The sequence below is a fragment of the Cyprinus carpio genome, chromosome A1, assembly GCF_018340385.1.
Source record: "Cyprinus carpio isolate SPL01 chromosome A1, ASM1834038v1, whole genome shotgun sequence".
In the NCBI taxonomy this organism is placed as follows: Eukaryota; Metazoa; Chordata; class Actinopteri; order Cypriniformes; family Cyprinidae; genus Cyprinus; species Cyprinus carpio.
In genome coordinates this window covers 830,289-902,377 of record NC_056572.1, presented here as the reverse complement: position 1 = coordinate 902,377, position 72,089 = coordinate 830,289, and the positions used below count along the sequence as shown (strand labels likewise).

The following is a 72,089-nucleotide window of genomic DNA, read 5'->3' as shown; positions in this document are numbered from 1 at the left end:
CAGTAGTATTCAGGTACAGAAAAGTAATAATTAAATGTAAAATAATATTGCATAGTGTTCACTGAATAAATTAAATATAGATTCATCTACAAAAAAAGGCACATATTCATAGAGAAAAATGACACAGACAGCAGCAGTCACTTATAGGCCTCTATCCCTGTAAGACCTCATGCACGGATCCAATATAAGGATACACAAAAGATTTTTTTCTTTTTACGTTCACTTTAAGACATAACTGACTGCATACACCTAAATCTGAGTATTTTGAGATAATTTTTTATGTCTGCGCACGTTCAAGTGCAAGGAGATGCAAAAGAGATCTCAATTCTGTGTGAGCAGTGTGTGAACTGGCAAAACTTAGAAACACGTCAGTCTGAGGAGCCTGGTCCATACAGATCACGGATCAACTATGATCCATTACACCCCTAGTCTTTATGAACTTTTTGAAGCATGTTTTGGTTGCATGGATGTTTAATGGCAGGGCAGATAAAAATATCTTCATTTGTGTTTTGAAGATGAACAAATGTCTTATGGGTTTGGGTATACTGATGACAGAATTATCATTTTTGTTTGAACTAGCCCTTTAAATTATATTTTAACACATTAAGTACCTGGTTAAACTAGATTATGGGTGGTTAGTGAATAATGTGCAGGTTTTTGTATTAAAACAGTGTTTAGTTAACTGAAATACATGAATGAATAGCAAAGGTAAACTCCTTTACTACGAAACCACTTAACTCCAAAAATAATGCATCTCATGTGCAGGGCTCAACAAAAATACATGAAAGCCACATGTACAGCTGCAGACATACATTCGCTAAGTATGATCTGTCTGATTCGTGTGTGTGGAAATAAGAATAAAATTTCTGTTATAGCCTGAAATGGGGCAGTAGCTAATGCACTGTGATGAAAAGTAAATGAGAAGGAAGAATAGAGGACAGAGAGAAAGAAAGAATAACCGTCCTAATGCCATTAAGTGCTTTTATAGTCCTAAGAGGCTCACACACATGCACATGCACAGAGGAAGAAAGACGTTTAAAATCTCACAAACACTCATCCTTTACCTTCCCCTTGTCAAAGAACAAACACAGCCACACTTCGAATGCACTCTGACCTCAGATGGTAAGAGCCTTAGTCAAATCCTGCACAGGCTTTAGGGCTTATCCAATCCCAATCTCCTCAGCACCCTCTGAGTCCATTGTCCGTGTGTGTGCGTGTGTGTGTGTGTGTGTGTGTGTGTATGACAAAATTTGTGATAGATTTGTGCATCATCTTGTTGAGTGTGATCAGAATCTGTTTTAAATTGCTCTACTTGCCCTTTTTGACTCACTCAATGCTCTATCAATAGTAATTTGCATAAATATCAAACTCGTGATGAATATTCAACAGGGTTCTAATGACTTTCGAATATGCATAATCTCGTAAGATTTACTGCACACTGAGAGTCTGATGTGATAGAGAGTCTTAAAAGGCAGTTTTCACATTTTCTCAGAAGGATGTAGCGTGATGATATGGGTATTATGCCACAGCATGTGACTGTGAATTAGCACAACAGCTGAGTTCTCATATATGCCTGATTAACGTCCACTCAACACTGATAACCCACAAGACGCTATGGCTCAAAGGAGCAGAGATTCACATCTTTCCATTTCCAATGACCTCAAACAAATTAATAGCCTATTAACATATAAACATTTCAAGCTTTAAGGCAAATATTATGCTATTTGTTACTAATACTGCATGTCGTTACTTTTCCCATCTAAACCTTGGTAAAGTTGCTAATGTTGGCTTATTATGTTCATACTGCTTTTAAGCACAACTTATGACGTATACAGTCCCACAAGACATTGGTGAGGTCACATTTATTTTTGCTTTGCAACATTTTGTAGGTGAATACCATAAAATTTCAACTGCATGTCCGTGATGTAGTTATCGTATTGGTGAGGTCACATTTATTTTTGCTTTGCAACATTTTGTAGGTGAATTCCATTCATTTTAAAAGGAATTTGTACGATTGGGTGTTTTGCGCAAGGGCGAAAGTTCCCCATGCAGATTTCTCTCATATTCAAGTTGGTCAAGCAAACTCACCACCCTGACCAGTAGAGAACAGCTGGGTTTTAAAGTGACTTTAGTGTGAGCAGTGCTTCATACATTGCTGGAAAGCACTTATTAACAGCATTATGAACAGTATTTATTTGAAATAGAAATCTTTTGTTACTTTATAAATGTCTGTGTCATTCCTTAATTAATACAAGTATAAAAAATAAAAAAACTTAGTGGCCCCAAACTTTTGAACAATAGTGAATATGCACTTCAAAAATAAATAAATTAAATAAATTAACTAGAGAAACAATACTGCAATGAGATGCAAAATGAAAAGTATCTTTAATAAAAATGAAATTTGTCTTGCTGAAATGGCAGATTCACTTTTTCAAAACAACAAAGTTAAAAACCAGTGGAGATAAAAATCTGTTAGTGCAGTAAGACATGCATTGTATGAAAACAAAATGCATTGTGCTGTGTTGCTTCTCAAGTATAGTAAACGTATCCCGTGTTTATTTATCCTGTGATTTAATGTGTTTTTGCTGCAAAAAGAGTCAAAAAATATTTTTTTCACAGTATGGCTGAAAGCTGTGAACATATGCAGGTCATCACAAATGTCTCTCTCTCCACACACACACACACACACACACACGTTGATATTGATGGTTTATGGGGACTCTCCATAGGCATAATGGTCTTTATACTGTACAAACTGTATTTTCTATCGCCCTACACCAAACCTACACCTAAATCTGCCCCTCAAAGAAAACATTTAGAATGTTTTTTAAAGCCTTTTGAATTACGGGGATACAGGAAGAGTCCTCATAAACCACCTTCACATTGTAATACCTATGTCATACACATGTCATTAAACTAATTGGTGTCCTTATAAACCACCCAAACCGGTGCACGCACACACACACAGGGAGAACCTTGTTACTCCAATAACGGCTTATAAACAGCCAATGGTTTGGGTGAGGCTTTCGAATTAGCAGTGGCATCCTGGGCTGCGTAATCAGTGATGTTAGAAGTTGTGCAAGGAAGAGCATTTTAAAAACAACAACTTGAAAAAATGTCTTGAGGTAATCAAATGTACATATTCCGTGCATAAATGTACGGAATAACTGACTCGGTCACATTATTGAAAATAATTACTAATGAACACTCCACTAATCCTTAATTGGTAAAACAAAACAAATAGTACCGCTTAAAATGCCATTGGTTAAGCAGTTGTTGCTGAGCCTGGCTGGTCAGGAGAAAGAATTTTACTACAAAACGACAAAATGTTCTTCAGCTTGAAAGATTTCTTTGATTTTTCAACTCTGAACACATGCAAAACACAATGATGTTTTAACCTACGGATCATAGTCCTACCTTGATCAAAAGGTTTTCCTGGACTCCATGTTCCTGGTTCCTAAAAAAAAAATAAGTTAACAAACAGAACACTTAATCAACAGTCTGCATTTCATTTTTTTTCTGAGCTTCTGATTGTTACAGTACATAAGGTAATCCATTTTTGCTGTTTGAACTATGCATTTTAACACTTCTTTGCTCATAGTTACTCATTACTCAGTTACACTCAATGCACACTGCATTATTATTTTATCTGGCAACTACAGCAGCATTAAGGACACATAACGCAAACTTGGAAGAATTTCCCTTCAAACAAACAGGCAGATTAGCAATACTCTGTTCCAATAGAAAAACAAAAGCACAATCATACAAACCTCCACCTCCTGATTGTAGAGGAAGCATTGTGGGGGAAAAAAACAAATAAACATTAGACAGAACATTAAACTTACATCACTTCAACAATACAACACAAAATGGACCACAACAAAATATGCTATAAACAAAGAAATAATAATGAAATACATATGTATAGCTTGGCATTCTGCCTATTTATACTGAACTGTTTGTTGCCTGTCACATTCAGTAATTTCTCTGCACTCGTCTTCAAGCTTAATTAATTAAGACAGCTAATATGTCAGTTTCCATCAAAGGTCCATCGAAGACTAATACCACCATATGGTGACACACACACACACACACACACACACACACACACACACACACACACACACACACACACAGATATGGATATGATATGGCAGCAGCTGGGTCCTCTTGGAGTTACACATCTTGATGGCTGCCATTTCTCTCACTCCTTCGTCTGAGTGTGTGTTTGTGTGTATGGCATGCATGCAAATGCATCTTGGAATAAACAACAGCACATGAAATCCATTACAGCGTCTCCGTTGGTCATTCATAATATCCTTTCCCTTCTTTTCTGCTCACAAAGAACTTTATCTTTCTCAGCTTCACTGCACTGTCAATGTTCTTTTTCCTCTTGTTTGTGCCTCTATTTCAGCAGCTAAACACAGTTGCCACCCAATCTACACCTAGATCGCTCTTGATATTGTGCATTTGTTTTTCTGTCTTACTTTATGTCTTTATATAGGCTACAGATTAGTGTATTCATCTAAGACCTACACAGAGAATGTAAGGGAGCACAAAATAGAAACAGAATAGCCTCCATTATGTTGCAAGCACGCTTTTTATAGAAGCCATGTGATAGCATGAGTGAATAAATGGACGATGTCCCCTTGTCTTGCTTGTTGCTGATGTTTTAAGCACGTACTGTACTTTCACATACTTTCACCAGAAGGGAATGTGACACTTTGTCTGGTCAGCAAAAAAGTGAAAGTAACTCTTTATTTTGAGACTCACAATAATCTTGTTGTTAAGACATTGTAAATTATTCAGACTTTATACAAATAAGTAAATAAATTAATTAATGAATATTGTCAAACCTTGTAATTTAAATTAATAATTAAGTTAGTTCTAAATAAATTTTTTTTTTTTTTTAAGTTCATTAAAAGCCCCCAAAATATATGTATTAATATATTATTACAATATTAGGTAATATTTTGGATACTCTGTTGGAATCCTGCTCATTCCTTTTTATTTCCTTGTCTATCTAGAAAATGCATTAAACTAAACGAGACAATTAAATTCATTTAAGTCAACAATACTAGAACAAATAAAATTTTAAATTGTCCTCAAGCAATCCATTTACTTTATTTATTGTTTGTGTTTAAATAAAGGAACATTATGCTCAGTAGGAAACCATACGCTGACTTTCAACTAAATTTTTATTGAATGCAATAGTTCAACAGCATTTTATACTGCTTACTTGTCCTGCGTGTTTGTTTTTTTCCTGGCCTATAGTGTCTCATTCCCTTCTGGTGATCGTATATGCACAAGCATTTGCTGCATGCTCCATTAAGACATCGACCCTTTCTACAGCTCTTATATTGAGAGTAATCTGTGCTCCTCCATTTTCTGCTGCTTCACATCTCTCACAATCAAGAACAGGAACAGTCTCCTAACCATAGTAAACATCTGCTCTGAAATCACTGGAGTGGGTTTATGAAGTCTAGACACTACGAACAGCAGACCAGGAGAAGAGGCCCAGACCATTCTGAGTGCCATTAAAGATGATAGCTCTGAGCTATTACTAAAGATGCCCTCATAACACCAGACTATTTCTTAGCTGCGTTATAAATACAACACTATCTCCGTTGTATCCTGAAACGTTAAAGTAGCACATTTTTAATAAACAAACAGCAGTTGGTACTGGAAGACATTTTGAAAGTAACTCTCCCATCTCAAGTTTTTCTTTTGCAGTGCAAAAGGTTGTGGGTTCGATTCCCAGGGAACACATGTTAGGTAAAAAATGTTAGCCTGAATGCACTGTAAGTTGCTTTGGATAAAAGCGTCTGCTAAATGCATAAATGAAAAATTTAAATAAATGTAAACGTATTGAATTCAGGGATTTATAAAGTGACATTATATTGTTTTGTATCTGAATATGTGACCCTGGACCACAAAACCAGTCATAAGGGTCAATTTCGCAAAACTGAGATGTATACCTAATCCGAAAGCTGAATAAATAAGCTTTCCGTTGATGTATGGTTTGTTAGGATAGAACAATATTTGGCTGATATACGACTATTTGAAAATCTGGAATCTGAGGGTGCAAAAAAATCTAAATACTGAGGAAATCGCCTTTAAAGTTGTCCAAATGAAGTTCTTGGCAATGCATATTACTAATCAAAAATTAGGTTTTGATATATTTACGGTAAGAAATTTATAAAATATTTTCATGGAACATGATCTTTTCCTTAACATCCTAATGATTTTTGGCATAAAAGAAAAATCGATAATTTGTTTTGTGCTCCATAAAACAATACCCCAGCGACTTAAGACTTGTTTTGTGCTCCAGGTTCACATACATAGTAAATAATTATAGTGTGTAATACCAGTCATTTGTTTCATTCAATACCACAGTTCCTATGCTTCAAACACACATACACAAACAGATTAGCATAGTCTGAGCACTATAAATCATGATTATTTCCACTCTAATCACTTTAAGGGCATTTCTCAGCATACAGAGAGATTTCCTTGGGTATTATTAGAAGGCTTTCAAGCATATGTTGATTTAATAACCAATAAAGAAACAGAGCAGCATTAATCTGTTAATAGAGAAGTACAGCATTAAACCAGTCACACTGGACAGTGTGTACAGCAAAATCCCACTCTTATCACCACGCACATTTAACATATTGAGAAGCAGGTCAGTGTGTGTGTGTGTGTGTGTGTGTGAGAGAGAGAGAGAGAGGGCGGCCAGCATGACAGCAAGGCGGCTGTTCTTTCATGCAGAAAGTGCCGGAAGCGTCTCACCCCTCTGACATCATTCATTCTTTATGACCCCCCCACTTCCCCTCTCTCTGTCCAGTCTTTTACCACATACACGTTCACAAGGGCACCACAAACAGGAACATGCAACACTACAGAGAGAGCAGAAGCTACATAGAATCAGAACAGAATCAGTCCATGCCACACCAGATGCTACATGATACAAGCGAGAAAAACCAACTCTTCAGGGGCATTCAGGCTGACAGCAATTTGCAGTGACAAAGTCATTCATTTTTAAAGACAGCTGACGATTTCTGGCAAAATGAGCGACAGCGACTGTTGGCAATGAAAACCCATTTGATGAGGTCATTCCCACTGGGAATGCAGACTATCACTGCTCAGTCGACTCTAATTTGAAACTGTGGCTTTAAAGTTTAGTCATCGCCTATTTAGACTTCTATAGTCAAGCTGCTCTTTTAAAAAAGTAAACCGCTAAACTACAAGCTAACAAAAAGCATTTACTGCACTGAAGTCACTTGATCAGTTCTCAAGTAGGGAGTTATATTATTAGTAAATATACTTCATTTAAAATATGACACAACAAGCATTAAAATAAGTTAAAACCAAAGAAAGACGTAAACTGACATCATAATTATTATTTTAATTAGCTCCCCTAACAACAGTCTTATTTATTTTATTTGAGAATAAGGATTAAAACGGTCTTGGAAAACCTGGATATATATGGAAATTTTAAAAGCGTGTCATGAAAATGTAATAAAACTGTTACATTTCTATAAAAAGTATAGATTTTTCTACTTATTTCAATCTCTAAAATATTCTATCTTTTAGAAATCGCTGAGAAATTGCTGTATGAAAAAAAAAAAAAAATATAATAATAATATTATATATATATATATATATATATATATATATATATATATATATATATATATATATATATACTGTATATATATATATATATACTGTATATATATAAACACACATACTTTAGTCTGTATTTTAAAAAAAAACTAATCACAGAATCTCTGCAACCTATAGAAAGATTTAATCATCACCATTTGGATCAGATTTGTGTCCTGCTTCCCGTCTACCAAAAAATTGCAGTGGTCCAAAATAACTCCACATAACTACATTATCAAATATCTTCTGACTGACTGTGTTTGTGTCACGTCACACAGCAGCTTTGGTTTGTAAAGCAAATCTAAGTTCAATTAGCTTCATCATTAGTATCATCTGCGTTAGATTTTGTTGAGGGAAAATGAATGTATTTTAACATCACTCGTTCACAAGTCTGCCTGTGTTGGTGTGTCCATGTGGACTGTCCTAAGGACTATTTTCATAAACATGGCCAAATTTCTCCTCTCTCTCTCTCCATTAGCTCAAGGCCTGGAGCAGACTGCCAACCTCCATTCCATTAAGAGGACAAAGAAAAGAGGGTGAATGAGAGAACAGAGCAATAGACACAGAGACAAAGCTGTGAGGATGAAAGAGAGAAGGAAAAAGGAAGATACAGTTCAGAAGAGTATGAATTAGTTATCTTCAGTGAATATATATTCAACACACTCTTTCAATATACTAGTACAGGAGTTTCTGAAACAAACTGAATTCAGAGTAAGAAACACTACCGAATGGATGAACAAAGCACAAATGTCCAAAAACCAGTCATTTGACCTTAGTATAAAATCTGTAAATCACATTTTCATTCTCAGCAATACTGTATTGTCATTTCTCAATAATACTGGTAATGTCTTTGCTGGGAAGATCTAATAGTGATTTCCCAGGGGGACATTTTTATTGCACCATTCAAAATCGATCAACAGTCCTACAAATGAATAAACTTCTTTTCTTATAGTTATAATAATTTATTAATTAACTTTAAGTAAACTTAAGTATATCAGTAACTTTAAGATTAAAATAAAGAAATTTAAATTAAATAAAGAAGGGGGGGGGCTTACATCTTGAATTTACTGCATGCTACCAAATTTTCATGAGAGAGATTCACTAGAATTCCTTTTTTAGAATGGAAAGCCTTCAAATAAACAAATTATTCAATATTAATAATACTCAAGCCTTTTTCACATATTCTACCAAATCACTAGCCATGATTAAACATACTAACAACTAAATCAGCAATGAAAAAACAAAATAATGATTCGATTAAATCCAAAAAACACAAAAACAATAAAAAAAAAACAATTAAATGACTTAATCCAAAAATCCCAAAAACAGAAAAAATTGATTCAGAATAAAATCCAAGAGTCAGATTTGAAGAACAACACAAATCATGTTAATTCCCTAAACCTAAAATTTCCCAAACAAAACCAAAAACAATTTTCAAAAAACAAAAATTTCAATTCCCAATCTTATATATACTCAAAAATACTCAAAATATATCAATAAGTTAAATCAATATGTGCATATCCACAGGCACTGTAGAGTACAGTATGTTTAAATATGTTTTACATCTTAAAAACATGTTTAATGAGCTGGTCAGTGGAAGAAGACTGAATATTTACAAAATATTTGCTAGAAACATCATCAGATCTTCATTCATTCATTTATAACCATTTAATCATTTAGTTTTTCCATTTAATCAGAATTATTCACAATAACAATTTAAACCATTTAATATACTAATTTCATTGATTCATTTATTGATAAGTCATTTATATCACATTATAGCATTATTTTCCCATTGTTCTTTAGTCTTATGATTGTATGGTTTCAAGGGATATTTGTCTCCATGAGTAAGAGATAAGAAAATAACTCAATTTTAAGGTTTTTAACATCACATGACGCTGTTATGAAGCAGTAATTTTCCATTGCTATGGCTTGTGGTATAATAACACTTGTTGGATTTGTGCTGGTCAGACGAAGTCTGAGCACTGAAACACGTAACTAAGAGTATACAGTAAGCTCTGCTCCTTTTTTTCCACATCATCACTTCGTCTCCTGTTTCTGCTCTACACTGGCTTTACTCAGTCAACTTCTTGGCTGATATAAGACTGTTAATAAGTGCTTCCAGAATTTTCGATTTTGGCCCAGAATTCTCATATCTGTGCATCCCTAGAGAAAACACTGGTTTTGGGTACCAGACAAGACTTGCTGTTAATGGGTTTTAGGTATTAGGCAACTTTGATGACTAGCTGTTTTGTTACCAAACAAAACAAATATTTTCTGAGAGGATCTGGCATCCAGGGCTGGATGTTTCTGGCATGATCTAACATGTCATCAAGGCAAAAATTATAATTATTCTCATGGTAGCTTCTGTGACATTATCATGGTTTTTTTTTTCCAGTTCTGAATGTAGAATACGTGTAACGCACATGTAAATGCATATATGTATCATTTTAGGGTTTAAATAAACAGTACTTTGGTATCTGAAAATGAATTATTTCAGATTGATGTAATTTAGTGAATTTAAACATGCCTACATGTAATTTTAGCACTGCAAAAGCCTTGCAGCATTTCCTTTTTGTGAGATATAGTCCTTCCTTTTTCGAGAATGTTTTCCAGACATGTCCTTTACACCAAAGTCAAACACATGCTCATACTGTAGATTGGCTGTGCTTCTCATTCAAGCCTCTCACAAAGTCACAGAAAATTCTCCATTCTCTTTTCTTACCTCCTCTGGCGACATTAGCCTAAAGTTGATAGAGCGTTAAAAATGTCACTATAGCACAGCTGACAGTGAAGTCAAGAGTGTGTGTATGTGTGTGTGAGAGAGACTGAAGATGTTTGACACTGCAGGGGGATCACTGATGGCCATTTTCAGCCTGTCAATCTAACAAAGCCACACACACTTCACCAAACAAAAGCTTGACAGCCCGTGCTTCCCTTACATGTGCGGCGTCTCAAAGCTTAACTGTGATTGGGGAGCTGTGATTTTAGGGCTCAGAGTCTTTCAGTAATTGCTTTGCTGTAAGGGCCAGTTGATTACGGGGAAAAATCTTGTTGAGCCGCGTTTGCTGAACAACTAATCTGCATAAATCACTTTCTCTTTACTGATGGCCTGAAGTGTCACACAGAAAGCCTAAGTAATCTTTGATGTGCCTTTAGCTGTGAAGCTGAAATGAAAAGATGCAAGAGAAGACAACTGAGAGAGAGAGAGAGAGAGAGAGTTTTCAGTGAGTGCATGTGTGCATGCACTGTAAAATAAAAAGGGAATTATGTTTTATCCAGCATATGTGGTTTTTGAGTTGCAGATTAAAAAATGTGAATTACTTCTTCTACAGAAAAAAAAGGAAAATTCTGTCATTTGCTCACCCTCACATTGTGTCAAACCTGTATACATTTCCTTGTGAAACACAAAAGATATTTCTTTCGACATAATTTACATTTTTGTGGACTACCCTTTGTCTTAACTAGTTAGTTGTTTTATGTTAATATAGTTTATCTTTTTTCCTAATGTTTGTTTTTTGTGACAATTGTTGAGGCCGATGTTATCTATAGAAAACTACTGCACATACAGTAATATCTTTGCTTCGCAAAATGTTGTGTTCTCCAGGGACAAATATTCATATTAAATTTGTGTGAATAAAATTAAGGCAAATACAGATCTCAGTAGTTGCTAATTGACAATTTATTGAACAAGAAGCCTTTAGTTGTTTTGACAAGTTCACATTACCGGATTGAGACCTTTGCTTTTAGTGAGCAATAAAATACTTATTTGTCTAAATTAAAGTAGCATTACAGTTATTAAGAATCTCAGGTATTAAAATGTTGATGCATCATGTTTCCTTTTCCTAATAACTGTTTAGCTAAATGGCATCTGTGGCCTTGATGTTCTTGATACTGAGTCAATGTCATTGGTGTTCTTGACTCTACCAGTTTGAACATATTAGTTTTTACTGGCATTCCCATGAAGTGCACATCAATAATTCACTGAAATGAAAGAATACAATAAAAGAATAGGAGAGAGAGAGAGAGAGAGAGAGAGAGAGAGAGAATAATCAGGTAGTGAAACAGTTCTATTTGTCACGATCTGTGTTTGAAACCTACGCCACCCATGTGATTGTCTTAACTACATCCCTTACATAAACAACATTACCCCAAATAGGCGCACAGGAGGAAATGGAAGTCCTCTGGTCCAGATGATATCATTACACTGAGCGTTCACTGTCAATTAACATCATGTTCAGAAAGTACCTTGTTATACCTCGACACATCTTGATTGTTTTTTTAATGTTGATGTGTATTCAGTCACTTTTGGTGTGCAGTTATGTGTACAGGTTTAAAACATTCATTGTTCTATGTGTCTTTATTTTTGAGTATTTTGGTCTAACACATTTTTTCCAAGTATTTCTTTGTCTTATATCTTAAACACTAAACCAGAAATGAGTCCCATCTACACCGTATTATACTGAATATATTTAGCATTATCATTAATATGTTTACACAACAGTTCTTTGAATTTAATTTGGCCGAGTGGTGTACTTTTTTTTTCTTTTTCCCATAAAGCAGGGTTTACAAGTGTGCAGAGAGTGGGAAATGGAAGTGATTACAGAATGCTTTGAGTGGGGAGCACAAATCACATATACACTATTCCAGACTGACATTTGACACGCACAAGCTTGATGCTTTTGCATTCTTTTAGAATTCTTAATTTTGTTGACAACGAGGAAACAAACTACCTAACCTGCCTATTGTTGCCTAAAGTTACTCAGCATCTACTTCTTGTTCATTAATTGCTGTATAAAATCTATATCACACTCACAATCATGTATTTGCTCTGAATAGCAAACGTGCTGCATATATATTTTAAAATGAGTTTTAATTTGAGTGTCCTATTTTTTTATATAATTTAATAAGTCATAATTACCGTTTTATAAGTTTAACAAAGCAAAATCCTCCCTATGACCAGGTAAAATATCTTTGGGTTAATTGTACCGCACGGTTGAAAATCACATGCACGCGCACGCACACGCATCAAGCATCGCAACATCCGCAGGTGAAAGAAATACTTGTTGTTTATAAGATGGTCTCATTTCTGGTCTTTGTATTTAACAAACCAAGTGCTCAGGCTGAAAGACACAAAGCCTAGTTCAGACCTCGTCTTAGTGTATTAGCCCGTGGATGGTTAAAATAGCCGTTCCAAAGCCCACTTTGGAAGTGACGCACTGAGTCTAATTGATCGGTGACTGTCTTCCATAATATACTGAATTAATACAAAACATGCGGATTTACACAGGCCCAATCTCATGCTGCTGCTTACTAAACATTTAGCATCATACCGTAAAATGACATGACACACGCTCTCAAACAACACACACGGACCCAAATTGTGTCTCAAAACCGAGTGAGCTGCCTATCTAGTCAGCATCCATTCCAACGCGCTTGCGATGCCCCAAAACGCCGTCTAGGTAGGCAGCTCACTAGATTTAGGGAATGAGTACCTATTATGGAGCACTCACATCTCTGAATTTGTCCCATCTCCCGGTCAACCATTTGTCGTCCAAAAAATTGCCGTTGTCGTTGCGGGCAGAAGCTCCGGCGATCAGCAGCGCGCACACACCGACCAGCACAAGCATCTGCATCGAGACGGAGAGAGAAATCAACACACCGATCAACACAGCGACAGAAAAATGACGAATAACCGCTACAATAATCCCTCGTGCGTCACCTTCAAGAGGAGAATGTGAGCGCTGTCATTGACTGAAGATCTCCGTGCTCAGACTCAACTGATCTTCACCAACCTCTCTCTCTCTCTCTCTCTCTCTCTCTCTCTCTCTCTCTCTCTCTCTCTCTCTCTCTCTCTCTCTCTCTCTCTCTCTACAGATAAAGAGAACGCTCGTGAAGGCGGACGTGGGCGCGCGCTATCTTTCCATTTAACATTGAGTTTCCCGTTACCTTCTTTCTATATTAGTTATATGTACATCCGAATGAGAAGCATGACTAATTTCAAACTTGATTGAGGACTCTGGGAAGGAAGTAAATTATATATAACCTGCGTTCTATATGCAATTATATTACTATTAATTCATTTGGATGTAAATGTGATTTTAAAGTTATTTCAGTAAGTTTGTAATACCTCTCAGTGGACAACGCTTGATCTCCTTTTTGTAAATATGATTTATGACATATAGGCCAAACAGAAAAATTAACCTACCCTGTTAGAAAAAAAATAAAAATCTGCAGAAAAATAGAAAGAGAATTAGTACAATGCTGTGCGAGTAAAACACCTGTGAAGAATATGAAAAAATCCTTCACATTCACGTGGTATATCATATTCACATGGCTGAAATCAGATTTTTTTGTGTGTGTATTTATATATTTTTTTCTGCAGCAGATATCCTGTCTGTGTAAAGCATGTGAGACTGTTGTTGCAGTTGCTGCCTTTTACGATGTTAACTTGTGTAAGGCATTAAAGAAATAGTTCACCAGAAGTGACAATTTTGGATTATTGTGATGTTTTTATCAGCTGTTTGGACTCTCGTTCTGCCAGCACCCATTCACTGCAGAGCATCCACTGGTGAGCAAGTGAATGGTGCTAAATTTCTCAAAATCTCAAAATTTGTTCGTCTTCGGAACACAATTTAAGACAATTAGGATGAAAACCGAGAGGCTTGTGACTGTCCCATTGACTGCCAAGTAAATTACACTGTCAAGGTCCAGAAAAGTATGAAAAGCATCATTAGAATAGTCCATCTGCCATCAGTGGTTCAATCTAAATTTTATGAAGCGACGAGAATACTTTTTGTACACAAAGTAAACAAAAATAACGACTTTATTCAACTATTTGTCTCCTCTGTGTTTCTCTGCATCACCGTAGCACCATTTTGGAGAATACCCACTGAATGCAATTAGCCTACGCTCTTCTGTGTCACACTGTAAAACAACAACAACAACAAAAAAATTGTTAAAAAATTGGTAAATGACTGGCAGCTATGGCTGTCAAACAAAAAACGTAAAATTAAAGTTATATATCTTAACTGAAATAAAGTGCAAAAACAATAATTTTACAGAAATTTTCATTAAAGGTTTTACAGAAAAAAAAAAATATTTTACAGATTTTTCCTTGTTTCAATTATGATATTTTACTTTAATTTTACGTTTTTCTGTTTGGCAGCCGTAGCTGCCAGTCATGTACCATATTTGTATGGGAATGTTTTATTTTTTTTATTATTATTATTTTTTTTTTTACAGTGCAGCGTATGCTGCTTGCGTTCAGCGGATGTTCTCCAAAATTCAGATTGAACCACTGATGGCAGATGGACTGTTCTGACTATGCTTTTTTATACTTTTCTGGACCTTGACAGTGTAATTTACTTGGCAGTCAATGGGACAGTCACAAGGCTCCTGGTTTTCATCCAAAATACCTTAAATTGTGTTCTGAATACGAACTAAGCTTTCACAGGTTTGGAACAACATGGGGGTAAGTGATTAATGACAACATTTTTATTTTGGGGTGGAGTATCCCTTTAACTTCCATTGTATGGATAAATAAACATCGAGACATTTCTCACAATATCTTCTTTTATGTTACACAGAAGAAAGGAAGGCAGTGAACATAGTATTTTCTCAGAATCTGTTGTCAGGATCTGAGGCGAATGTATTGGGCTTGTAAAAATGAATACGTAATGATAGACAAAAAAAGTACTGCAGCATGTAAGAAATTAAGGAGACCAATGAAATATTTAAACACAAAAATGCTCACCTGAATCCATGAGGGAGAATGATGCAGGAATAAGTTTTTCATGTGTAACAGAACAATTTTTCTTAGAGAAGGAAAAACAAAGGCCAGGTCGAGCGCCCTCTGCTGTTTGAAAGAAAGTCACAACCTGTAGATAATTACTAGCAGGTTATTTATTTTATTTTTTATTTTTTGACAGAAATACAGTGGGCCAATATGGAAAAAATTAGTATACTATTTGTGTGCCAACATACACAAAGTAACTGCATAAAAACAAAACAATTACATTAAAGTGCATTTCTGTTTTGCACACATACACGCTTTGGAAAAAGACAAGTGTTCTGGTCATGGCTTGTTCTGTATTATTTAAAGCATGATTAAAAATGCAGTACTGGGCTTGAGAAGTAGCGAAGAGTGATTTCTTTCTGCACACACATACTTTCGCTCTCTCTTACTATCTTGTGTGTATGCTGGCAGGTGGGAAAAGGGAGGTACATTTTCTAAGTTTTTTTTATTTTATTTTTGAGGGGAGTTTTCAGGGGAAGTGACTGATTTCATATAATTTATTTATTTATTTATTTATTTATTTATTTTGCAGAATTTTACCTGTTTCACTTGCCTTTCAAAATATGGGATTTACAAAAACATGTAAATGTATGCATACCGATATTTCCCATAAAAGGGATGTGAAAGTGTGAACAGATGGCTCAGCAGAGGAATCAAAAGAGGAAGTCTGCAAACCCTTTACAAACAGACCCACAAAACTTATCTTTGCAGTAGGCCTACTTGCAGTGGTTTGCAATTTGTACATCTGTTATTACAGGAATAGTGCACCTTAAAGAATTTAAATTTACAAAAAAAAAACAAAAAACAATTTGTAGATGAGTTTGTTTCTTACTCAGAACAGATTTGGAGAAATGTAGCATTCCATCAGTTTCTCAGCAATGGATCCTCTGCAGTGAATGGGTGCCGTCAGAATGAGAGTCCAAACAAGTAATAAAAACATTAAAATGTTAATTAGGCAATGAGCCCTACACACACTGTAAGTTAAATTGATTTATCCATGTTTTAATATGCATCTGGTCATAGAGATTTTTAGTTGGATCTTGAGGCTTTTAGGGCGTCGTTTGCTGGCCTCAGTGGCTGCAATATGCTTTTTTCCGTTCTCTGGCAACCCGGGGTGTCCAAATACTGTTGGTTAAACTGGCAGTTTGACACGTAATCAGAGGCCCGTTTCAGAAAGGAGGTTAAGTGAAAACTATGTTAACCCTGAAATGAGGGAAACTCTGGGTTTTCCGTTTCAGAATGGAAAGTTTGTCAAATTCGAGAAAGCAAGGCAAGTCAAGCCACTTACTGAAAGAGAGGTAACTTAGAGTCAGTTACCATTTCTTTGTTAAACTCATAGTTTCTTCGTTAAACCCAGAGTCTCCTCCTCCTCAGCGATGTTTAAATACCTCATTGATTCATTCATTCACACTGCAAAAAATGCATGTAGTGAGTCAAGTCACGTTTATTTGTATAACGCTTTATACAATACTGGTTGTGTGTCAAAGCAGCTTTACAGTGTTAAACGGGAAAATAGTTTGTCAACAATACAAGAAGACAATAACAGAGTGAGTATTTTGGAATCTATATTAAGTGAATTTTGCTTAAAACAAGAAAAATAATAGAAATGCAAATGGAAAGATTATATTATTCACCACACCATCATAAAAAAAACAAAAAAATAAAAAAAAATACAAAAAAAATAAATAAATACATTTTTTTATGTAAAAAAAAAAAAATGCTTCTTGATTTCAGAATCTTTCAATATTTTGACAGGAAACAACAAGACAAAAATACTAAGTAAGAAAAGAACAAAAGCATTTTTATTTTATTTATTTATTTATTTATTTATTTTGCAGTGCAGGCACATTCATTCATTAGACATACAGGTGCTGGTCATATAATTAGAATATCATTAAAAAGTTGATTTATTTCACTAATTCCATTCAAAAAGTGAAACTTGTATATTATATTCATTCATTACACACAGACTGATATATTTCAAATTATTATTCATAATAAATATTATAATTATCTGAGACAACTAAGGAAAATCCCAAATTCAGTATCTCAGAAAAATAGAATATTACTTAAGACCAATACAAAGGAAGGATTTTTAGAAATCTTGGCCAACTGAAAAGTATGAGAATGTACAGCACTCAATACTTAGTTGGGGCTCCTTTTGCCTGAATTACTGCAGCAATGTGGCGTGGCATGGAGTCGATCAGTCTGTGGCACTGCTCAGGTGTTGTGAGAGCCCAGGTTGCTCTGATAGTGGCCTTCAGCTCTTCTGCATTCTTGGGTCTGGCTTATCGCATCTTCCTCTTCACAATACACCATAGATTTTCTATGGGGTTAAGGTCAGTCGAGTTTGCTGGCCAATTAAGAACAGGGATACCATGGTCCTTAAACCAGGTACTGGTAGCTTTGTCACTGTGTGCAGGTGCCAAGTCCTGTTGGAAAATGAAACTTGCATCTCCATAAAGTTGGTCAGCAGCAGGAAGCATGAAGTGCTCTAAAACTTCCTGGTATACGGCTGCGTTGACCTTGGACCTCAGAAAACACAGTGGACCAACACCAGCAGATGACATGGCACCCCAAACCATCACTGACTGTGGAAAACTTTACACTGGACCTCAAGCAACGTGGATTTTGTGCCTCTCCTCTCTTCCTCCAGACTCTAGTACCCTGATTTCCAAAGGAAATGCAAAATTTACTTTCATCAGAGAACATAACTTTGGACCACTCAGCAGCAGTCCAGTCCTTTTTTGTCTTTAGCCCAGGCGAGACGCTTCTGACGCTGTCTGTTGTTCAAGAGTGGCTTGACACAAGGAATACGACAGCTGAAATCCATGTCTTGCATACATCTGTAATGGTTCTTGAAGCACTGACTCCAGCTGCAGTCCACTCTTTGTGAATCTCCCCATCATTTGAATGGGTTTTGTTTCACAATCCTCTCCAGGGTGCGGTTATCCCTATTGCTTGTACACTTTTTTCTACCACATCTTTTCCTTCCCTTCGCCTCTCTATTAATGTGCTTGGACACAGAGCTCTGTGAACAGCCAGCCTCTTTTGCAATGACCTTTTGTGCAAGGTGTCAATGGTCGTCTTTTGGACAACTGTCAAGTCAGCAGTCTTCCCCATGATTGTGTACCTACAGAACTATACTAAGAGACCATATAAAGGCCTTTGCAGGTGTTTTGAGTTAATTAGCTGATTAGAGTGTGGCACGAGGTGTCTTCAATATTGAACCTTTTCACAATATTCTAATTTTCTGAAATACTGAATTTGGGATTTTCCTTAGTTGTCAGTTATAATCATCAAAATTAAAATAAATAAACATTTGAAATATATCAGTCTGTGTGTAATGAATGAATATAATATACAAGTTTCACTTTTTGAATGGAATTAGTGAAATAAATAAACTTTTAGATGATATTCTAATTATATGACCAGCACCTGTATTTTCACAATGCAGACACTCTGAAAGTGACAAAACAACATGTCCTCTTCCCTAACGAAAATTAACCATGGTTTACCACAAAAAAAAAACAAAAAAAACATGGTTTCTATAGTTAAACTATGGTAACCACAAATTTACCATGGTTTTGCTACATTAACCATAGTTTAACCATGGTATTTATAGTAAAATTGTGGTTATACAAATGGTAATCAATACGGCAAAAATACATGGTTACTACACTAGAATAAAACCATGGTTAATTTTCGGAAGGGTTATATTGAATCTATCTTAAGACCAAGTTAAAGTGTATAAATTGGCTACTTCACATATACTTGGATACAAAAATAGTGAAAGTTCAAAGTACAAAAATTGTAGTATGGATAGGCTACATTTAATAGAATGCTAGGCTTTATAAAAACTAGAGTGGATAGCTCTATTAAATAGTAAATTTCTGTTAAATAATTGTAAATGTAATGATTAATTACTTATTTAGAATAAGTATAGCAGTAGCCGAGTTGAAGAATTCAGAAGTAGGCCTAGGCTAATGAATTTTTTTTCAAATCCAATAAGCTCTGAAATGGTTTCTGAATCTTCATTTAAGGCTAAATGCAGCTTCTGAACTGAAGGCATGCAGGCCACCTGCGCTTCCACGCTGCTGCAGACGGTCAGACCAGACCATTAACAAATCTTAAATAAATAAATAATGATAAAACACACTTTTCTGAATTTTATTAGCCTATTTGTCTCTCAGCAGCTTGTATAATCACAGTCCATGACAATGCACTTTAATCACAATGTTATGCATCATTGGGATACCAAATGTACATTAACAGAAATTCAGCATTATAGAAATAAGCATATCAAATGTAGGCCTGCATGTCATAGGCAAAAACTGGCTACTAAACACACAAATGTAATGTAAGTGAGGGTGTAAATGGCAGAATAGTTTTTGGCTCAAACATTCCTTTAAAATTTGAAAGAAATAAAAATAAAAGAGGATACACAGGTAAAACAGAATGAAAGACATGCAGACAGAAGGAGAAAGACAAGGGGAAAATGAAGTGTATAACCACCATGCTCTACAGAAAGAGTGATGCATGATTGGTTATCTCAACACAGAGGGCTTTTTACGCATGACAAGTTTTTACTTGTGCACCTGCCCACAGAGAGGAAGAGATAAGAGAAAGTAAATGAATAAATCTTTAATTAAATCGAGTTTTCAGTGGACATGTTGTGCCTTAGGCACGACTGAGTTTTAGGTGATGTGTAACGATTTCACACTTACAGGGTACAAGTGTGCACAACTGGTAGAATATCTCCATTAGAAACAATCAAAAGTGTTCATGGAAACAGGAAGGTGAGAGATCATTTTTATGAGAGTGAAAGCACAGGATGCCCATGTGTGCGCCTGTGTCCCTCATTATGTGAACAAGATGAAAGGAAAAGAGAATCTTTTAGCAACTCTGCACTTTAGTTAAGTTATTATCAACTCATTGTTCTTAAAATGGAGTGTGTGAGTGTGGGAGTGTGTGTCTGTGTGTGAGTTTACAGTAGTTCTCAAGCAAAAGAGATTATGTTCATTTCGTGCTGAAAGGCAGACATGATATTTTCAGCAGTTACTTGATGCAAGGCCTGAGAAATGCATGTTAATACAGTATTACAGGTTTGCAGATTTAGTGTATAATAAGTTACCACTCAGTAAGCGCTTACTAAGTTGCGATCAAAGTTTAGTTTGTAATTGCAGCACAATACACTACCATTCAAAGCATGGGCTTAGTAAGATTTAAGCAAGTATGCATTAAATTGATCAAAAGTGACAGACATTTTTAAATATGTGCAAATAAATGCTGTTCTTTTGAACTTTCTATTCCTCAAAGAATCCTAAAAAACAGTATCGCAGCTTCTCCCAAAAATATTAAGCAGCACAAGTGTTTTTAGTGTTGATAATAATAAATGATGGCAAATCACCATATTAGAATGATTTCTGAAGGATCATGTGACTTTGAACACTGGAGTAATGATACTGAAAATTCAGCTTTATAATGACAGGATAAAATGTCATAAATTTCATTTAAAAATTTTAAATGCAGCCAAATTGACCAACAACAACATAATAATAACATTAACAACAACAACAACAACAACAACAATAATAATAATAATAATAATAATAATAATAATAGGACAAGCACAATTATTCAGATGATACACTAAATACGAAACATTAAATCCAACAATGCATGAAATATTCAGCATGGAAAACTGAACTGCTTACTCATCTTTTTGGAAATATCTCCCTCTGTTGGTTTTTCTTGGACAATACAGTGCAATGCAGTTTTCAAATTCACCTCTGGGTGACAGTATTGTATAGTAACTAAATAATGGAACTGAGTCCGCTTCATAAGCTTGACATATATTTAGCAATACAATGCTGCATACATATACAGGTAAACTCTTCAAATAATTCACTTTTTCCACTTTATGTCTGAGCTCAGATCTTTTTATGTAGGAGCTGTAACTAGTGGGAGCACATTCCAAATGTAATTTTAAAACATTCAGATAGCCTACTCTCATTTGTCTCTGCTTGTGTGTGTGTGTGTGTGTGTGTGTGTGTGTGTGTGTGTGTGTGTGTGTTAAATCAAATGCCTCCGGACAATTCATCTATTAGATTCTAAGTCACTCTCTCAAATCTGATACTAAAATGGTTCATTATAAAGTAATTTTTTAAAGCTGAACTGTAACTGACAACTCCAGACAAGGATAATGTCATTTTTCTGGTGCCTTTTCTAGATTTTGTTTTCTTCTTTATCTTGGTATAGATGTTTTTAAAAATCAATTTTGAAGAATTTAATTTATTTAGAGATTTTAAAAGTTCCTTTTTCCCCCTTTCTCTAGGCTTCATACAATAGACAGGCATAACAGCTTAGGTCCAGTCTGTTAACGGATGTGTATTTGTAAGTGGTAACAGTTAGGTAAGTTGCCTGAGAGTCTCATTTCTACCCTGCCACAATCAATGTTCCTAAGAAGTCATAATTCTATAAAGATGCTACATCATTTCCATTCTGTTTTGTGTTGGATTACTTTTATGTAAATATCTGTAGAATTTCTCCAGTTTTTAGTGTGTAAGATATTGCATACTGAAGGGTAACAAGTTAGACATAGCAGCAATAATTGAAATATTTGGTAACACTTTAACAACAAACAATATATTTTTGCAGCATTTATTAATCTTTGTTATTGTTAGTTAATAAAAATTGTAATGTTAGTTCACAATCCATTAACTAAACTTTAAACCTTTAAAATATATTGGTAAATGTTGAGATTAACCTTAATAAAGATTAATAAATGCTGTAGAAGTAAAAGTTTAAAATATGCTAAACATTTTATACATTATGCTGTATATATGACTAAATATGACCAAATTTTTATGGCATGACTAAAATTGAATTGGTTTCATAATGAAGTAACCAATAAAAATTTAATAAAAAATAAACCCTGATCAGTCATAAAACATTTAGATGTACTAGAACACTTTTCATCATGGGACATTTTCTGGGCTCAAATGAGAGAAGGCTCTGTCATTCAGAACTGTAAAATGACTTGATTAGTGAGCCATGGAAGTCTTGAATTAAGTTTTCTGTACCTTTATTACATTTACATACCACTAATATAGTAATAAGCTGTTAACAGTTGTCAAGCAACATCAAAAATGTGTATCTTGGTAGAAAATCTGAAATCATCTGAAAAATCTAAAACCAACAACAGTGGAAGGCAAGCACTGATGATCCTGAGATTGTGTGCATGTGTTTTTCTGAATATATGTTTACCCTGAAAAAACACTGTTAAGAGAATATCAGTTGAGTCATTCATGAGTGTGTGAAAGTTCAATGTGTGAGGCGAAAATGGGAATACTAGGTTTATTTTGACATTTGTCTGTGTGTCATTGTCTCCTCCTTTATTTCTTAGGAGAACTCTACTTATGAGAGTGTCTGCTTGTGGGTAAACACTGACATTATTTACAAAAACTGACAGAGAAAAAAAAATCTAACGATAAAAAGGTAGAAAACTGATCATTAATATAACAGTTGGTGAAAATGGTTCACCTTTTACATTACTACACTTGTCTGTGTTTCATAAAGACTGTCAGTATTTGTGTTGCTTGATGACTGCGTAGCTCGATTCTTCTTTGGCTTCACTCTGAACTATTTTCATTACACAGTATACAAAATAAATTTGTTTGGGTAGGGCACATCGAGCAGGCATCGGGTGACTCTCAGCTGATCCATGTCAACCTATAGGAATACAACGCCTATTACGGCATCCCTATATACGGTCTAGTCAGTATTATTCAGACGCTTTTTTGCTTTGTTCAGGAACTAATTACCCTCCTCCATCCCCAGCTCCTCCTTTCGTTCTCAGTTAGGACTTGGCTTTCTGATATCCCTCATTGAATCAGATTCCTTTATCTTGAATTATGTTGTTACATTAAATTGCCATTAACATCATTAATGATATCTACTACATTAATGTTTATCCTAAGAGGGTTATCGCTGCTCTCCCTGCTCTTTTCTATGCTAGGCTGCATGGATGGACAGGGAGTTTTTTGCCCAGAACAGAACCATACCACCAGTCCAAACTGTGCGCCAGTTGTCAATCATCTTTGACGATAGTGGTCCTGCACTGGCCATATTATATCTAAAATCTTTCATAAGAAATAATTTACAGTCAGTAAATCATTATCAATAATAATAGCTAGCGGACTGTACCACTTATCACATGACTTAACTGCTGGATTGCTTGAATCATTTCAAAGCCTATATTTATATTATCCCCCAGCTCTTATCTGCTTATTGCAAATAAATGACACGAAGATATTAAGTTCACCCAAAAATAAATATTACCTCATGAATTACTCACCCTCAAACCATTCTACTGTACGAATACAATCAGAGTTATATTAAAAAATGTTCTGGCTGTTCCAAGCTTTATAACGGCAGTGAATGGAAGTGAAGCGATGTGTTTGTGAAAGAAAAACATAAATTTTTAAAACTTTATAAACTGTAATCTCTAGCTTCCGTCATGCACCCTGTCGTACACACGTTCACGAGAGTTCCAGCATTCACACCATTCACACCATTCATACAGTATATTAGTATTTGCTTCCTCAGCTCATTGAAGAATTGCTTGTGATAAGCTTTGATTCGTGACTTATTCATCACTGACTGATTTTGGTGGTTGCCAGTGTATTACAAAGGTACAAAAAGACTTTCGATAGGTGGGTATATTAACATTATATCAGTTAATGAAATATGTTTTTTACTGTAACTTTTAGTTAAGGCTGTAAAAACCTAAAGTTCTGGCAACCACAGCGGCCAGTATTTGACCATAAATTTCACTCATTTTTTAAAATTTTAATTAAAAAAAAAATAATTCAGTGAATGTCTTTAATTTATTTTCTTTCATGATTAAAAGATTTAATTTATTTTCTTTCATGATTTGCGCCACAAGGTGTATACACAGCATACACAGCATACGGTGATATGGAGAGACACAGAGGAGACCGTTGACAAAGGAATTATTGAATAAAGTCATTATTTTTGTTTTCTTCGCTTACAAAAAGTGTTCCCGTTGCTTCATATAACCCAGATTGCACGTCTGATGGCAGATGGAGTATTCTGACGATGACTTTCAAACCTTTTAAGTACCTTAAAACTGTTATTTACTTGCCAGTCTATGGGACAATCACAGGCCTCCCGGTTTTCATCCAAAATATCTTAAATTGTGTTCCGAAGACAAACAGAGCTTTTACGTGTTTGGAACGACATGGGAGTAGGTGATTAATGACAAAATTTCATTTTGGGGTGGAGTATCCCTTTAACTAGAAGCACGATAAATTTAAGTAATTTATCTCCCCCTTTCTTTTACATTCTCTGCACCTCAAACTAGACTTTGAACAAGGCTGCTTCTAAATGTGATAACAGGGAAACGTTATCCTCCGTGGCGTGGTGGCTGTGAATGATTAAGCACCTTGTGTAAACCACTCTCTCTCTCTCTCTCTCTCTCTCTCTCCTTCTCTCTCTCTCTCTCTCTCTCTCTCTTTCTCTCTCATTTTTTTCTGTCCTGGCTCTTTTGCTTCTTCGTTAACCATTTTTGTTTTACAGTTATTTATTAGACTTAATTTACAAACCAATATGATCATATTTTTCCTCTCTCTGTTCTTCTTCTTCCTGCACTACACTGTACTCCGCCAGCCACCCCTCCTCTCTCTATCTCTCAGTATCAGTTGGTGATTAAGTATTGATATCTGTCTCAAGTGTCTCATATGATACCAGCCAAGTGACAGTATACGCACCCACCCACCCACACACATGTTCAGTACTACCCTAAAATGACATGTAAATTTGGAATTGTGAACAAATGACAGACAGTAAATAAGTCCTGGGTAAAGGTTCTGAGTCAGATCCTTCTGTTTGTGTTTGCTACAAGCATGAGAGTACAGGTATAATTGTGTAGATTTACATTACACTTAATTTTTATTTGTAAATGCGATCAATAAATAATTCTGTGTATGAGTCAGTTGCCTTTATGTCCACACATGTGTTCCAGCAGAGTCACTATGGGTGTAGTTCATCCACATGCCTGACTTTAAACAAATACAATAAAAAAATTAAAATTCATAAAGTTATGTAAGTTTGGCTTCAGTTTTATTAAAGGTTAGTGTCAGTAAGTTTTTTGTTGTTGTTGTTGTTGTTGTTGTTTTAAAGATTTTAATAATTTATTCAGCAATGCATTACATTTATTAAAAATGACAGTACATATTATTACAGAAATGCTATTTCAAATAAATGCTGTTCTTTAAAACAGCCAAAAAAAAAAAAAAAGTTTCTAGAAAAGGGATCTCCAACCTTGCTCCTGGAGAGCTACCTCCAACAAACCTATCTGTAATTATCAAGTAGACCTTGACTAGCTGGATCAGGTGTGTTTGATTGGGGTTGGAGCTGAAATCTGTATGACGGTAGCTCTCCAGGAGCAGTGTTGGAGACAACTGTTCTAGAACTATTTCAACATAATAAGAAATGTTTCCAAATCAGCATATTACAATGATTTCTGAAGGATCATGTGACACTGGAGTAATGATGCTGAAAATTCAGCTTTGATCACAACAAGTTAGATTTTAAAACATATTCAAATATATTATTTTAAATTGTAATAATACAATATTACTATTTTTACTGCATTTTCCGTTAAATAAATGCAGCCTTTGTGAGCATGAGAGAGTTATTTAAACAACAATAATAAAAAAAATTGCGTTACAACACTTTCTCACCAATGGTTGCAGTTGAATGGGTGCCGTCAGAATGAGAGTCCAAACAGCTGATAAAAACATCACAATAATCCACAAGTAATCCACACCACTCCAGTCCATCAGTTAATGTCTTGGCAAGTGAAAAGCTGTGCTTTTGTCAGAAACCGATGCATTTATTTGTGTTTTAAACCATCGCTTCTGGCCAAAATACCAGTCCATATAATCCATAATAACAGTTCCTCCATTGAAAAAGTCCATCTCCTGTTTTCCTCTCGCATCAAAATCCACTGTTTATACTGTAGCTGTTTTGGACTGTGCGCGATCTGTGCCTAATTCCATCCTGATTTAAACCAGACAACTAAATTATCACTTGAGAATGTAGTATTATGGAAATAGGACTCATATTTTAGCTGTAAGCAATGCTTTAAAGTTAAAATCTTAAAGATGGAATTTATTTCTTATGAACACGCAGCTTATCACTTCACAAGACATTAACTGATGGAGTGGAGTGGTGTGGATTACTTGTGGATTATTGTGATCTGACGGCACCCATTCACTTCAGAGCATCCACTGGTGAGCAAGTGATTAAATGCTACATTTCTCCAAATTGGTTCTGATAAAGAAACTCAATTACATCTCAGATGGCCTGAGAGTGAGTACATTTTAAGCAAACTAAGGCTGAAAGATAATGGCAAATACATTTTTAAGTACATTTTTGGCTTTACACATTTGTGCTTCTTACACATAATACTTATGCCAGCACTAATACAATAAATGGTACACTATTACATTTCAAATGAGTATTAAAATAATCGATTGCATTGAAGTATAAGGTTATGGAATAAGGCTTCAATATAACAACACTCAATATAGCAGTGAGGAAAGAAAAGGAAAGCCAAATATGTAAAGTGAACCATGACACTATTTATACTAACAAACAGAATATGAAAAACGGGTGAGCATAGTGAAACATGGTGAATTCCAATTTGCATAATACTACAGTGAAAAAAAAATTCCAAGATATTAAATGCATCTTTGCTAAATAAATGTATTACTTAAATATAATTAAAAATCTTACCGACCCCAAACTTTAAAAAGAGGTGTACATATACATGTATGAAATTTTAAAAGATTTACAAGAACAATACAATAGAGGGAATGAGAAAAAGAGCAGGCTTGTGTAAGAAACAAATGTTTAAGTTCTAATTGACTCAATCTAAATCCTAAATACCATTTGGTACCTGGCAGTCATGGCACTGTAAGTCTGTCCGCCTGTCTCTCTCTCTCTCTCTCTCTCTCTGCATGTCAGACTGGTTTCTGTGCACTTCTCTTTTTCTTATTTTCTTCTATTTTATTCTTAAGGGCTGTTTAAAAAGAGTTGTTTGTTTAACATGTTTGAGAAAATTTGTGTTTGGATAGACCCAGAAAAAGAATGGTTACAAGTGAACTTAATGGTTACAACATGGTATTATCATTGGATGGGCAAATAGAGATTATAATGCTATGCTTTCTAGGTGTTGGCAAAGACAGTCCCAGGAAACCTTGTGCAACTTTGTATAATTGTCTGTAAATGATTGTTCCTATAGTTATATTGCAACCAAGGGAATTTTATTGCCTGTAATTATATTTGGTGAAACTCTGTTAACCATAAAGTCATAATGTGATGTTCAGCACAGGAAATATGTTTATATATGTCACACTTAACATTCTTTCCCTAAAAAATTATAACCCTGTTATAAATACCTAAATGAACCTGACTAATCCTGTTAATCTAACTTTGGTAAAAACAGTAGGGCACAAAGGGTTCGGACCAATTAATGATGAGTCTGAGTAATGGCATGCAAGGAAATATAGATAAAAGACACAGAAACAAATGGTTAGGATTTTAGCATTAACCAGTTAGCCCCTGTTAGCACATGCCATTCTGGCGTAACTTCAGCAATCAGAAGTAGCAATGAATGATGAAATTGTGTCATCTCATGTCTTCTTGACAATTGAGACAGAGATGAATGGAAATGCTATCAGTCTTTTGATATTATCTCTTTGAGCCTATCCAATACCACACCCTCTATTAAGTAGTCTACAAAGAAAGAACACTGGAGATTCCAGTCTGGATTTATTCTTCAGGTCAGGGAACTTCATTCTGAGTTAAAGACTTATTTAATAATCTTTGTTTGTCTTTATATCTAAAAAGGCAAAGCAAAGGTTGTACTTCCTGGGACATCTAAGAAGTTAATCATCGCATGTTTCCTGACATAATCCATAACTGTCTGGTACGGGTCAGTCATGGCATCTGACTCCAGCACACTGTACGCTCATCTAAGAAAATCTTTGGCTATGGTCTGCCCATTTGAATTAAGATTCAGGAAGCGGGCAGTCCAGATCATCAGCAACTCCATAACCATATTCAGCTGGTGGCTGAAGCTGTTCATTTGAAATACATGGGGCACTTTTCTTTTCTTCTTTTTTCAATTTTCAGTCATTCTTTGTCCCTTGTTCGTTTGTATGTCTCTAAAGGGTTGTGGTTCTGAACTGTGTAACTCCCACAGAAGCACTGCACAGAAATATGAGCCGCACCAACTGAAAAGAATCATCAATGATTCAGACACAATCCTCATGTTCTAATTCTCTCTCTCTCTCTCTCTCTCTCTCTCTCTCTCTCTCTCTCTCTCTCTCTCTCTCTCTCTCTCTCACTAACACGGATGCGCATAAAGCCAAATTCGTCATTGTCTTCATCTAATAATAACTATGAATTTTTGGCGGAAAATTATTCTGTTTATTTCAAAAGTTTGAAAAGTTTATTTCATGCTTTAAAAACTTATTTTAGGCACTACATTCGTGGGCTGCTTAATTTATGAATTCGTGAAAATTATGTTTTAACAAGTATTGTGAGCTGGTCCTTAACTTTATCATAACAGAACACTTAATCTTCGTATTATTTTTTTTTAAACTATAGCCTATTAACAACTATTAGGCACTCAACATGCTTATTAGCCTATTGTTAGCGAGTAATTGACGTTTAAGGTGGAACGGTGTTTATTATCTTCAGGAGTTGTGTCAATGATCCCTGTGAGTCATATTTATAGCACTGCTCTGCCTAAATACAAGCGCGCGTGATGACGCACCTCAAATGCAAATATAGGCCACCTGACTCGAAAGAGCAAACGACGCACCTGACGCTTCCCGGGGGGTCAGAGGGAAGGCCGAAGTCTTTCTATTGTTTTAGCGTTTATACTGCTCGACCACTCCCTGCAGAGACTGTGAACTGAGGTTTCGCATATCCCGCCCTCCTTGGAGTTCTGGTACACAACGCCCCATCTCATTGCCACTGGGAAAACCACCTCGCCTGTCGTGGCAAACGGGGCAGTTTTAACCGGACAACACCATTTGTGGATTTATGTAAAAGTGTCAGAAGCTCAGGAGAGCGAGGGGACGCGAATTTCAGACTTCCGGACACCGATTTACCGGGTTCACCTGTACAGGTAAGCGGCGGAGGGCGGTGTTTCAGTTTAGAAACAGGTGTTACTCGCAACATTCAGTGAGTGCGAATAAATTAGCCCTCGCTATTTTTCCAGGTAGAGTACAGTTAGGTGTGCCCTTTGGGTTCTGGTTTATTTTAAGGAGATGACTGACATTTAAAATGTTCGCACTGCTGCATATGACATGTTCTGAGGTCTCGGTGTTCAATCGAAACTGAGCTCGTTCATGATAGGGCTTTCATATAATACAGTACCATGGTATGACCTGTCACATGATGTTTTTAAATTGTTTCCTGAAGATTGAGGAGCAGGTGAGCGCTTGGGACGTGATCTAAAGATTTACCTGCTCACTTTTACCGGCCCCATTCATCAATATTTAACCGGCGAGCGATAGTTAAGCAGGCGGTTTCTCGCCGTAAGACTGACATTCAACTCCTGCTTTGTATAAGAAACTAAAATAAAGAGATAACGTCAGTTCTGATAGAAAAATATCCTCATAGTCTCCGGTGTGTTTTCATTTGTTATCTTTATTTTGTTGTAAAGAATAATGTTTTTGTATAAGGGGTCAGTTTGTGGTTTCTAACTGACTGTAATCTGTGTGATGTAACATTCATGTTGCATACACATACTTGTGAAATTCACAAAACGTCGGGTTATAGGTCTGTTAAGTTCCTTTTTTGTGAGTTAATACTGAAATAAAAAAGGACTGCATGTGATGAAGAAATCTTTTGAAATTCTTATTTGAAACATTTGTGTTTCTTATAACACACACACACACACACACACACACACACACACACACACACACACACACACACACTTTCCTGTTTCACATTTGGACACACTGCACACATCTAAATGGTTTGACCTGAAATGTTTATATATATACACATACATACATACATATACACACACACACACACACACACACACACACATAAACATATATATATATATATATATATATATATATATATATATATATATATATCCTACATTAAAGATGCCAAGTAATGTCACCAGTAAAAAGTGCAATTATATGTATTTTTAGGTTTAAATAGTTTTCTTAATGCTGTTTCATTTTTCATTAAGATTACTAAAAGCAAAAAAAAAAAAAAAAAAAAAAAAAAAAAAAAAACCTTAATGACCTTGACACAGTCATGTGTTTTAAAAGGTTTTTATGGCAGTTTTATGGCTTTCTTGTCACATAACAACTGCATGGCTACCTGCATGCATGGTTATGCTACACTCATTATTTAGACATTGACTTAATTTTTTTTTTCAAATATTTATAATTTAATACTACAGTTAAGATATAAAAACAAATGGTAATGCCAAAATATAAAAAAATGATCAAAACATCAAATTTACATCAGCTAATTTGAAAAACTGATAACAGTTTCATTATAAACTGACAGATCCAGGCCAAAAAAATTTGCATGCTCAACCTGGTTGAATGCAAGCATGATTGTGCTAATATTAATGCCATGTACAGTTAAATTTTTCCTCAAGATCGATCACTAAAAATTTATACATCCTCCAGTCCTCACTTTACTGCTGGGTGAGTGTCCCTTTTAATGTAATGCAAAAAAATAAGTAAATAAGAATTTAAAAAAAGTCATATGAAAGACTCTCACCATGTATCATACAGCACAATTTTATTTTTTTTTTTCTCGATCTCAACAAAGTGGTATGATTTAGAGGGCATTTAGCAAATGTGTGTATGTGTGTGCCAGGGGAAGGGAAGATCCTGTTAGACCAGTTTGAATCTGTTGCTCCGTGAGCACCTGTTGTTTGGACTCCACCTCACAGTCGGCTGTCATGATACCTGTTTGTATATGTAGTGTTTCTAGAGAAAAGTTCTAGGTTTAATCAGAAAAGGTGTAATCACAGAAGTCAAAGGTTTTTATGGTGTCGTTTATAATTTGGTTTTGGACAGATATTTCTCCTTCACTCTTTGTTTGAGATATTATTTTTGTACATACCAATCTTATCTGTTTTCCATGACATTTGGATTAGTACCGTAAGATATGATCAGCTGTTTTGTCCTCTTCTGAATAGAGGACATCTTTTCCTTGAAAAGGATGTGGCCTAGTGGCTTTTGCATTCCTTTGCATATTGAAAGTCCATTCGAACTATCTGAACCACACGCAAAGCATCCATTAGCCAATCGCTTATTCTCACTATCGTCGTTTTTTTACAAGTATATAGTGTCTTTAGTGGGGGTCTTAGATGGGGGTTTGTTCATTAAGCTTGAACTGAGTTAAGTAACATAGTCTTTTCTACTACTGTATATAAGCTTCTAGAATGAGGTTGTTACTGGACATCTGTAGTATTTCATTTGTGTGACCATAGGGAAACATTCCAGATTTTGATCAAGTTCATTTGTTGCCTAATTTAGCAGAAAAAGGCCTGTCATGGTCAGTTTACCACAGCTGATTTTTTGAATCGTGTACTGTTTGTTCAGTCTTAAAGTATCAAAAATAAAACAAAAAGCACAAAAAATATGCCTTGTTTGATGAATATCAAAAAAGCTTATTTTCATTAGCAGGGAAATCCCCCATTACGGTTAGAGAAACCCAGATACCCCTAATACACATTCGCTCTGATCACACTGTATGAGTTGTTTGGATTCGCTCTTTGATTGTCTAGGTGTTCATTCTCAATTATCAGGTATCACAATCATCATAATGTGTCACGTGACCAAAATGTGTTAATGTGTCTTTAAGTCTTTAAGGCATGTAAAATGCCATGATGATAACATCTAGCTATGCCTACTTATGTAGATAACCCTTGACTCCTAGAAAGTTCCTTTTTATGTGCTTTTAGTCTGACAAATGCACTTTAAATGTAAAATTCAGTGTTTCTCGTAAAAATATGTTACTGTGTCCGTTTAATGAATACATAAAGAGATGAAATAGTGCTAAATCACAAACACACTTAAGTATGATATTGTTTTCATAAAAGTATGTAGGTCTTAACCTGCATGGCAAACAAATTCATATTACTCCAAGCTTTTGGCTATGACATCAAAATCTGGGAGTTTATTCATCCAATATTCACTTTTTTGGCCATTTAGATCCCAAAAGTTATGATACCAACAATATTAATCGGTATAAATATTTGTAAAATAGTAATACTGTATGTTATGTTTTTATTGTTTTAATCTAATGATAGTTATAGTTGTCGTATAGCAATATTGTATTGTTCACTAAAAGGGAATATTGGTTGAATTTGAATGCAGTTTATTGCATTATAAAGTGAGTTTAGAATAGTATGGATTAATCAAGAGAATCTGCTTTTATCAGGTGATGTTCTAAACAACAGTGCGATCACGTTATTGGTTCTATCGTTCATCTCAACGTTTTCCATGTGTTTAATAGCGAATGATTCTCCATTCTGATAGGCAGGAAACCTGAACCGTCCATCAGTAATACAAGCTATGACGTTGCTACGGTACAGCTTGATGCTGGCCGGGTTGCCGTGGCAACCGTCAACAGTCTGGTATAAAAAAAGTTGTAATAGTGATAGCCCACCTGAAACTGAGAGAGCCAAATGGTGGAAGGGTCACGTTAGAAACAACAGCCGTCATTTAAAAGCAAACGAAAAGGGAAATTTACATCAACAGCTGGCTTATATGGCCCGGGAAACATACCTTCTTAGGTCTCCTTGTTCTCCTCACTGCTTCACTGTCTGAACACCACTAAACACCTGTTTGGTCTTTACAGGTAACGTTAGGGGTTTCATGGGTTTATTTCAACACACTTGATTTGACATGCCTTATTATTTAAGGACAGTCCTTCTATGTAATTTTGGGAGTGGTTTGTAATCTTAAACACCAAAGCAAGATTCATAGCTTTCACTTTTACTGTCAGGGACATTACTTTTGATTTTAGGGAGAGTTTTTCCATGCAGCACTGTTGTTTTAGCTATACGAGGGAAGAGAAATGTGACAAACCTCATTTGGATGAACTCATTTGATTGTTTGAAAGGATGCAATTTATAAACGCAGACCACTCAGGGTCCTGTCTGCCTTAGAGACAATGTGGAGACATAATTTCTGAACAGAATAAAAAGTACACTTTCCCTTTACCTTTTTGTTCTTTATGTGCATATTTGTCTTTCTTCTTTCACACATTGACATACACCTGTTTATTGGATCCCCAGGCTCATGACCTGCTAGGTTATGTGTTTTAATTAAGGTGTGAGACTAAAGAGAGACTTAAAGATGATAGACGAGAATACCAAAGCCTTAGGGATTGTGTTGAAAACATGTTATTAAACTCTAGGGCTGCTAAGGCATGCAGGTGTTTCCTGGGCACCAGAGCTAAATTGGTCATTTTTGTTGATTCATTGTATTTTTTTTAAGGCTCTTACAACTATACATTTTTAATTTACATGTAATTAGAATAGTCTTATGACTTGGAAGCATGAAAAATTAAAAAGAGAGATTCAATGATTTAAACTTCAGAAGCAAAAACAAAAAAGAAAAGACTGAAAAAAGATTGAAAAAAAGAGATGTTTTTGAAAGAATTCTCCCAATTGCTGAATTTATTTAACACACTCATGATGCCTAAATTTATTTAATACAATGAAAACAGTAATATTGTGAAGTATTATTAAAATTTAAAATAACCGTTTTTTATAATTATATCCTGTGATGGCAAACCTAAAATTTCAGAATCATTACTCCAGTCTTCAGTGTCACTTCAGAGATCATTCTAAAATGTGGAATTTAAATAGAACAGCATTTATTTGAAATAGAAGTTTTTGTAATAATTGAATAATTTTTAATGTCACTTTTGATTTATTTACTTGTCCTTGCTGAATAGAACCATTAATTCTTTAAAAATAAATAAATAAATAAAAAATAAATAAAACTGACCCCAAACTGTAATGTATATGTAGGCAAATATTGTTGTTCATTATTTTATTTTGTTAAATTGCTACATACTGTATATATTAAAATTCTGAAATATAATTCTTCCTTGTGTTCAGCTGGTTGAAAAGAGTGTGGGAAAACCTGCCTTGATTTTTTTAACCAGGCCTAAAGATCATATTTGGAAAAATAAATAGGAATTGGGTACTGTGTAAACAACTCATAAACGTTTTAGTATAGTTGGAAGCATGATGTGTGAAATGTGTGTGTAAAGGTAATGTGACTTGAATGTGTGTGTAAGTGTATGTTTGCAGAATGCACAGTGAACTTTGCTCATTATATTAAAGGAAACAATCCACAGTATCATAGGCCTACACATACGACTTCAGTTATGACGCACATTTTCTGAGACACACAGAGAACCCAGTGTGTGTCTTGGACCGGCGAGTTGAATCAGTCACTGATTCTAAATGCTATCCCTTTGTATTTGTGCTCAAATGCTCTGTAACTACACCCAAAATGAATGATTTAGATTTTAAAAATGTGCACTTTTATGACTATGCAAAGGGTGTGTTAGGAAGCTGTGATTCAGGTGAATTGTCAGAGCTCAAAAAATAACAAATGCAGTAAAAATAGTAACAATCATTAACAACTACAGTTAATAACAATTATTTTTCCAGCACTTCAGATATAGCTCATACAATAGTACTTTGGCCAATTTATTATGTAGCTAAAAAACTCTTGGTCATTCTGAGGCTATGTTAACAGCTAACACAAAAGGCTAACACTACTGTTCCCTTTCGATTGGTCTCTCCCGTTGCGTTAACACTCTTTGGGGAAACTCCTGTTTACTCTGATACTGAAGCCTGATTTGATCACGTTCGTGTAGCTGCACAAACTGATGGTGCTTCATCCTGCCAAAAGGGGTGGAGACGACTGCAATATAAATCGGATCTGAGTGCCATTTCGTCAGAATTTTCTCCTTCAGCGTTGATGTTAATCACCCCGCTGACTCTCCAAGCAAGAAGCTGAAGAAAAGAAAGAAGCCTCCTTCTCACCGACGTGAAAAGATCCCACTGGCAGCAGAAGAAGCTGGACGCCTTCCCCTGCGGCCATCGGCTTTTTTAAGAGAGCATATTTCAGAACAAATTTCCACTGAGACATTGTTGCAAATGTCGCACCAAGAATGTGGCTTGTGCAGGGGTGCAGATGGGCATGGTGAGTGTGTTGCCTGTCTGGGCAGTGTCCACACAAAGGTGGTGCTCACCAAGATGGAATGTTCTCACTGCGAGAACATGAGTCTTGCCCTCCTCTGCTTGCAGACCCCTAGGAGGAAGAAACGGCAGCGCAGCAGGGCTCAAACACTGGGCTTGAGTGAAATCACGCTGGCTCAGGTCCTGCGTGCATCACTCTTCCCTCAATGCCTCAATTCACTTGTGTTCTTCACATGTGAGGATCAACGCCCCTCGTCAGCTGAGAGAGGCTTGATTTCCTTCGGTGGATCTGAGGAGGAAGTTGTCATGGATGACTCTGTCATTGGCGAAGACCCAGACACCCTTACTCTGACGCAGACAACATGGCCCAGTGTGGACAGCGAGATGATCTGCATTCTAACCAAGGCTGTGGTGGATCTCGGCCTGGCTTGGTCTGCTCCATGGCCTCTTTGATGAGTAGTACCTGAAAGGGTACCACTGGCCTGTCCCGTTCCTTTTGGGTTAAAAGTCCATGCAGCGCATCCATCTAAGCCCTGCAGGACAACCTCAGCCGTAGAGAACCTTTGGTTGAATCTAACCGAGATCAGGGATGCTGACAAGGTTGCCTTCCTAGACTCGCAAGTCTCTCCCAAAGGACTGTTTGGCCCTGCCATGGATTGGTTTGCCTAGTGATTTACAGCGGCACAGAAGTCATCCCAGGCAATGCGTAACTTCCTGCCAAAGTGCTCCAGTGTAGCCGCTGTTTCAAGTCACCAGGCTCCATCCGCTCAGCCCCAGCCTAAGTCTGAGCCTGTCCGTGCCCTCGAAAGGTGAAATGCTACCTGTTTCCTAGGCGTCAAGGTTCCCGCCCCAGAGTGATGTTGGACCCTGAGCCTTAGAAGCCACCTGGTCCAAATGCAGAGAGGAAGAGAAGAGGGTCAGTTCTCGCCAAGGCTGGAACTTCCTTGAAGAAGTCTCACGCTTGCTCTCCATTACTACGCTCAACACTGAGCGATGGAAGCTCCATTCAAGTTGGGCTCATCCTCCCCATTCTGTGCCATGTTATGTAGTCCTTAGCCTAGCGGCTTGGGTCTCATTATTAGCTCATGCTTACAGGAACCCTCAATATGGGCGCTCCGGGGTTGGGTTCGCAGAGTGGCTTAATTTTGCACTTGCTTATAGCACGTGTGATTGGATTTGTTCCCCATAGCGTGTTAACACAATGGGAGAGACCGTTCAAAAGGGAACTCTCCAGTTACTTGTGTAATCTCGGTTCCCTGAGATAAGGGAATGAGCGTTTCATAGGCTGCCATGCTATGAGGCTGTAGGTGAGTCAACGACTGTCACTTCAGTCGAAAGATTCTGACGAAATGGTAATCAGAGGCGACTTATATAGCAGTCGGCTTTTTACCATTTTGGCGGGTTGAAGCGCCATTGGTTGAAGCGCCATTTGTGCAGCTACACGAATGTGATCAAATCAGGTTTCAGTATCAGAGTAAACAGGAGTTTCCCCATAGCATGTTAACGCAATGCTCATTTCCCTATCTCAGGGAACCAAGTTTACATAAGTAAGCGGAGAGTTACATCCCTGGACATATTGTAGGGGATTGGGAGGGAAGGTAACAACTACCATTAATTCCATTTATTGTTTTGTGATAACAGTTGAATTAACAGAAGACCACAGTGGACTTTCAGTTTGGGGGTAGTGTTGTTTATCATTGCTAATATTGTAACAGGCCTCAGTTATGCTTTCATTGATGCTAAAATGCTTACACTCAAGTATTGATTTGTGTAGTTGCTCAGTACAAGGTTCAGTGATAGATGGAAGTATATCTAATCATTTGTTGTCTTTCTTTCTGCAGTCATGAAGGCTTTTTTCCTGCTTGCCACATTGCTGTGGTGTTTAACGACAAGTTTCTCCTGGGCAGCTAAGATTGTGGTTGTTCCTCCAATTATGTTTGAGAGCCACCTTTATATTTTTAAGACCCTGGCCTCTGCTCTCCATGCTGAGGGCCACGACACAGTCTTCCTGATCTCTGAAGGTCGTGAGGTCCCACCTTCCAACCATTATCGTCTCCAGCGCTACCCTGGAATCTTTAACAGCACCTCAGCCGATGACTTCCTCCAATCAAAAGTTCACAACATTTTCTCAGGGCGTCTCACAGCACTGGAGCTTTTCGACATCCTTGACCATTACTCTCAAAACTGTGATGCCGTTGTTGGGAGTGCTTCTGTTATGGAGCAGCTAAAACGTGAACAGTTTGACCTCCTGCTCGTTGATCCTAATGAAATGTGTGGATTTGTCATAGCTCACATCCTAGGTGTCCAGTACGCAGTATTCAGCACAGGACTGTGGTACCCTGCTGAAGTTGGGGCGCCAGCACCCCTGTCTTACGTCCCAGAATTTAACTCTCTACTAACGGACCGTATGTCATTGTTCCAACGAGTAGCTAACACAGCAGTGTACCTGGTTTCCAGATTTGGTGTCCGGTTCCTGGTTCTGCCCAAGTATGATCGCATCATGAGGAAATACAACATCCAGCCATCTGTGTCCATGCATGATCTAGTTCAGAACAGTCGACTCTGGATGCTGTGTACTGACATGGCGCTCGAGTTCCCACGACCCACCCTGCCGCATGTTGTCTATGTAGGTGGCATCCTCACCAAACCCCCCAGCCCCTTGCCACAGGTAAGAAACAAATGCTATTATATTTAAAACATTCTCTAAACATTGTTATGTTACTTTTGGCATTTTTTTTGTGGTATCACTTTTAGGTATGCACAAGATAATACTACAATGGCTCATTAGTGCACAATGTAATTTAAAAAGCATAACAAACATACGGAAATGCTCTTGCGCATTAGTGTACTCAACAAACTACTGAATGCTAAATTCTACTACTTACTCATTAGTAACTTGTTGATGTGTAAACCTCCCCTTTAAATAATGTGATGCTTCCTTAAAGGGATAGTTAACCCAGAAATTTAAATTACCCCATGATTTCCTCAAACTCAAGCCATCCCTGGTGTACGTATATGACTTTCTTCTGTCAGACGAATTCAATCAGAGTTATATAAAAAGAAATGTCCTGGCCTTTCCAAACTTTATAATGGCAGTGTATGGTGGTTCAAAAAAGTTCATCCATCCATCATAAAAAGTGATCCACACAGCTCTGGGGGTTAAAATAAATGCCATCTGAAGCAGAGTTATGCATTTGAATATGAAAAATATCCATATTTAAAACTTTATAAACCGGTTACAAGACAGTGGCATTCCAGCAGATGACATAGGACGTGGGCATAGCTTAAGCTCTGGTGAGAATATGCTAGTCTCGCAAGAACCAAGTTTTTTTTAAAGTGACATACAGCCAATTATGGTGACCCATACTCAGAATTCATGCGCTGCATTTAACTGATCCAAAATGCACACACACCTCAGTCGTGGTATTGCCGGCCCAAGGGTTAAGAGGCAAACTCTCTAACCATTAGGCCATGACTTCCCCAAAGAACTACCTCTCCCCGTCAGGGAATCAAACCCTACTCTTCCGCGTGACAGGCGTGTTTTGTTTGCTCACTCCTCTGCGCTTCCATGTTCACTTCTCGCTGGAATACCACTCTCTCGTGAATGCATGTATGACAGTTAGCCGGAAGCAAGAGATTATTAAGCAAGTTTTAAATATGGATATTTTTGTTACATAAATGCATCGCTTCGCATCAGATGGCCTTTATTAAACCCCTGCAGCAGTGTGGAGCACTTTTTATGGCGGATGGATGCACTTTTTTGGGCAAAAAAAATTCACTGCCATTATAAAGCTTGGAAGAGCCCAGACATTTTCTTCTATATATAACTCTTAATTGTATTCATCTGAAAGAAGAACAAATAAACCTAGGATGATCTGACATTGCCGTTTAATGCAGTTTCCAATGATTTAATAAAATCCATTTTGAACAGTTTTTATTGTTCCAGTCTTTTTTATGGACACTAGCAATTCACATATATTAATTACTACAGTTGAATGAGCCAGTCAGTTGGAGTTGGCCTTTCTCAGCCTTCTTCAAGGTTGCACTAAAATGTAAGATACTGGCACTGTTTACTGCTCTAACAAAATAACACTGAGCTGCCCTATTGCTTGATAAGTCTGATTCATGCAAGTGGTTAATGCTACTTTTTACTGTACCAATCTTTTTTTATGAACACTTGAATTTTGCATATGGGGCAATACACACAAAGCCAGCTATTGTGCACACAGCTCATTTTGTGGTGATGCTTCACAGCCACCATTGAGAGTGTGTTAAAGCTAACATTCAGACTGTATACTGGAAGTAATGGTCTAATGAAAACAAATTTTGAACCAATTTGAATCTATCATTCTTTTTATGAACACATGAACTGTTAGCCCTAGTGGCTGAGAAAGGTGAGTTTTGTTGTGGCTGGATTCCGTTGGGTTGTGGCTTAGTGTTGTAAAATTATGTTGTGTTTTTTACATTTCGTTGTGCTGTGGACTACTTGGCCACTGTAGTGTTCACTGTCAGAGAAAATGTGCAAAAAATGGTATCTTTAAGGGTAAAACACAGGACCATTACCCTTTAAGGATCATTTGTACATTTAGATTACCTCATTTAAAGTTAATCTTTGAAAACACGGTTAATTTGAAATTGAAATTTCATATTGTACATTATAATTTGATGTCTAAATTTAGCATCTAAAATTAATGATTTCAGTTTTTAGTGTTTAGACAAATGAGCACAGAATGTTAATATCACCCATTTATTAGTTTCTGGAAATAGCATGTAAATAATTATCAGCCTATCTTTTCATTGCCTACTAGTTCATGTTCTAAATGGAAAGCTTATAAACTGTATATTTGGATCAGTTTAAACAACAAACTCTTTTTGCTTGCTCCGCAATCCTCTGTTGAGACTACAGTTACAATTTCTATTCCAAAGTTCCCTTGTTCTTTCAGTAAATGCATTGTGTGCACATGCAGTGCTTGTGATGCTTGAGTTCATTAATGGCAAGAAAATTACATCATGTGCTGATATGGGGATCGACTGACACAGGGACCTAATTTACACTTGGCCTCATACAAAATGGCCAACCTCAAAAATCCCACATCCCACTCCCTCAAACAAGTGACCTAGGTCACCTTTCCAGTTTAAAAATCATTAGGCCGAGTGTGGTGACAAGTGGCTATATAAACATTAAGAGAATATCCAGTGTATTTGAGTCATTATTATCTCTGTGTTAGGCTCGTTTAACCACTCAATAATATGAAGTCTTGATTTTGCACCAGGGTGTTATGCTCACAAAGACTGCTCTTATCAATCCGGGTGATTGTGCAGAGCTGTCCACTGAATAGGAGTGGGGGTTCTGAACCTAAGCTTGCACTTTTGGAATACCAAGCGCCCAAATGGCCTCACTGAATGCTGTAGAGCCATAATGCAAATAGTGTGTTTGTCAATGCAGGGAGTGTGAGTGTGTGTTTATGTGTGTAAATGTGCCCATTGTCGGATGTGTATGAAAGACACTGAGACCAGTGTGAGGAGCGGACAGTCAGTGCCAGGCCAATTGTTCAGCTGCAGCTGGACTCCCTCAAACAACGAAAAAGCAGGTCTTAGACAAAAACCTGCTCATTCTGAAGCTATGCTAACTGCTAACACAAAAGGCTAAAGGCTCTAAGTCTAATTAGCACCATTCATATTTTTGTGCTAACAATTGCACTACAGTGCTAACAATGCAATCTACTTACCAATGCACTTTCATTTTGAGAACTGAGTTGCTTAGCATTGCTATTATTGCGAAATTCATAGCCTCATTCATGCTTTAATGTATGCTAAATGCTAACACAAAGCCATACTCATCTTAGAATTTTATTTGACCTTTTTTGAATATGTAAGCAATGTTATAATATAATAATCAAAAGCTAAATCTCAAAAATATGTTTTTGGTTTAGCACTTATTACTTGTATTACTCTATAATAATTTAGGTTATAATTTGAGCTGTAAATTTGTCTAAATAACCCTTTTTTGTGGGAATGCAATATCTAGGTGGATGAACTTCTGGTTATGTGTTGCCAATGTTTACTCCATGCAAACAGTTTTTTTTACAGATAGTTACATGTCCCTTTTCTTCTAATTTTGCATATATTGTGGGAGAGTTACTGGGTTACCGACATTGTCATCATTTGGTCCTCAAAGTTAAAAGACTGAAAACATCTGTACACAATCTCAGTAAATATTCATAGGTAATATTTGAATTTTATGGCTATAATTAGATATAAAACTTGCTATGGCTATAATAATAAAACTGTGTGTTTATTGCTGTGTATGTAAATAAAAATATACTGTAGTGTTCCATAGGTTATTTAAGCGTTTAGTTTGTGAAATTAATTTAAATATTATTCCAAAACCAAAAATCATCATAATGCGTCATTACTATCATAACTGAATGAGCAAGATGAATAAGCATTCATCTTATTTTTTATTTACCAGAAGTTGGAAACGTGTTGAATGTGATGACAGAATATATTTTCACACACTCAAATGGCTTGCTGTCCCTTTACTATAGAATTATCTGATCAGAATAACAAAATATCTTTGGCTGACACAGCTTTCCCAGAGTAGTCTAGTTTATTTCCCATTTTGCAGTTTAATATTAGCCATACAGTTTCTCCTTTTATATTTAACTTTGTGTTAATGTTCTGCTTTATGTGGCTTATTAAAACTAAGATTATCTTTTAATACTAAATCCAGCCAAGAGCAGTGAAGGCTTTTTTTTTGTTCGGTTAATATTCTGTGATTTTTGTATGTGTATATTATGTGTACAGTATGATATCTAAGTAATCTTTATTTTTGAATTACCCCAGTATTGGTAATTAAAATACAATAAAGTGATTCTGTGCTCTATATGCTCCAGATTGCTCTCCATGGATGTACAGAGTCTGGCCCTTAATCTAAAATGTGTTTGACACACCTGGTCAAAGTCTAATTTACACAGCTCTAAAAATAGACACTGACATTTGTACATCACATTTATTTCATTTTCCGTTGTGGTGGCATAGCACTTAGCACTGAAAATGGCATATGGTTGACATAATAAGTAACAGGTTTTGAGAAATCTTGATCATGATTTCTTATCAGGTTGAGGGACTTCTAAACACGCAGTGTGTCTCTGTCAAAGGTAAAGTAGCTTGAGAAATGTCCACACAGATGTTTTCACTTGTTTGGAAATTGTAAGTTGTATGTAAAGTCTTGAACAAACTGTGTTGCAATGTGCTGGTGAACACTGATACTCCGATAATAAGGTGCATTCTTCAGCCATTTCATTGCATGTCACACAGTCTCATAAATCAAGTGTTTAGTATTGAATCACTGTTCTCTTCTGTTCAAAGTGCTTACTATCAACTGGTAATACTATGGATGGTGCTTTGATGTGTACTATGGTACTTGATAACTACCAGATTCATGTACAGTGGTATTTATGTGGAGCTGTTATTTTATGGAGATATTTCTAGTCCCTTTTTACTTTTAACTCAATGTATTCAAATGAAATGAAATTAGATGCTAATTTTGATTTCCATATAATGTTGAATTGCTTTGTCTTGTGAATATAGTCAGCACAAATGTCATAGATTGTTGAATTGTGTATTTGATCTGTGTGTGTACAGGAGTTTGAAGCCTGGGTGAAGGATACGGATGAACATGGTTTCGTAGTGGTGTCGTTTGGTGCAGGAGTCAAGTATCTCTCAGATGACATTGCTCGGAAACTTGCAGGAGCCTTGGGCCGTCTTCCCCAGAGAGTCATCTGGAGGTACTGCCATTCCATTCATTCCCTCTTTCATGTGATCAGTCAACCATTTTGCCAATAGATCAAATCACCTGCGTATCTCTCCATTATAGTTTATTCTGTCACACAGTATCCATTGTCAACTGAACTGTGCTGGTGGGTCACTGATAAGTTAGTTGTGGCTATAACTAACTATTTTGTTATCCATTTCCAAATCTGTAAACCCTCATTCAAAATGAACTGATGGTTGCGTTAGACTTTCCAGTGGTTTCTAAATGCAAAACTTGATGAATTCTTTTCGGACTAAAGCATTGTACAGATTCACGTGTAATTTACTGAGAGTGTTGTCAATAATTATGATGAATCTCAGTATGTTTGTCTTTGTTGGCAGTTGAGGGACATTTGATCCTTTGAGATGGTGGTACATAAGTCATGACCATGAAAAAAACAATAAAAAATGTAATGATTATTCTGATCATCATTTGATATTTTGGTTTGTTGTACTGTAATAGTTTAAAACCTTCTCTCTAACAAAAATACACATTTAATACAAAACCTAGCGGGTACATTGATACCAATTTGACGTCAAATACCAGTCAGAACTTGATCAAGATGCTGTAACATCATTTTAAATTCAGTTTTGTTTGGCAGTTTCTTCTGGTGGTAACTGGGTGAAAATAGGAAGTTAGTCCCACACTGAAATTGGTTTAATGTATATGTAAGCCAATATGTTTGACGTTCAGTTTACATCAAATATTTTTTCATAATCTATTGCCCACTGGGTAGGCTCAGAGACAAATAATTGTTTTTTGACAATCAATTTTGATGTCAATTTGATAGGCTCAGAGACAAATAATATAATAAATGGGTAGGCTCAGAGACAACCACCTGATTTTAAAATATATATACATAATATATATAATATATATATACCACATATATATAATTTTATTATTTATATATTTATATATATAAATCATGTGTATAATTTTATAAGGGTCATTCACCTAAAAATGAAAATTCAGTCATTATTTACTTTGCACTCGTGTCAGAAAACTGTTGGACTTTATTTCTGTGGAACACAAAGACAGAAATTATAAAGAATTGTACTGGTTCATTTTTCCATACAATTACAATGACTGGGAATTGGTGCATACAGTACAACTTGTGTGTTATATTGCAAGTCATCTAAAGTCATATTATAGCTTTGTGTGAGGAATAGTCGAAAATTTTACTTTACTACAAATATAGAAACACTTTAATGATAATAATGCTAATTTTGCAAACAATAAATCTGGAAAGCCTCAGTCACCATAAGGGATCAACCACAAATTTTCTACCGTGGAAGAAATAAAGTTAAGCATGTTTGGAACCACATGAGGGTTACTAAATAATGGCATTTTTTTTTTTTTTTTAAGGAAATTATTTATTTACTTTAAATACTGTATTAATATTAAAATGGCTTTATATAAAGCAGAATTTATAAAATAATGTAGGTTTTGAAAGGTAATGCTCTTATGAGTTAGCCCAGCTCAAAAATATATCATGTAAACTTTCCCATTGGATTAATTTTGTTTTTTTATGCTACATTTAAACATCCTTTTATGGTTCTTTCCTCTTTAGCTTTTCCTAAGTGAACTTGCATGCTTGTTAATAGCAGCACCTTTTGTTGTCATATGCACTCATATTGTCATGACTCCCGTAGTCATGCCATATAATCTCAGTTGCTTTCTTGTGCTCATGCAAATGTGCCAAGGCAAGACTTTACTAATGAGGACACTGTTGGGAGCAGAAATGCCCAGGGAACACAAACATATTCTGTGCATATACTGTACAGATAGATGGACACAATTTTGTGAGCCTCAACAATATACCACTCTTGTAACGTATTCATACATGAAGTCATGAACATATGGTCTCAACTCTCTCTCTCTCTGTGCATAGATTCTAGTAATGGTAATTAGAGTCACTGACTGCTGTCGGGTTTCTTAGTAACTGTAGAATGTTTGTCATTAGGTTTAGCACATACTGGCCTTTAGCTTGTGTGTGTTTGCTCACAAGTGACAGATCTTGACTAAATCTCAAGCCAGACTTCAAGATGAAGGCTTAATTTAATCTCCACTGAAGAACTCTTGTTGTACTGTTAGTTTTATTAGTTATTTAGCAGATGTGCAAATACTTGAGTATTTATTTCTTAAAGCCAACATGAAATCACATACTCAAGTTAGATTTCTTATAATTATCTTTCTTTTAAAATCAATCCTACCGACCCCATACTTTTGAGCAGTGGTGTGTGTTCCTGGTGTTTTTGTACCCAGTTTATCAGTGGATGCTTTAAAGAAAAAAATGTTGTCCTTATAATGTGAAAACAATTCCCTTTTTCTGCTGATGTCAGTTAGGCCATGTGGTCAGCAAAAAATGCTAACCAATAGCATTATACAATAGCCATTGTTTTAGGCTACTGTTAAGTAAAGCAGCCTTTCAAATATGTTGCTAATAGTTACCACAATAATTTACTTCAACATCCAGGTCCCATCCTACATTGCTTTTGCTCTTTGAATATTGAGTTTCATTTGGAAATCCATCACTTTACATAATCAAATAGGTTACGAATACAGTTTCATGTTGCCTTCAGTGCCTTTCTCAAAAGCACAATGGTTGTATCTCTTGTTGTATTCATCTAACTTAATGTTTATACTGTACTGTATGTAGTATATATACCATATTTATATGTAATATATGTCATGCATTACTGCAGAAACATTTAAAAAATCTTCTTTAGAGCCTTTATAAGCTTTATAAGGTAGAAGGAAAGCATCTGGTTTTCTATTGCTAGCTGATTGTCTTTCATCTTCTGTTTTTTATTTGCCGCCTTAATGTAAGTTTTTTTTATTTTTTTTTATTTTTTTTTTATTATTAATCTGATCTATGCATGCAAAATATATGTGACCCTGGACCACAAAACCAGTCATAAAGCTGAATAAATATGCTTTCCATTGATTCATGGTTTGTTAGGATAGGACAGTATTTGGCTGAGATACAACTATTTGAAAATCTGGAATCTGGGGGTGCAAAAAAAATCTAAATATTGAGAAAATAGCCTTTAAAGTGGTCCAAATGAAGTTATTAGTAATGCATATTACTAATCAAAAGTTAAGTTTTGATATACAGATTTACGGTAGGAAATTTACAAAATATCTTCATGGAATATGGTCTTTACTTAATATCCAAATGATTTTTATTTTATTAAAATAAGAATGTATAGTTTTGACCCATACAATGTATTTTTGGCTATATACCCCAGCGACTTAAGACTGGTTTTGTGCTCCAGGGTTACATATGGTCTAAGTCTCTCTCATACTCTGTCTCTAATGTGCTTTTCCTTTCCAAAAGAATACCTCACTCCCCTGATCTCACTCATATCTATGATGCTTTGAATAACTAACAAATTGTTCATTCTTATCACCTGATGATTGTCTCATCCACTAGCCCTAGATGAGCTAAAAGCTTTTTACTATTTTTAAAGAGCCGACTGCATCTTACTGAGTTCAATTTCTCTGCAGGTTCTCTGGAGTTCCTCCTTCCAATCTTGGCAACAATACTAAACTAGTGGACTGGATGCCACAGAACGACCTATTGGGTAAATATCATCCTATCTCTCACTAAATGCCACTGAATTCTCAGAAATACGTATGAAGTTTAAAAAAACAAAAATAAAAAAAAGGGAAAATGTCAAAGCACTCTCCATACATTTTTCATCCTGAAAAAAAAAAAAAACTGCATCATGGTTTTCACAAAACCATAAATAATATTAATAATTAAATATTAAACTATTAATTAAGAAATGTTTTGGAGCACCAAATCGGCTTTTTAGGTATTTTTACTGGATTTTTTATTTCTTTATTTTCTTTTTTGTGCAGTATGTGTGAGGGAGAGAGAGCTCATCCTCCTCACTGCTCTTTTCTGCATCTCTTGGATAATGTCTCTGTTGTATTAGAAGACACAAAGCCTATGCATGCATTTGTTTGTATGAATGAGCTTCTGTTTCATTGTGCAACATGGTCTTGAGGTCACAGAGGGCCTTTCTGTCTCCATCATTATTTCTTTTCTCTCTTTCTCTCACTGTCTTTCTGCTGTCTGCCACACTTCCTCTTCCCTGATGACCTAGTCGATGCATCCTGTGCTTTGATCTTCCATCAGTCTGGATTGCTCGTCCCACCAGAGATAACGACAAGAAAAAAAGTCTGATACTCAAAGTCGGTAGACAGAATGGACCCAAGGCATTTCTTCTCTAAGGACCCTCTGCTATTCAACACAAACACTTACTTGTCTAAAGATCAGCTGGCCTGAACTTCAAGATCAATGACCCATGGTCAACACTGTCACAATAAACAACAGTTTAAATTTCATTTTTAATCAGAGCCTGAAATGCACTCGCACACACTTTATGGTGTTTTATGCAGCTTTATGCATTAAATGAAACCGTCCTGCCTCATGTTAGTACCACTGAGGGAGTGGTACACACCCTACTCCATTCGTGAGAAACCTCGGACAAATTTACAAAAACGTATGCAAATGTCCCTTTGATTTTCCTGTGTGTCTTTAAATGTATTTTTAAAGAGATATAAGGGTACTATATGAGCTAATGTATAACTGGTGACTCTGAAAATTCAATAAAACTCTTTGTTCATTGTGACTCATTCAGAGGAAGACGTGTTAGCATGTATATATGAGCGGAGTGGAGTGGGAGCAGAGCGAGGAGTGGAGCAGCGTGATTTTTGACTGGAGCGAGGAGTGGATTTTTTGAAAGTCAGAGCATCAGGGTTTTCACTCGCTCCTAGAGTGCACCACTACCGCTCCATCACGAGCACAATTAATGTCAACAGCCCATAATATAACTGCATTTTATCAGGAGTTCACGCATTAAACATTAACTACCTTGACAGATGAAGGTGAAGGTTATAATGAAGGTATTTGACGAGTGTGGGAGGTTAAATCCCAAGCATGTTTTTTTTTTTATATAGAGCATGTGGATACTCAATATTGATTGGGTGAATTCATGTTTTAAACAGTTTATTGTACATGTAGTTAATCTTCGCTCTAAACTAATGTGCTGCTACATTGCTGCACACATGCACACAACACACAAGTTCGCACATAATGCATAGATCGCGCGCACATAAAAACATTCAAGAGTGCCAAAAATTATTGTCAACACTGTCCTGTGATTTATCAGCTTAAGATCGGAACAGTTACAGCATATTCTTTCTGTTTCTGAAGTAACAATAACCCTCAGCTTCGCCATAGTTGAGAGACGCTTCATAGACAACTGAATTAAACAGTCATTTAATAGTAAACTGTTTTTCTAGTATTGTGTATGAATTTTTTGTTTAGAACAGAACTTTGTGATATATCAAAACATACTGAAATACTTCAACCACAAATTTCGTCATGGAGTGTAGGCGTTTCTGATCAGTTGAGCAAGGAGTGGGAAATGCTTACCTTGGAGCGGAGCTGGAGCGGAGTGATTATTGAATACCTGGAGTCAAGAGGAGAAATTGTTGACGCAATCAGTCTTTGAATGCAGCTTTCAAAGGATGCAGACTCTGAATTTGGATGGAGCTTTGGAGTACCTTAGCAACTGTGTAGAAATGCACTGGCAACCACCCAGAGCAACCTTGCAACGTACTGTAGTGGCAGGTTTTGCATGGACGTGACCACTTGCTTTTTCTTTCGAAAATGTAAAAATCTACTTTTCTGCTATTAAATCTAGTTTAGTGCTATATTTCATAGCAATTTGTATTAAAGAAACCATAGTTACTAATGTTATCATATTAATGTTAATGTTGTTACTGTAGTGCCACTCAAAATACCACATTTAACTCTTTCCCTGCCACTGACTTTCCGTGTTACCACTGGTGTATGGTAGGAGGCGCTGTTACACGTCTTCTGATAGTACTGAGAGTACTGAATCTCTGGATCAAAACAAAGGTGAAGAAGATGCAGAAACAAGCGATCGCGTGTGTGAACAGATGCATATAACGTGATCATCAAACATTAAATCAAAACTCCCTAACGTTACCAAATGAAATGTTGATACACGAAGTGGTTTAGCTTTGCCTGTTGATGAAAGCGAATGACTCCATCTATATTACGATCATTGTTCTGAATCCCATCCAGACGTAGTCTTTGACTAAAATGCGGTTTTCTCAGCTTTTTGTTCAAAATGTTTTTTTTTTTTTTGTTTTTTTTTTAAATGTACCCATATTCAAGAGTTGATTAAAATATATATTATAATAATGCATGAAACTAGATATTCTTTTTTATTTATTTTTTTTAAGCAGAGGGTCTGTTCTTTCTTTTGACTTTGACACATTTGCATGTTCAGATATTCATACAACAAAACAAAAAGAGTGCCATGAAAATTTTGTGAAAATTATCAAAAATGCTGGTGGCAGCTGGCAACTTTTTAAAAACACACTAACGGGGAAAGAGTTAAACAATGATTACTATGCAGCAACTATGGTAAATGTTGGCATTTCATGGGAAATTGCACATTTTTCATAGTAAGTTGTCTTTTCTCTCACACTCTTATCTCTTATTCACCTATAGGCCACACAAACACACGGGCCTTCTTGAGCCACGGGGGCTTGAACAGCATCTATGAGGCCATGTATCACGGTGTGCCCGTGGTGGGGGTTCCACTGTTTGGAGATCACTATGACACCATGACGCGAGTTCAGGCCAAAGGCATGGGCATAATGCTTGAGTGGAAAAGGATGAGTGAAGAAGACCTTTACACTGCCATGGTTAATATCATTACAGACAAAAGGTAATTCACATGTGTACAAAATGCCTGAATAAAGTTAATTATACACACACAAACACACATTATCTTCAGCCACTGTAAAACGTCTGTTTAAAAACCCTCATACACAGAGCCGAGTTAATCTTTAATGACTGTGGAATTGGGGTTACTCAAGTTTAATGATAAACAGGACCTATCGAAAACCCCAGAATAGTGTCAATATTTGCAGATCCATAGTGCTTTAACAAATAATGTAGTAATGTAGGCTGAAAACATTGCATTGTACAGACTGAATTTTAGGGGTTTAGCTGTATTAAAGTTCAGTTCCCCCAAAATGAACATTCTGTCATCCTTTACTTACCATCATCTATTACTTTCTAGCAGAGAACACAGAGAATGTCCAATTTAGCAGAATGTCCAAGTTGTTGTTTTTTCTTCTTCCATAGAATAAAGTTGAAGGTGGATTGAAGGCCATTGAGTATACTCAAAAATACCTTTTTAATTATCACTATCAGTTTTTCAAATTATTATTAATTTATTTTCAACTATTAATATTAACTTCTTATTTTGATTGAACTTCGAATCTGAATTACAGATCAAGAAGAGAAACTATGGAACAGTGCCATCTTGTGGCCTTTATATCAAGATCAACATCCTGTTGGTGATGTATAAGTGCTGTCTCAGATGTTTTGAAACCTTTCCATCTCTCTTTCTATTAAGGTATCGTGAGCGAGCACAGTTGCTGTCTCAGATTCATAAAGATCAGCCTGGTCATCCAGTAAGTCGTGCGGTTTACTGGATTAGCTATATACTCCGTCATCGTGGCGCAGACCACCTCCGCTCTGCAGTCTATGAGATCCCCACCTACCAGTATTTCTTATTGGACGTCGCTGTGGTGATAGGAGTGTGCCTGCTTCTCCTTGGCTACTTGCTATACCGAATAGGCAAGTGCATCCAATCACGAATGGTGCGCGGTTCATCTCCGGCGGAGAAGGTGAACGGACATTGTCATAATGGAATTCCAAATGGCAAGCACAAAAGAAATGGCCATGTTAGAAGTACGGAGAAGAAACTAAAGTAAAGCACTAGGAGAAATCAACACTAACGCTTCACTAAAGAGAGGATTTAACTACTCTTCACTCAAAGCAGGGCCTGTCCAGGAAATAAATATATGGGTCAATAAAGAAACCAACCATTATAACAACAAACTGTAAGTGGGAAGCCAAAGTAAGGAAGAATGGAAGAAAACCAGAAAACATAAATGGAAAGCTCCTGAGGATTTTTTTTTTCTCCCCCGTTGAATGGAGTTAATGTTCAGTTGTGATTCTGAATGTTGAAAAAGCAACAGTTTTGATGTTTAGAAATTAACGTTTTTAACAAGAAGCTATCGTGCTAGGGGGCATCAGGTTTTTACTACATCCAAATACAACAGAGATCTATATCTATTTATAGAAATGTCATACTTGTTCTATATTTATGTTTCACGCACTCCGTCCCTACTTTGTTTTCATTTCTTCAGGAATATTAATTCTTGGATGTTAGCAGTGCTAGCAAGCTATCATATTTGCTAGTGTTTATGTTGCCAGCCTTGCCTTAATCTTTTAATATAAATTTCCTTCTGCTAACATACACCCTCATTCCTTGTAGACACAAATCTGCACTAGTTAATGCTGCTAGTTATTCTAACTATGCTAGAGATTTTGATGGGGATAGTTAAACTTGAAAACTTGCTTCCATTTACAATAATTTTGGAAAGCTACAGTAGGAGCCAGTATACTGGTATAACCATACTATAGTGTTGCTTCATGGATGTTTATGTTTTGAAGTTTAAATTCTTCCTCATTGCAGTTATCTTTACTGAATGGTTTATTTTATTAAGCAAATCATGCTTAGGAGGAACATTTTAGGGGGGTGGGGGGATATAGCAGGGTGATTCTATAATTGGAGATACATTTGGCACTTCATTATGTTGAGAAAAAAACAACAACAACAACTGTTCACTAACAGAAATTCTTTCCAGTGTCTTATTGAAAACATATTAAATTTTAATAATTCAGTGCTTGCCAAACACAAGTTACTTCCTTTTTTTTGTACTTTTAATGAAAAAAAAAAATAGATGTCTTTATGGTATTGTTTGTCAACTCTGTTATGGACAAATTAGGCAATATGTAGAAATAACAATAAATCATAAAAGGAAAAATCCTTCTTGTATCATTTGACAAACAGTCCTTACATTCCAACATTTGGAACTAAAATAATATTTAGCCTATGCATACCTTAAAAATAAAAAAAATACCTATGTCTTCACAGAATTGTCCACTTGGAGCAAATATTTTTAATCTGAAAATGTATTATATACAATATCCAGTAAAAAAAAAAAAGAGAGAAATGTTGAAATATTATATGGGTGCATCATATCTCAATAATGTTTATGAGATTTTAAACAACAATTGTATAGTTTTTTGTGTGTGAAAATAGTTCATAAACAGAGTTGGCCTCTATTGTTAGCATTGTTACTCTACTTTGGTAACAGAGTTAGACGGTAACAGAATTGACAATTTTATTTAATTTTTTGCCAAAAACTCCACTTGCTAGCATAAATGCTAAGAGCACATGGCAATAATGAAATCATGATTAAAATACCATTAAATAACCCAATTTGTGATCAGTAATACATTTTGTTTTCCTTTTGATATTATGGTAACAGTGTCGAAGTTTCAAAATAGCGCTTGTTATTAAGAACTTTTTAGATTAAAATATTTTCTCAATGAGAGCACACAGACTTTTCAGTGCTTCAGATCTTATCAGTGAGGGAAAGTGTCATCATTTCCTGTATCTTACATATTTGTGGGAGAAAATAAATCAAAATAAAAACAAAAAATATTACACTAAAACAGATGACGACGCAAAATTTATGGACACATTTTTATAAGAAAAAAAATATTTTTAAACAATTTAATGTTGTAGAATTAGGTAAATTAGTATTTAGGGCTTTTATAAAATAAAATGTACGAAATATTACAAAAAGAAAAGTACAATAAAAATATTTTGATTACACGATACATGATGGAAAAAATTCACTGATTCATTCGGACAACAAGAAATCATGATTTTGAGCTATTTAAGACACTTTTTACACAAATTATTATATCGTTATTGACTGTTACATCTTGTAATTCATAACAATAAGTAACAAATTATTAAAATGATAAAAAATATAACCATTTGAAAAAAAGCAGAAAAATGTAATGACTTCGGACACCAAATGTACCTGCAATTATAGAATCACCCAGCAGTTACGCGTGAGTGCCTGTGTGTGTCTCGATGTCCCAAACAAAAATATTTTATTAGAATATGTATCAGACGAGTGTTGTTATCAACGCAAAAGATTGTTTGCTGATATGGTCCCACAAATCAGTAAGCCTATGTGACCTGGAGGAATTTGGTACTGTAATTAACATTTCCCATGGTGCTCTACTGGTTCTTTAGCCATTTTCATCACTGGAAATTCTGTGAAAGGCAATATTTTGGTAACATGTCAATCTAACATTTAGTTGTGTGACTTTTCACCAGGTGGCAATAAACAGAACTTCTGTAATTTATATTGTGCGTTAAAGTGCATTCTCAGCCTCAGAGGTTTTATTTGAAATAAATACCACTGGACAACCTGTTATAAAATCACATGCTGTTTTTACAACTCAATGTCAGACTGAACCGTTGCCAGTAATAGTCTCAGTGTGATTGTTTTAAATGCACCACAACACTGTTCATATAATCCTTGTTTTATTTTTCCCCCAGATCACAAAACAGTCAAATCACATTAAGAACACGAAACCAAATAGCTTAAATGAAGAATCACTGATGTCATAATAATTTGAAACTGTTTTTACCATGAGGTTGAAAGCATTTCTTCAGCCAAGCACTGTTTTAGACTGTCTATACTTGAAAATACGCTAGCTGCAATATGGCTGAAAATGCATCAGAGCTATGACTGGTGAAACAGTGACACACACTCGCACATTTTGAACATTATAATTATTTTCTAGTTGTTTGCTTTGTATGATTTTCAGTATTAATATAAGATGGTTAACAACAGAGGGAAAAGCTGCAGATGGACTCTAACCTTAAAGGCAGTGTGTGTGCGAGTGGTAATAGATTGTTATTTCTAATATGTGAAATGCGTATGCGTGTGCATTTGAATGGGGTTGCTTGAGCCTACTTGTGTCCAGCTTTCCCTTTATATACTGATCATTTAAAACCAATGTTCCAGTTTGCTTACAGTGCATTGAAGCCTTTCTTTGTCTCTCATAGACTGTTTCCTGATAAAGTCCTTGTAGAAGTAGTTGTTAAAGACTGCTTGAAGGAGTTTAGTCTTATTTTTTTTTAATTTTTTTTTTCATAATGATTTAATGTGTGTCTGTGTCATGTAAATAAAAAGACAAACAAAAATACTAATGGTAAATAAACATTAAATATTTTGTTTGCTTACTTGTGTTGTCTGATGATTCTCTCTCAATTTTAATGTATAAGAATAAGAAAAAGATTCTGCCACTTGCAACACCAAAGGATATTCAGCGAGTTAGACACAAAGCACAAGCGTCGCGTCTCACTTCTATTCTCAAGTTACAGTACACTGTCCCAAAGTGGTTTGTCTCGTTTTTTCCCATGACCTCATTGATAGTGTCTAAATGACAACTCTTATTCTGTAAAATGTTCTTGCATTTGAGGGCTATCAGGATAATACGCTTTATTGACTCACTATTGTTATCCTGTGAAAATGGTGAAGAACTTTGAATACAAATTTCAATGGATGAGATGCGGGGGGAGATGAGGGAGTGTAAAACTACACGCCGGTTGGTCGGTAGGTATCAAGTGTTGTCCTTATGTTTTCAGCACTGTGTCACATTAGATGGGTGTGTATCCTGAAGATACTTGTGTGTGCATGTGTTGATTAAGAGATAAACTTACACTTTTTCCCATCTTCCTCTTAATCATTCACTGCCAGTTTAGCATATGATGTGTTTGTCTTAATATGCATGTTTGTGTATGAAGACAGTTTAGTGCTAATTAGACAGTTTTTTTCTGGTTTCACAATTAGACATCCCAGTATCACTGGAAACATGCCTGTGGCGATGTTTCTGCAAACTGATATCATGCTGCCCCTTGCATGTTTTGCAATATTTTTATTTATAGCTTTATCGCATTTGAAAATAATGTACCACATACACTCAACCCTACACTAAACATAATCAATAGCAAACATGAGATAAAAAAGTTGGCTGATGCAACCATGCTTGTTTCCAAGTCCTTTGAGCTCTTTTACCGTGTCTCTTGTTTCACTGGACTTGAACCTAAGTGCTCCAAATTGCAAGTGTAATGCTGTACATGGTTTGCTAATGAGCAAGTTTACCACATTAGAAAAGCTATTTATATGGAGCTGATTATGAGATGCAAATGTCACAATGTTTATAATCATGTGCCATGGTAAAACTCTTTTGAGATTTTAGCATAGTATTGTGCAAAGAAACCGTGCATCAATTAATAATGAATAACCAGGTCCTATAATCATAATTTGTGTGAAATTAAATAAAAGTTGTTTTTTGGTTGTTTTTTTTAGCTGGAAACTGCAGAGAATTGTGTGTTTAGGTATGTTTTTGAAGTTTTGTAAGAGTGTATAGTAGGTAGAGGCGCGTTTTTCTACCTTGGTTGCAATTAGAGGAGAGTGCTTTTGGGAACATGAAGGGTGAGTGGAAGGTCTAAGTGTGATGCTCTTAGTTCTTTTGGAAGTTTCCACTCTCTGCAGTCCTCGACTCCTCTGTGTGTTCAGAGAATTGATATGTCCTTCATGGGGCAAGCTTCAATCAATTTCCAAGTCCAAAGGCCGAAAGACAGAGGAGCAAGTAAACAAGCATCAGTTAGAGTTCCCTGAGACATTGCACTCTTTTTCTTCTACATTCAGAAAGGTGCAGCGATTTTGAGCCTGACCAGGCTAATGAGGCCTCTAAACCCCCTAAACCCGTTTGCTGATATGGTCCCCACAATTCAGTAAGCCCTAGAGTGACCTGGAGGAATTTGGTACTGTAATTAACATTTTCCCATGGTGCTCTACTGGTTTCTTTAGCCATTTTCATCACTGGAAATTCTGTGAAAGGCAATATTTTGGTAACATGTCAATCTAACATTTAGTTGTGTGACTTTTCACCAGGTGGCAATAAACTAGAACTTCTGTAATTATATATGTGCGTTAAAAGTGCATTCTCAGCCTCAGAGGTTTTATTTGAAATAAATACCACTGGACAACCTGTTATAAAATCACCATGCTGTTTTTACAACTCAATGTCAGACTGAACCGTTGCCAGTAATAGTCTCAGTGTGATTGTTTTTTAAATGCACCACAACACTGTTTCATATAATCCTTGTTTTTTTTTTTTCCCCCCTGAATCACAAAACAGTCAAATCACATTAAGAACACGAAACCAAATAGCTTAAATGAAGAATCACTGATGTCATAATAATTTGAAACTGTTTTTACCATGAGGTTGAAAGCATTTTTTCAGCCAAGCACTGTTTTAGACTGTCTATACTTGAAAATACGCTAGCTGCAATATGGGGCTGAAAATGCATCAGAGCTATGACTGGTGAAACAGTGACACACACTCTCGCACATTTTGAACATTATAATTGGTTTTCTAGTTGTTTTTGCTTTGTATTGATTTTCAGTATTAAATTATATAAGATGGTTAACAACAGAGGGAAAACTGCAGATGGACTCTAACCTTAAGGCATGTGTGTGCGAGTGGTAATAGATTGTTATTTCTTATATTTGAAATGCGTATGCGTGTGCATTTGAATGGGGTTGCTTGAGCCTACTTGTGTCCAGCTTTCCCTTTATATACTGATAATTTAAAACCAATGTTCCAGTTTGCTTACAGTGCATTGAAGCCTTTCTTTGTCTCTCATAGACTGTTTCCTGATAAAGTCCTTGTAGAAGTAGTTGTTAAAGACTGCTTGAAGGAGTTTAGTCTTATTTTTTTAGTTTTTTTTTTTCATAATGATTTAATGTGTGTCTGTGTCATGTAAATAAAAAGACAAACAAAAATACTAATGGTAAATAAACATTAAATATTTTGTTTGGCTTACTTTGTGTTGTCTGATGATTCTCTCTCAATTTTTTTAATGTATAAGAATAAGAAAAAGATTCTGCCACTTGCAACACCAAAGGATATTCAGCGAGTTAGACACAAAGCACAAGCGTCGCGTCTCACTTCTATTCTCAAGTTACAGTACACTGTCCCAAAGTGGTTTGTCTCGTTTTTTCCCATGACCTCATTGATAGTGTCTAAATGACAACTCTTATTCTGTAAAATGTTCTTGCATTTGAGGCTATCAGATATACGCTTTATTGACTCACTATTGTTATCCTGTGAAAATGGTGAAGAACTTTGAATACAAATTTCAATGGATGAGATGCGGGGGGAGATGAGGGAGTGTAAAACTACACGCCGGTTGGTCGGTAGGTATCAAGTGTTGTCCTTATGTTTTCAGCACTGTGTCACATTAGATGGGTGTGTATCCTGAAGATACTTGTGTGTGCATGTGTTGATTAAGAGATAAACTTACACTTTTTCCCATCTTTCTCTTAATTATTCACTGCCAGTTTAGCATGTGATGTGTTTGTCTTAATATGCATGTTTGCAAGACAGTTTAGTGCTAATTAGACAGTTTTTTTCTGGTTTCACAATTAGACATCCCAGTATCACTGGAAACATGCCTGTGGCGATGTTTCTGCAAACTGATATCATGCTGCCCCTTGCATGTTTTGCAATATTTTTATTTATAGCTTTATCGCATTTGAAAATAATGTACCACATACATTCAACCCTACACTAAACCATAATCAATAGCAAACATGAGATAAAAAAAGTTGGCTGATGCAACCATGCTTGTTTCCAAGTTCCTTTGAGCTCTTTTACCGTGTCTCTTGTTTCACTGGACTTGAACCCAAGTGCTCCAAATTGCAAGTGTAATGCTGTACATGGTGTGCTAATGAGCAAGTTTACCACATTAGAAAAGCTATTTATATGGAGCTGAATTATGAGATGCAAATGTCACAATGTTTATAATCATGTGCCATCGAAGTAAAACTCTTTTGAGATTTTAGCATAGTATTGTGCAAAGAAACCGTGCATCAATTAATAATGAATAACCAGGTCCTATAATCATAATTTGTGTGAAATTAAATAAAAGTTGTTTTTTGGTTGTTTTTTTAGCTGGAAACTGCAGAGAATTGTGTGTTTAGGTATGTTTTTGAAGTTTTGTAAGAGTGTATAGTAGGTAGAGGCGCGTTTTTCTACCTTGGTTGCAATTAGAGGAGAGTGCTTTTGGGAACATGAAGGGTGAGTGGAAGGTCTAAGTGTTATGCTCTTAGTTCTTTTGGAAAGTTCGAAGTCCACTCTCTGCAGTCCTCGACTCCTCTGTGTGTTCAGAGAATTGATATGTCCTTCATGGGGCAAGCTTCAATCAATTTCCAGGTCAAAGGCCGAAAGACAGAGGAGCAAGTAAACAAGCATCAGTTAGAGTTCTGAGAAGCACTCTTTCTTCTACATTCAGAAAGGTGCAGCGATTTGAGCCTGACAGGCTAATGAGGCCTAAACCCCCTAACCTAAGCTGATCAGCCTGTCAGGCACAAAGTGGGGCACCTTGCATGCTTTTGAGCCAATTACCCAAGCCGTAAATGTCATGAGACTAACCACTGCAGAGCCGAAGGGAAATAATGTCATGACAATGCTACCTGGCTGATGGCGCCACAGGAACACGAGGTCCCATGTCCTTTACTATGACGAGCCTGAAAGGCAACAGACAGGAAAAAGATAAGACCACAGTATAATAAAAAACACAAAAAAGTAGTAGATAGCCAGCCAAACTCTGACCCCTTGATCAGGACAAAAGAGAACATTAGATGGAGAAAGTAAGAGGCTTTTCTCTCCACTAGAGGGTGCAGTACTTGCCATGTACTTGTGTTTATAATAAGCTATAACTGTAAAATAATGTACAATTTGTTACAGAGCGTTGTTATTGTTAAGTATAACCATTTTAGTAGCTGAAATCAAATCAAATATCAGATAAAAGCTTAAATGAAAATGAGAGCCATTGCCTTGGCATCTAATTAAAATAAGTTGAAGTAGACTGCTATATATAAATCAAAACAAAATAAAAATTAAATTAAATTGAATGTTGGAAATAAAAAAAAAACATCTAATCAATACTATTATTAGATACTATTTGAATATAATAAAAAGAAAAAAAATCTTATATTACTTAACTTAACACATTAATTTTATTTTTAAATACCACAAAATAAATAGCCTCACTATCTGTATGCTCTGTAAGCATGAAGTTTATAACAGAGAAAAGCTATTCATTAGCCTTCTCATTCATCTTGATTACAGTTGCTTGGCTGGCAGGACCCCACACGAGCTGTAAATGTCATGTGACTCCAAGTGACTAATCACTCTGGAGCTGCAGGAAACTGTGCCATGGCAGGACTGACTGGCTGCTGGCAGCACAAGAATGCACAGCCTCAAAGCCCTTCATAAGCAGCTATGCTGAGCTGTGACGACAAAGGCAGCATACAGGTACAAATACAGTATCTCAACTTCGGTTTAAAAATAATTAAATGAAAAATTTAACAAACAAAACAAAACACATAAATTGTCAGAATACATGACAAATTTCGAATGCCAATGCTTTTTGCAGCCAGATGATTAATTAATAATATTATAATTAAAATCTATCAGCAGGGGCTAATGGAGCCATGCTAACCAGCCAAACCTGGATCCTTTTGCTGTAAATAGTAAAAAAACACACGTTTTAGTCAGTCAGAAATCCTGTCCAAACAATGTACTCTGTCTTTGGATGGTGTTTTCTTTGGATTGTGGTTGAAGTTAGCAAAATAATGAAAATTAATAAAACAGCTGACATTGATTACAGCTCCTTGTCTCTCAGAAAAAAAGGTACAAAAGCTGTTGCTGTGGCAGTACCCTTTCCAGAGGTGCTAATATGTTCATCTTGGGTAACAGTATGTACTTTTTGAGGCTGAATAAGGTACAAAAGTGTAGCTTTTGAAAAGGAACCACGACAGTGACAGCTTTTGTACCTTTTTTTCTGAGAGTAATATAATCTGAATGAATTTTGAAGGTAAAAGTAATTAATTAATTTTTATTTTTAGATGTATGTATTTATTTATTATGATTGTGTCCTGTCGATTTCTAATGAAATTTGTACATTTTTACACAAGGTCTTAAAGGCTGTAGTATTGCTTTGAAAACAGCAGGTGGCACTGTTGATTTATAAATGTAGACGATCAGAACTACATGTTGCTTCACATGAAGTAAAATTTACCCATAAGACAGTAAGATGAAGCCAGACGTTCTGGTGCTCTGTTCTCCATTCATTAACTCTCATAACTGCATCTCATGTCTTCACGGAGGAATTAGTGAAGAGCAGCCTTTCTGATGTAAACCTCTGCAATACTGAGAATTAGTGCATGTGGGAGAAAATAATATCACTACTATAATAATGCTGTGCATTTAGATGACACTGCTTTATTTCAGCTGAGAGACCTTTTGCTGTTATCATCTAAAAGCATCTGCTAGCCGAGACACCTCAGCTTGTGATTAGACCAGTATTAAAGGCTCAAGGTTGGGTCAAATACAGGAGGGGGAAGAGCTGCTAATAAAATATGCAACACTCACAGTCACACGCACAAAATTGCTCTCACTATCAATAATACACCATATATTTTTTTGTTAATTCAGATAATTAAGGCAAAGACATTATACTGATGAAAAACTGGCCCAGTTGTAACACTTAATTCGATCATGGGTGAGTTCTTTGACATCTATTGTTTTTATAATGAGCTAATTATATTTAAATCCCTTAACCCTGAGGCCAAAAACAAGAACCTAAAAGAAAATGTAAACTTAACGCAAGGACGCCAACGAAAGCGTGAACTGCAATCCCACCGCTCAGTCAAGGGGCAATAGAGTTACATTCAAAAGACTCTCACATTAAACCGGATGTTTCGACCAAAATTTACAAATGTATGCAAACATTTTGCCAACGCAAAACCAATGCATGACTTGCCCTCCTGTGTTGGTCTGGCGGTAACAAACCTAGTTAAATGCAATTATGCAGTTCTGAGTTTGACTTTTCAAAAGAGCAACATTAGTAGATCAAACATGTGAACCTTACAAAGTCAGATTTAGGACACACATAGGCCCGTAGACTCATGCTGAATTAAAATCCTCAAACTATAGCCTGAGGGATACACTCACAACCCACTTCCAGTGCTCTCGAGTTAAAGACACAATTTTGTGAAACTGAATAAGACTATGCTAAGGTTATTCAAGGTTAATTTGAAGCTATTTCCTCTAATCTTTTGCTCTGATCTCAGCACTAAAGTTATGGATACTGCTACTTTTCACTTACGGTCATGTTGTGTTCCCAAAAAAGCCATGAGGTTTGTCTTTGGGTGGGGAACTAGGATTACGACAGCATGAATCTGTCCTCAGTCCAATATACTTTAAAAGGACATCTCACACTTGGTGACAAATGAGGATAGGCTCTCAAAGCAGGGTTTAAACAGCGTCACAGAAGAGGTTGGAGGAGAAACATCTATCAAACACTGGCTCAACGCTGGAACTCACCGACAGTGATGAAGAAGAGGAGTTAGACTACCGTCAAGGGTGAGAAAACTCCTCGTCTTTTTCAGAGCAACAAAAATGCTGATTAGAGGAGATGAGATGAGACTATATAAGATAAAAGAAGACGGTGTAGGAACAAGGAAGAAAATACTGATTTGAATTACTGCGAATTAAAAAATAGAAAGATAAAGGGAGCGTGCCAGGCACAAATCAGAGAGCTGCGTCACAATGTCTTACAAGACAAAAGACTGAATAAGGAGGGAAAAGGAACAAGTGTAGGGGTAAAAAGAAAGATGATTCATGTTGAGTATGCTGACATTTGAGAAAGCTGGAGATGAAGACACATCAGAGGGAGTCAAATACAGCTTGACGTTTAAACTGATCGCTTTTCATATGCTCATCCATCCACCACCATGACTTTCATATCTATTTGGCAGGTTTGTCACATTAAAGATCTAACCATCGTATAAGTCAGTAATGTAATAAAGGGGAACATAACCATTTTAATGCAAAAGCAACATATTTTCAACAATTTTCTGACATTAAATTAAATTTTAAACAATTCCATGCCTGTCTATTTTTAGCATACAAAATATTTAAGAAAAAAAACTACCCTTACATGTCAAGTCAAAAAAAAGTGATTGCATTTACATTCTATTTAGCACACACATTTTTATGTAACTTAAGTAACTTACAAATGAGTAACACAAAAATAAATTCATCTTTAGGAAGCAATAACACAACCTAAACAGAAAAGAAATAGTGAAAGCACAGAAAAAAAATCTATTTCTTTTCACATCAGCAGGATGTAGTTAAGATTGGTTGGTTAACATGGCAGTCAAATGGTTTTTACCTTTCTAAGTAGGCATCTCTTGGGCAGTATACGGTGCAGTTGGGACCAGACCTTATGCTGTTAAGTCAAAGCTCTTGCTACAAGACCCTAGACTTATATCAACATCAACAGTCCATGCAAATAAGAAGTCAGTTGAGATCAGTCGTAAGCCAATCGAAAAAACTTCATTTCTTTTAGAGATAAGAGACAGAAAGTAGACAAGGGATGCTGTTAGGCTGATGGAGGTCAGGAGATGGGTTGGAGGCGAGATAGAGATGGCAGAGATTACATCTGAACCTTTCAGATGAGAGAGCCCAAAGCAAGGGTTGATAGAGGTGTGAGATAAAATCAAACCTCCCTCGTGCCAACTACTAAAGGAGAGCAAGACAGAGAGAAGGAGTAAGAGAAGGGTCATATTCAGCAGTCACCTCTCCTCTCCAGACACCTCCAGACTTTATCATCAGCCCATCAGAATGGCCTGTGGTCAGCAGAGAGAGAATGACTCACGACTCTAGTCTTATGAGACCGCCTGAAAGAAAAACAGACATTTAATTCACACACTTCAGCATAAATTTAACCTTAGGTTTACCTGCACCTGATTGACTGTACATAGAATTTTTTTTTTAATTTAGCTTGACAAACTGGTCTCATAACAAGTTATAATAATTCATACACAAATCATACAAAATTCACTAAAAACCTCTATTTATCAAATACTAATGAAAAAAAAAAAATTAAAACATGAAGCTGCACAAACGTTTTCAACATTGATAATTACAAATACTTGAGCACCAAATCATCATAGAATCATGTAACACTGAAGACTGGAGTAATGATGCTGAAAATTCAGCTTTGCATCACAGGAATAAATTACATTCTGAAATATATTAAAATAGAAAACAGTTATTTAAAATTGTAAAATTAAATTAAATGCAGCCAATTTCATTTTTATTTATTTATTTATTTACTTTTGTATGTATTTTCTTTTAAATAAAATTGTAAAACATCTTACGGACCTTAAACTTTTGTGCATATTTTACAACTGGATGTCTATGGAGGGGTCTGTTGCACCAGGATAAACATTAAAATACTGACCTACAAATTATACAAGTTAACATGAGACTAGTGTGATATAATCATTTACTAACCTTGTCTATTCCAATTAACATTATTTCAATTTGTCTCATGACCAACCAAGGACAGTAAGCCCTGTAACTTCCACACAATACATGCAAGGATACCATAAAGTGACTATTTCTGGTAAAATTACATTGGTAAGGCAAAACCAGGTGTGTAAACACCTAGAAAAGAAGTTACACCACTGAAAAGACAATTTAGCTGTACTGCATAATAACACATGCAGTATTTAGAGAGTATAGGATAGTAGACAGGAATTAATATAAGTGCTTTACTTAAACTATAATAACATTTTTGGCTTTAAACCCTCCAGAATGTCTTGCCCTATAAGATAAGCGAATTACACTTTTGGTTTTACAAACTGTGAAATGAGTGAGCATTTCTGTAGTGATCCAGAGTATATCACAGATGCAGTCAATTGAGCTTAACTTGTATTGAACCCGGAACATTGCTATAAATTTTAACACAACAGTTGTAAGCTACCACTGTTCACCAGATGTGCAACAATAGTGAAAAAAATGCACAAGAAGTAAAACAATTAAATCCATCATCATTATCATCATTCTTTTTATTTTTTTCACCTCTCTCCACATCTCTCCAATTTTACTGAACAGTATCTGTCCTTTTTTTTCTCTCCATCTCTGTCATTGTGTTAAAATTTCCAAACCCCATATAAACGTTTGTTTTGATGAGGTCACCATACCCTGCATGAGATGACAAGGAAGGGACAGAAAAGCCTGCAGAATTGAAGCTGGTATAATCAGAGCCAGGACAACAGTTGGCTGACCATGTCCACTGGTTCTCTTCCAGCTCTCTTTTGTGTGTGTAAGTCTGTGTGTCGCCTGGTGTAGTTCCAGCTCATTTCAGCATTAAATCTCCCAGAGATGATTCCTGAGTGTGTGTGTGTGTGTAGTACGTGCATGTCATGTCTAAGCTGTTTTCGGTGCTAAATCTTGCTAAGACGACTACTGCTGGAAATGAAGAATTTAATCTTCAATCTACACACAACTGTAAATATAAATCACAGACACTCTCTCACACACACACACACCTGAGTTTGACTTTGACTATCAGTGTGATTTCGCACAAATATCACCCCAAGAATGATATAACTAAAAACATAATAAACTTGTTAAATAATTCACTTGCAGATCAGTTTGTGTGAGTGTTATGTGACCTTCAAGTGGATTTTTACTCATGAGTTCTGAGCACATGGATGACTGAGTGAAGTCATATTTATGAGTGGAATTCTAGATGATACACAAGTTGCAGAGTTGTGATGTGTCTATATCTATAATATATCACATATCTGTAATTTACACTGTAAAAATGGTGTAAAAGGTTATTGGAGTATGTTTTATAAGACAAGGGGGAGTCGTGGCCTAACGGTTAGAGTGTTGGACTTGCAATCCAAGGGTTGTGAGTTCGAGTCTCGGGCCGGCAGGAATTGTAGGTGAGGGGAGTGAATGTACAGCGCTCTCTCCACCCTCAATACCACGACTGAGGTGCTCTTGAGCAAGGCACCGAACCACCAACTGCTCCACGGGCGCCGCAGCATAAATGGCTGCCCACTGCTCCGTGTGTGTGTTCACAATTTCACATTGTGTGTGTTCACTGCTGTGTGTGTGCACGTTGGATGGGTTAAAAGCAGAGCACGAATTCTGAGTATGGGTCACAATACTTGGCTGTATGTCAAGTCATAGTTTCAAAACTATTTCAGTTTAAAATTTCACATTTAAGTCAATTTGTAATTATTTTTTACATTTACTACAAATTTCTGAGTAAAATTTGTTTTAAGGTAAATCCTACACAGTTTATATACAGAGATCGGTAAGCGAAAAGTAAATCTATAGTTCATTAATAATTTAGAATTTTGCATGTTATTAATTTTACATGCTGTAGAAGGCAATTTCAATCCCTTAACATTTGGGATGTACGAAACAGCTTATAATTTTCAGTAAGTTAATTACTCAGCGATTTCTTTTATGTAGGCTAACATTTAGTTAAACATTCACTTCTGAAAGCCTATCACAGGGGTCACCAAACTCAGTCCTGGAGGGCTGGTGTCCTGCAGACTTTAGCTCCAGCTTTCCTCAACAAACCTGCCTGAAAGTTTCAAGTATACCCAGAAAGAGCTTGTTTAGCTGGTTCAGGTGTGCTTGATTAGGGTTGGAGCTAAACTCTGCAGGACATTGGCCCTCCAGGACCAAGTTTAGAGACCCCTGGCCTATCATGTTTAAATAGTGTTAGGTCTACAGTATATGTGAAATGTGCTTCATCAACTAGAGTAAATTCTCGAAACTTTGATGAGCAAGTTAAAGTGTGTTTGGTGCATTTATAGCAACTAAGTGAGTTAAACTAAAATTATAAATTTATGATACTAAACTAAAGCTTAAATCTAATCAACTTTTTTGAAGCGTGCCTCTCATCATTTAACACAGCATGGGCTTTTTCACCAAAGGGGTAACAGCCTCAACAAATATTCTGAAATATGAAGAAAAGCCTTCATAACATAAACACAGAATAACCACAAAGTAAACAGCTCACCCACTTAGACATGTGATTGGCTAATTACTCAATGTGACAATGCTTTCCTGATGGAAAGACAGAATAACTACAAAGTAAACAGCTCACCCACTTAGACATGATCACTTCTCGTCTCATCTGAATGGAAATTACTTGAAATGAAGATCTATGAGCAACTTTTTTTTTTTTTTTTAGCAGGCACTAAGCTCTTTTAAATTAAAGGTAGTCCTCGTGCCTGCCGCCATCATTTACATTACATTTCACATTTATCCATTTAGTACTTGCTTTTACAAACAAGGAACATTGCAAGCAATTTATCATTACAGCCAAGAATATTCGCTGTACACAATGCCAATTTTCAAGAATTAGCTAGATTTGTAGCAGGTGCAGAAAAGAAAAAGAGAGAGAACAAGATTTTTTTTTTTTTTTTACGTGTTATTAAAGGAGTTGCCTTTACAGTTAGTGCTTGCAAAAGAGAGACTGTTTCTTGCAGTGTTTACAACGCACCTGTCTGATGGTCAGAAAAGTGACTTTTAATAATAACTTGTTACTTTCAACTACCTTTTAACTGGCTTTTCAAGAACTGATAATGGAAAAATGGATGATATTGGATGATACAGTTTAATGCTATTTGAATTGTGTTCATACAATTACAAGTTTTAAAGTTTTTTAAAAAAAAATTATCCACATCAATACAAAAATAAACATAAAAAAAAAAATAAATTTGACATGAACAAAAAAAACATCATAAAAAACTGCCCATTAAAACTGAATCAACTTATAAACAACTTATAAAATCTAAAACTTACTTAAAAACATACTGAAGCCAAAATACAAAACAAAATACAAAATTCACTATTGACTCTTGCTGTCGATTTCAGTTTCAGAATTGTGCAGACACTTAATACAGCTCTTGGTTAAAAATGATACGTTTTTATTTATTCAAATATGTATGAGCACCTTATTTGCTTAAGTGTCTCTCTCTGATTGATTGACAGTTGGGTTTCCAAACCAGCCACATCATCAGAAGTGTCACAGTCAATTTCGTCCCCTATCAGTTCACCTCGAGTGAAGAGACAATGAAACCATGGGTAATGGTTCCCGAACTGGAAAGCAGAATATTACAAATTCACTTTAGAATCTGTTTGACTGATTCTTTCATTCTGTCATTTGCATCATAATGGCAGAGCCACTGGTCATGCATGGCTCCTTGCTCTAATAGGGGACAATTTTGCCAGAATGGGTATGAGGTATTCTGGCAACAATTACTGGCTCACTTCATGCTGATGAATATAAACGAAATTGTAGCATGGCAGAAATATAATATTGATGCTACTCCCCCATTGATATTAAAGAATGGTAGTTTCGTATTTTCAGTGGGTTTAACCTTTGGCTGTGATGATTCCCATGTGATTACATGTTAAAATTAAGAAATGGAAAACAGTTGCTCTGGGTGGGGCCTAAATATTTTAATGCTGCAGATTTTTAAGAAAAAAAAAGAAGTATATTATACAACATTATCTCTATTCAGAGGCATCATGCACCTACCTTTATTTCATTTTGTTTATTTATTTATTTTTGGAGGGAACACTTGGTATCCTAGTCGAAAAGGCATGACCAAATAGGAAAAAAATAACATATTTTACAACTTACAAGTTGTTCTATATATAAGCGCAAGATGAAGACTACAGTGGTACAGTGCTTGTTTAACACACAAGGGGACTCAAGTTCAAATCCTGACTTAATATATAATGCATTTTTAATAAACCAAGCATAAGTGTAACCAAACTGAACATGACAGCCAGTGGTCATCATACATAATCGTACTAAGGTAAAGAATAACTTTTGACATTTTGAGAAAAAAAAATAAAAAAATAACTTTATGTGTTAACATATGCATTAATTGAACAACAAAATTATTTAACATCATTCGGTCAGCCTACATTATAGGTTACAGACAGAAAAAAGATCCTTATGGTAACAGTTGCTGGTTACGATTTCTTTTCTTTCTTTTCTTTTTTTGGATTATGTGCATTGTAAACAACAATCTGCTGAAAAGTGTGATCAGGGATGATTTTAAACACATTTTATCTTTAGTATTTGCTTACCTTTATTTTTAAATATACAAATATTCTTTTGCATTCAAAATCCTTTGCTGAGATGAGCCTTTATGATCTGAGCTATTACTATGATAACATATAGTTTGCACTGAAACCTGCAGTATTTAACTCAATTCAACTCTGAACATGCACTTCCTAAACTTGTCAGCACTCTTCTGTGACAGCTGTTCCCAGAGAGTGAGAGCAAGCAGAAGGAACAGAGAGAATGAGACGAATAAAAAATGTGCAATGTGGAGGGGAAAAAATGCAGCAAGGGAACCATAAGACACACAACATGCTTTCAAGTGCTTAGCCTCTGACATCCCCCAGCTGAGGATGCCATGTCAATCTTATTCATAAAGAGCAGTGCGAGTATGACTGCAGAAGGTATTTTTGTTTGGTATGCAATGTCTGACGTTACAGCTGATTACTGCAAATAATGTATTAAACCCGCAACACAAGACAAAAATGCAGTTCACCTGGCATCCACCGAAACTGTATAATATTATATACATATGTGGAAAAACTGTCCCTATATTATTTTCATTTAAGTGAAACTGAGAAAAGGCTTCAAGAAAAAATAAGGAAATAGGGCAACACATTAAAGAAAATAAAATCTCTCTTTTAAGCTTACCTCAGATAACTCTTGATCAGTGGCTCAATGGTGTTTATATTTGTCATAAAACAGTGATTGCATTTTGCTGTGTGCCAGGCACACTGTAAGCAATAATATTTACAGCCCTCTGTAGTCTATTAAAGGAACAGCCTTGGAGGATAAGGGCACGCAAGCAATCAATAACCCGGATGAGGCTGGGATCCGATTGGCTGTAAAACAGACTAAACAAAACATTAAACAACAAGACAAATAAGCCTCATATGAGATATATAAAGTTCTTGCCTGGTTTTAAGGCAATGCTATAAAAACCTAACAATGTGCTCTACAGTGTATTACATCACAGAGTCATTTTATTTATCAGTATTTTTAGTCTTGTTTGCCAGTAGGCATGTCTAAACAGCTTCAAACTAGAAAAAAGAATAAATAGTTTAGAAAGCAAAATTGCATATTTAGACTTTTTTGAGAATATAATAATTTAAGTTAAACCTGATGTTTATTTACCCCGGAGGGCAAATGTTGCTTTATAATCTTGTTTTAAGCATAAATCTACCAATAATTAGTGAAATTTATTCTGAAATCGTGAAAACATTTGCCAGTGGGTAAGAAAATAAAACAAAATTGTAAACAAAAATATTAGTATTTAAATTAGATTTTCTAATTTCTATTTTATTTTTATTTTTTTGGTCCACAAAAGTTCATTGTTGTCCAATACTGAATGCCAATTACTGTATTCAAACATTTGAAATACATTCTTCATTTTTTTGTATGTGTATGTGTGTGTGTTTCACAGAGGATTGAAAGCCATACAGTTTTGGAACAACAAGAAGGGGATTAAAATGTGCCAGTCACAGAATTTATTAATTTAAATTAATTAATTAATTAATTAATTTATTTATTTAGGTTAACTATCCATATGAAAGGTTTGTCTTGCAATATAGCACATGGATCTTATGGACTGCTTTTGTAACACTTTCATTGTGTTTTTCCAAATTCCAGTTCCCATGTATTGTTACATCATGGAAAAGTGCGACCAGCACATTCTACAAAGTTTTTCCTTTTGTGCTCCATGGAATGCCGTGAGCGTGAGTAAAGGATTCTTTGTTTTGGGGTATTTTTTGGCAGTTTGCTTCTCAAGTAAATTTATCTTGTTGGACATTGAGACATTTTTACTGGAGAAAAAAAAAAAAAAAGATTTTTGCAGTTCACATGAAACTCATCTACCCCATGTGGAAAAATCTGCTGTGAATCATGAACTGAATTTGCCTTTCAAATGTGATGTCCCACTTAACTAATTGTATCATCTGGTTATTTTACATAATCAGAAGTCATCATTGTTGAAAGTCTGGAGCATCTGTCTCTGTTAAAATGAAAGAGCAGTAACCATGCCTGTTAAAGCCCACTGATGGGCTGTTCATGTGGTTGTCATGTTTGAGGGTCAGTGAGTGTCAATGTTTTTTTGCAGCGGTCTGTCCACCGAACAGATGGCACTCAAATGTCCGTGTTTAAGTGCTACTTCTGTGTGTGTGTGCGTTTAGTAGCCTGTCTGGATATCTGATAGACAGCAGCTCTGCACTCCACAAACACTGATATTAAACTATTGATCCATATGTCACATCAGGTCATAAATAATGTCTGTGTGTGCACGCTGTGGCTCTGCAGAAATGTCAGTGGTTTGTTCCAGGGTGTATATTCGTGTGAGATTAATGTGTGTTCTTGGAGGTGAAGGCTAAGACAGGAGCTGCATTGATCAGAGGAGATGGGAGGAAGAAAAAGATGGCTGCAGCTACCGGAACCTTGTCACAGTGACACACACACACACACACACACACACACACACACACCACACACACAAAAACACACACACAGACAGATTAATCCTATAGACAAAGCAACTATACAAAGCAACTGCACACACATAAACTCTAATACAAAGACAAACACAAAGCAGTGCTTCCAAAGACAAAGAGTACAAATCGAAAACAAACAAACAAGATCCTGCCATAACCCTCGGTTGAACAAATGCGCTGACGGAAACCTGTTTATCTTCTATAAACAAGTCCTCAGCCCTCCCTGTATAAACCGCAAACAGAGAATGGTCTCCAAATATGACATGGTCATTTAGAAAAAATGTTGACAAGTAAATAAAGAAACCTCTGTAGCATAGATGGACTCTCGGCCAATCACACAACGGCACTTGTACCAACCTATATTTAACTGAAGGACTTTTTGTTTATAGAAAGGATGTGTCTGAAGCCAATTACCTTATTCGGAAAGGCACAGATAATGGCTTTAAAATGAATAACAAATTTTACCAAATAACAGAAAAAAATATTCACAGACACAGTCACTCGTCGTGTTTGGTAGGTAACAGGTGGGCCAGGGGATAGCACAGTATTATGCATTAACCTCTAAAATTACAACACAATAATGTGTGTATGTTTGGAGAGAGTGTATACTCTATGAATGAAATGAGCAGTGATGTCATCTCTGTGCATCCCTCAGAAATCAGACCATGACCAAGGTCTCACTTTCTCCCTGAGCCAGTATTAAATGTATTCTTCATAATTTATAAATATTGTTCATAGTAGAGATGTTGTTTTTATCAATTTTTCAACCACCAAATGTTTTCTTTTAATGTTTTCTAATCAGGTATTTTATATGGAGTCTGCTTATTTAAGGTTGTGAGTGATTTGTCCTGATATAACTCTGCAAACAAGTTCTACTGGAAAATTAAATAAATATATCTATATATATTATTTTTTTATTTAACATTAAGTTTTAGTATTTTGATTAGAAGATATTTAAAGAAAATTT

General features: G+C 35.9%; 2 protein-coding genes across 5 annotated transcripts in view; one reads left to right on the top strand and one right to left on the bottom strand.

Moving 5' to 3' along the window:
* The window catches only part of LOC109058518 (testican-3-like), a 29,208-nt gene extending 15,660 nt beyond the window's left edge, over nt 1-13,548 (bottom strand). Inside the window, exons 1-4 of one of the 3 annotated variants that reach the window (XM_042777190.1) lie at nt 13,391-13,548; nt 13,182-13,298; nt 3,771-3,779; nt 3,418-3,457 (exon numbers count right to left, since the gene is read on the bottom strand). In XM_042777190.1, the coding sequence (XP_042633124.1) occupies nt 3,418-3,457; nt 3,771-3,779; nt 13,182-13,298 (166 nt within the window). In that variant the 5' untranslated portion in view covers nt 13,391-13,548. Of the gene's footprint in view, nt 1-3,417; nt 3,458-3,770; nt 3,780-13,181; nt 13,305-13,390 lie in introns of those variants that run through there. The other 2 variants (XM_042777219.1, XM_042777149.1) reach the window with 2 other exon arrangements.
* A 15,819-nt stretch (nt 13,549-29,367) lies between these two features.
* LOC109058520 (2-hydroxyacylsphingosine 1-beta-galactosyltransferase) lies at nt 29,368-52,749 on the top strand. 2 transcript variants are annotated; one of them, XM_019075714.2, is made up of 6 exons: nt 29,368-29,696; nt 37,628-38,454; nt 43,434-43,576; nt 47,116-47,192; nt 50,165-50,384; nt 51,081-52,749. In XM_019075714.2, the coding sequence occupies exons 2-6, from the start codon at nt 37,630-37,632 to the stop codon at nt 51,439-51,441; spliced, it is 1,626 nt and encodes a 541-aa protein (XP_018931259.1). In that variant the 5' UTR covers nt 29,368-29,696; nt 37,628-37,629; the 3' UTR covers nt 51,442-52,749. The 2 variants fall into 2 exon arrangements, with proteins under 2 accessions (XP_018931259.1, XP_018931261.1); XM_019075716.2 differs by lacking the exon at nt 29,368-29,696 and adding an exon at nt 37,305-37,384.
* The last annotated feature ends 19,340 nt before the right edge of the window (nt 52,750-72,089 follow it).

Bases quoted from the DNA above. Each gene is read 5' to 3' on its own strand.
- LOC109058520 (XM_019075714.2), top strand. From the start codon at position 37,630: ATGAAGGCTTTTTTCCTGCTTGCCACATTGCTGTGGTGTTTAACGACA. The intron at 47,193-50,164 runs GTAAATATCATC...ATTCACCTATAG, and splicing joins GCCACAGAACGACCTATTGG to GCCACACAAACACACGGGCC. The intron at 50,385-51,080 runs GTAATTCACATG...CTTTCTATTAAG, and splicing joins AATATCATTACAGACAAAAG to GTATCGTGAGCGAGCACAGT.